Source organism: Theropithecus gelada, chromosome 16, assembly GCF_003255815.1.
Source record: "Theropithecus gelada isolate Dixy chromosome 16, Tgel_1.0, whole genome shotgun sequence".
NCBI lineage: Eukaryota > Metazoa > Chordata > Mammalia > Primates > Cercopithecidae > Theropithecus > Theropithecus gelada.
In genome coordinates, this window is record NC_037684.1 from 33,944,208 (window position 1) to 34,005,157 (window position 60,950).

The 60,950-nt window shown below is 42.7% G+C and overlaps 1 protein-coding gene and 1 long non-coding RNA gene across 3 annotated transcripts; one reads left to right on the forward strand and one right to left on the reverse strand.

Moving 5' to 3' along the window:
- Positions 1-9,267: 9,267 nt before the first annotated feature.
- Positions 9,268-19,014, reverse strand: LOC112608965. Its single transcript, XR_003116145.1, has 2 exons — positions 18,873-19,014; positions 9,268-9,473 (listed from the first exon to the last, which is right to left on the reverse strand). It is a non-coding gene; the product is annotated as an uncharacterized LOC112608965 (long non-coding RNA).
- On the forward strand, positions 11,069-37,062 carry LOC112608960 (leucine-rich repeat-containing protein 37A3-like). 2 transcript variants are annotated; one of them, XM_025361151.1, is made up of 15 exons: positions 12,875-13,404; positions 13,543-14,296; positions 14,468-14,922; positions 16,249-16,674; positions 16,840-17,411; positions 19,141-19,212; positions 22,363-22,434; positions 25,590-25,661; positions 26,334-26,414; positions 29,487-29,558; positions 30,433-30,507; positions 32,449-32,567; positions 34,483-34,754; positions 35,019-36,272; positions 36,850-37,062. In XM_025361151.1, exons 1-15 carry the CDS (start codon positions 12,973-12,975, stop codon positions 37,060-37,062), a joined length of 4,941 nt encoding a protein of 1,646 aa, XP_025216936.1. In that variant the 5' UTR covers positions 12,875-12,972. The 2 variants fall into 2 exon arrangements, with proteins under 2 accessions (XP_025216937.1, XP_025216936.1); XM_025361152.1 differs by lacking the exons at positions 12,875-13,404; positions 13,543-14,296; positions 14,468-14,922; ... (2 more) ...; positions 25,590-25,661; positions 26,334-26,414 and adding an exon at positions 11,069-11,101 and having other exon boundaries at positions 19,136-19,212.
- The last annotated feature ends 23,888 nt before the right edge of the window (positions 37,063-60,950 follow it).

Genomic DNA, 60,950 nt, shown 5'->3' on the forward strand with positions numbered 1-60,950 from the left:
TTTTTTTTTTTTTTTTTTTTTTTTTTTTTTTTTTGAGACGGAGTCTTGCGCTGTGTCACCCAGGCTGGAGTGCAGTGGCGCGATCACGGCTCACTGCAAGCTCCGCCTCCCAGGTTCACGCCATTCTCCTGCCTCAGCCTCCGAGTAGCTGGGACTACAGGCGCCCGCCACCACGCCCGGCTAGTTTTTTGTATTTTTAGTAGAGACGGGGTTTCACCATGTTAGCCAGGATGGTCTCGATCTCCTAACCTCGTGATCCGCCCGCCTCGGCCTCCCAAAGTGCTGGGATTACAGGCTTGAGCCACCGCGCCCAGCCAATTTTTTAATAAAATAGTTTATACATGTACAGTGCATAATGTATTTGTGATTCATCTATGTTGTTGTGTCAGTAGTTTCTTTATTGCTGAGTAGCAGTCCCTTACATTGAGTGTATCACAGTGCATTTATCTGCCCAATAGTTGAATATTTCAGTTATTTCTAGTTTTTGGGAGCTATGAATAAAGCTGCCCTAAACATTTCCATAATGTTTTTTGTATGAACACAATACTTGTTTCTCTTGAGTAAATACCTAGGAGTATGATTTCTGGGTTGTATGTTTATAAGAAACTGCCAAAACTGTTTTCCAAAGTAGCTGTACCATTTTGCATTCTTACCTGCAAATGTGTGAAGAGTTCTAGTTGCCCTGTGTCCTCCCTGGCACTTGACATCGTCAGTTTTTGTTGTTTTATTTTTAGCCACCTTAATAAGTATATGGTGGTAGCTCCTTCTGCTTTTAATTTGCTTGTCCCTAATGACTGATGGTTCTGAGTCTCTTTTTATGTGCATCTTTTTATTTGCCTTCTGTATATTATTGTTTATGGAAAAATACTTTTTTTTTTTTTTCTTTTTCCGAGATAGAGTCTTGCTCTGTTGCCCAGGCTGGAGAACAGTGGCACAGTCACCACTCACTGCAGCCTCCACCTTCTGAGCTGAAGCCATCCTCCCACCTCTCAGCCTCCCAAGTAGCCGGGATTGCAAGTGCGCATCCACACCTGGCTAGTTTTTTTTTTTTTTTTTTTTAATAGAGATGGGGTTTTGATATGTTGCCCAGACTGATTTCGAACTCCTGGGCTTAAGTGATCTGCCTGCCTTGGCCTCCAAAAGTGCTGAGATTACAGGCATGAGCTGCCATGCCTGGCCAAGATACCAGAATCTTTAAGATGTTTAATTGGGTTGCTTTCTTTATTGTTATTCTACTTTTTTATATATATATATATATATATATATTTAGACAGAGTCTCGCTCTTTCACCCATGCTGGAGTGCAGTGGCATGATCTTGGCTTGCTGCAGCCTATCATTCCCCCCAACCCTGGGCTCAAGGTAATCCTCCCACCTCAGCCTCCCAAGTAGTTGGGACCACAGGTGCATGCCACCATGTCTGGTTAATTTTTGTATTTTTAATGGAGATGGGGTTTTGCTATGTTGCCCAGGCTGGTCTTGAACTCCTGAGCTCAAGCAATCTGCCTGCCTTGGCCTCCCAAAGTGCTGGGATTACAGGCATTAACCACCATGCCTGGCCAATTTCTTATTATTGGGTAGTAAGAGTTCTTTATATATTTTGGATATAAGTGCTTTGTTAGGCTGTGTGATGTTCATATATTTTCTCCCCATCTGTGCCTTGGGTTTCATTGTCTTAGCAGTGTCTTTTTCCCAGAGCATAAGTTTTAAATTTTAATGAAGTCTGATTTACCACATTTTTTTCTTACACATTTCGTGTTCATCTGACAACTCTGCCTGACCCAGACCTTGCCAGACTTTTTCTGTAAAAGGTCAGATAGTAAATATTTCAGGCTTGCTGTACCTGTTGCAACTCTGCCATTGTAGCAATGAAAGCAGTCAGCTGTTCCAATAAAACTTTTTGAACACTGCAGTTTGAATTTCACATAATTTTCAAATTATCAGTTATATTGTTATTCTTTTGATTATTACAAAAACAGGTAGTGGATTGGCCATGGTTTGCTGATTCCAGGCCTGACTAACCCAAGTTCACAAAGATTTTCCTCTTTGATTTTGTTGTGGTCGCTGTTGTTCCACACCTTCTTTTTTCACTGTTCCCTTAAGGTAGAGTGTACATATTTATAAGGGTACATGTAATATTTTGATAGATTCATACAATGTGTAATGATCAAATCAGGTTAATTAGGCTATCCATCATCTCAGATGTTTATCCTTTTTTTTGTATTGGGAGCATAACGAATGTTCTAGCTATTTTAAAATATGCACTAAGTTATTGTTGACTGTAGTCACCCTACTGTGCAAACAAAAGCTAAAACTTATTCCATCTGACTGAGTTTTTATGCCCATGAATCAACTTGTCTTCATCCCTACCTGCTTCCCAGCCCCTGGTAACCATCATTCTACTGCCTATCTCCATGACATCAACTTCTTAATCTCTCATACATGAATGAGAATATGTGATACTTGTCTATCTGTCCTTGGCCTATTTCACTTAACATAATGTCCTCCAGGTTTTATTTTCCAAACCTCAAGCTTTATAGATGAAGGTTTTCACTTTTTTTTTTTTTTTGAGACGAAGTCTTGCTCTGTCACCTAGGCTGTAGTGCAGTGGCACAATCTCGGCTCGGTGCAGCCTCCGCCTCCCGGGTTCAAGCGTTTCTCCTGCCTTAGCCTCCCAAGTAGCTGGGACTACAGTCGCCTACCATCATGCCTGGCTAGTTTTTGTATTTTTAGTAGAGACTGGGTTTCATCGTGTTAGCCAGTCAGTTCTTGAACCCCTGACCTTGTGATCCACCTGCCTAGCCTCCCAAAGTGCTGGGATTACAGATGTGAGCCACCACGCCCGGCCTGGATTCACTTTTTTAATGGCTGAATAATATCCTATTGTGCATTTATACCTCATTTTCTTTGATTTTTCTTTCTTTATTTTTAAATAGAGACGAGGTCTCACTGTATTGCCCAGGGTGGGCTTGAACTTTTGGGCTCAAGCAATCCTCCTGCCTTGGCCTCCCAAACTGCTGGGATTCCAGGCTAAACCGCTGTGCTCCTTTATGCTTTTTTTTTTTTTTTTTGAGACAAAATCTTGCTCTGTTGCCCAGGCTGGAGTGCAGTGGCATGATCTTGGCTCACTGCAACCTCCACCTACTGGGTTGAAATGATTCTTCTGCCTCAGCCTCCCGAGTAGCTGGGATTACAGGTGCCCACCACCACACCTAGCTAATTTTGGGTTTTTAGTAGAGGTGGGGTTTCACCATGTTGTCCAGGCTGGTCTGGAACTCCTGACCTCAGATGATTCACCTGCCTTGGCCTCCCAAAGTGCTGGGATTACAGGCATGAGCCACAGCTCCCAGCCCCTTTGTGCACTTTTAAAAACATATCTTAGAATTTGTGATATGTGTTTTATTTTCATTTTCATTTGGGTCACAATATTATAAAATTTCTATTTTGACTTACTCTTTGACCCATGATTTGTTTTAAAACATACTGTTTAATTTTCAAACATTTAGGGATTTCCCAGACGTCTTCGTTGTTGGTTTCTAATTTAATTCCATTATGGTTAGAGAACATACTTGGTATGATGAATTAAAAAAAAAAATTAGAGGTTTGTATATGGCCTGAGACATGGTTTGTTTAGGTAAATGTTCAGTTTGTAATAGGAAAGACGCTGCTGTTAGGTAAAGTGTTTCATAAATAATAATTAGGTCAAGTTGGTTGATCGTGTTAAAGTCTTCTGTATCCTTGCTGATTTCCTGTCTGCTTGTTCTAGTGATTACTGATAAAGGAGTGTTGAAGTCTACAATGGTTGTTATGGGTTTGTTCTCTTTCTCCTTGAAATTCTGTTTATGCGTCCTGTATTTTGAGGCCCTGTTATTAGATGCAGAAACATTTACAGGTTTGTCCTCTTGATTATTTGACACCTTTATCACTCTGAAATAACCTTTATTTCTGGCAGTAATCATTATATTAAAAACCATTATTTGGCCAGGCATGGTGGCTCACGCCTATAATCCCAGCACTTTGGGAGGCCAAGGCGGGTGGATCACCTGAGGTCAGGAGTTTGAGACCAGACCGGCCAACATGGTGAAACCCTATCTCTTCTAAAAATAGAAAAACAGCCTGGCACGGTGGCATACGTCTGTAGTCCCAGCTACTCAGAAGGTTGAGGCAAGAGAATCACTTGAATCCAGGAGGTGGATATTGCAGTGAGCCGAGATCATACCACTGTACCCCAGCCTGGGAAGCAGAGCAAGACTCCATCTCTAAATAAATACATACATACATAAATACAGGCCAGGTGCTGTGCCTCACGCCTGTAATCCCAGCACTTTGGGAGGCCGAGGCGGGTGAATCACCTGAGGTCAGGAGTTCGAGACTATCCTGGCTAAGATGGTGAAACACTGTCCCTACTAAAAATACAAAAATTAGCCAGGCATGGTGGTGAGCACCTGTAATGCCAACTACTTGGGAGGCTGAGGCAGGAGAATTGCTTGAAGCCGGGAGGCAGAGGTTGCAGTGAGCCGAGTTTGTGCCAGTGCACTCTAGCCTGGGTAACAGAGCAAGACTCCGTCTTAGAAAAACAAAAAACAAACAAACAAAAAACCATCATTTAATACTAATGTAAAATTAATGTTTTATATTAGTAATATAATACTGTTTTTGACTAGTGTTAGAATGACGTATTTTTCTCTACCCTTTTGCTTTTAATCTATATATCATGACATTCATTTACTTTTTAATTTGTAAAAATAGAGATGGGGATTTGCCATGTTGCCCAGGTTGGTCTTCAATTCCTGGGCTTAAGCCACCTGCCCACCTCAGCCTCCCAAAATGCTGGGATTATAAGCATGAGCCACCATACTTGGCCATATCATTATATTTTCAAATGGTTTCTTGTTTTTTTAATTTTTCTTTTAAATGTAATCTGACAGCGTCTTTTAATTAATGTGTTTTGGACCATTTACATTTAATATGATTGATAATGACTGGATTTAGGTTTCCTATTTTATTATTTGTTTTCTGATTATCTCTTTTTTGGGGGGTTTCTTCTGTTTTTTCTGCCTACTTTTGGATTAAATGAATATTTTTTAGTGTTATGTTTTATTAAATGGCTTTTGGTCATATCTGTGCTATGTTTTTGCTGTAGGAATTACAAAATATATACCTAACCTACCTACTTAGAGTTAGCATTTTACCTCTAAATAAAACGCAAAAGTATTACAACCATTTAGGTTTCTTTATTCTAACCCCCTCCCTTATCATTGTATATATATGTGTGTGTGTGTATATATCCATATACACTTTCAATGACATATAGATTTGTATCTATACTTTCAATGTATATCTACATGCATACATTGTATATGTATGTAGACATATATCTACATACATTGAAAGATATATATCTACATACATATACAATGCATGTATGATACCTCTGGCCACTACATCCTTCTTAAATTTCCTGTTGCCGCTCATGACCCAATTTCCTTGACCAGTTATTCCTCCTTCAAACATCCCTCTTACATGTGATAGTCCTCAGCATTTAGTTTCCCCAACTTTCCCCTAATTATCAGTTGACTCAATTACCACCAAAATATCAATGACTTCTAGATCCATTTTCCTACCTAGACCTCTCTTCGAAACTCCGTATTTCCAACTGCCTTTGTTGTCCCCGATAAACTCCACATTGTAGGAAATAAAAAGGAGTTACAAAAGTTTAGGTTCAAAGCAAAATTTAAAAACTCATAAATGAGACAAAGATTTAGTGATGATAAAGGCTATGGTCCACAGTGAAGATATAAAAGTAATGAACCTTTCTGTAAAACATGTATGTGATAGAACCGGTCCCCAACTTTAAGCCTTTCAGTGATTCAAGTAATTGCAGAACATCTTTAAAGTACTAAGAGAAATGTCCATCCAGAATTCTATATCCAGCAAAAATACCCTTCAACAATTAAGGCAAAAAGAAAAAGAAAAAAGACATTTCGGATGAAGAAAATCTAAGAGAATGTGTTGTCAGAAGTTCTACTCTAAAATAAATGTATAAGAAGGTCTTTAGGCCAAAGGAAAATTATACCAGTGGTAATACTAGAACTTCAGAGATAAAGAAAGAGCAGCAGAAATGGTATCTGGGAAAATTTTAAAACACAAATGGTTGTTTCTCCTCTTACTCTTTAAAATATGTATAGTGGTTGAAAGCAAAAGTGAAAACACTGGTGAGACTTTCAATGTATGTAGATATATATGTGTGTATATATATACACACACGTATATCTATATACATGTAGAGGTAATAATGGTAGTTATTTTATGGAGCTGATCTGAGGATAAAATGAGATAATGTGCTTTAAAGTGCTTAGCACAATGTCTGGCAAATGGAAAGCACTGTATAGGCCAGGCATGGTGGCTCACGCCTGTAATCCCAGCACTTTGAGAGGCCTAGGCGGATGGATCACTTGAGGTCAGGAATTTGAGACCAGCCTAGCTAACATGGTGAGACCCCATCTCTACTAAAAATATAAAAATTAGCCGGGGGTGGTGGTGGGCTCCTGTAATCCCAACTACTTGGGAGTGAGGCAGGCGAGTGGTTTGAACCTGGGAGGTAGAGAGGTTGCAGTGAGCCAAGATTGCGCCACTGCACTCCAGCCTGGGCGACAGAGCGAAACTCGGTCTCAAAAAAAAAAGAAAGCACCTATAAAAGCCAGCTGGTGATTTTTATATTATTACTGACACAGAAGATAGGGATTGGGGGCAAAGGGAATGTACTCAAAGAACATAGCCTTGTTCATTAATAACGTTAATACTAGACTGGGACACTATTCTACATTAGAAGGTGAATCCTTGTTACATTTGACAAATAAGTTTCATCATTTTTAAAAGCTTTAAATGCGTCACAGATTATTTATTCTTGATATGCCATTCATGGTTTATAGATATGTAATAGCAGATTAAATAATTAGATTTTATTAGTTCTGGAGTATTAAATTCTGCTGGAAATGAACTTCCCCCTTCCCTATACCAAAACTGAGTGAGGCCTCTTTTTCTCAGATACCAATTAGAAATAAGGGGACAATGTTACACTTTTTCCTTCTAGAAACACACATTGTATAGAGAGTTGTCTTTTGAAGTCTAGAAGTCTGAAAACACTATAATTTTTTTTAATAATTAATACAATAAATGTATTGGTCAACTCTGAAAAATCTACAATGGTTTCTGAGATTTAATCTTGGCATGACTTTACCCCTGCATCTCTGCCCTTGGCAGGTAGTTTTGTTTATGGGTGTCATTGGTTGAACAAATATTGTTTTAGTTGCTACAATAAATAAAACATGATCTGTGCTCTAAAGGAGTCAACAAATGAGCCAGGGGGGCATCAGTAATTGCCGGTAATATAATCGTGCTCGCGCTGTCGTGGAGGACCATACAGAGTATCAGAAGCACAGTGCCAGGAGGCATAGCAAAGGGTAGTAGAGGTGACATTTGAGCCCGGCCTTGAAAACTGTCTAGGATTTCTTAGAATTTCAGCACAGTAAGGTAATTTCTGTCTAAAATATACAGCAAACTTTTTATTAAAAATATGAGAAATTGGCCGGGCGCGGTGGCTCAAGCCTGTAATCCCAGCACTTTGGGAGGCCGAGACGGGCGGATCACAAGGTCAGGAGATCGAGACCATCCTGGCTAACACGGCGAAACCCCGTCTCTACTAAAAACACAAAAAAATTAGCCGGGCGAGGTGGCGGCGCCTGTGGTCCCAGCTACTTGGGAGGCTGAGGCAGGAGAATGGCGGGAACCCGGGAGGCGGAGCTTGCAGTGAGCTGAGATCTGGCCACTGCACTCCAGCCTGGGGGACAGAGCGAGACTCCGTCTCAAAAAAAAAAAAAAAAAAAAAAAGAGAAATTAATTAACAGATTATGACCACGATGCAGATTTAAAACCCAAGGCATAATGAGTGCCGTTGACCAGTTCATCCAAACAGTTCAGAGAAGAGAACATCCATATAGATCCTTCTTGTGTTGCAGAATACAAAGGAGCAGAAAATTTTGCCTCAGTAACTGCCAGGTCATTCTAATTAAAGTACCTGTACATTGTAATATAATTCCTCCATTAAGGTAATAACCGATCAGGTGGTCCAGAGTCTGTGTCATTGAGTCAAGAAAGTCACTCCCTTAACCTAGACTGTGCTGGAAATTCATTGACAAATTTTGTTCTTTGCTTCTCCATTTGTCTTCAGAATTCATGCAGACCACTTGACTTCGTTAGCATTTTCTTTTGTAGGCATATATTAATGTCTTTGGTTAAGCTTCGGCTTCCATTTGCATCAATCCTGTTGTAATTATTGCCTCCTGAGGCATCGTTTTGCTTCCCTTGCATGAGTTTCCAAAACCCTACTTTCTACTTTGTAAGGAGAGTATCTATTTTCTTTAAAGCAGTGGTTTTCAAACTTGCCCGCACATCAGAATTATTTGGGGAGAAGGATAAAAATACAGATAACTGAGCTTCACCTGGGATTCTGTAAATTTGGGTTGCATTTGAGATAACTTTGAACAATTTACCGATGATTTTTGCTTCTCCTCCACTTCAGTTTTAGGAAGGACTGTTTCAAGGCAGCTTTTCAAACTTTAATGACCATATAAATCACCTGAAGATTGTGAGAAACTGCAGATCCTAATTTAGCAGCCCTGGGTTCAGGCCTGAGATTCTGAAGTTCTCTCAAACGTGATAATATCAATCCCTTGTTGAGCAGAAAGGTTTTTTTTTTTTTTTTTTTTTTTTTTTACCCAATATCTTCATGGCATTCAATGAGTAGCAGAGTTTGAAGGTAACTTCTGGAATTTCATCGAATGTGTATGAATTTTTACTCATCTGGATCTTAGGGGAAATAACCCATCCAGTTATAGGGAGGGAGGACCTTTAATAACGAAGCCAAATGTGTAGGTTGTCTCCCTCTCCCTAGTGTGCAGAGGTATCCCTTGCACACACTCAAAACTTCTTAGACCAAAAGCATTATAGCTCTAGTTTGCCTTAAAGGAAGTTGTATTGTCTATAGAGCATGTGGGTCATTTTCTGCCAAAAAAAATATTCAAATGTTTTCACTCTGAAGCTTTGTTCATTGTATCTGGTGGAATTCTGGTTCTCAGGGAGTAGACACCTAGCTGTGCTTCTAATGTGAAGTGTCTACTAGCCCCGCGGTCTCTATTTTGGATTTGAACTTACTTCGACCCCACACCTGATGCCTTTCCATTTAGTCATATTGTGATTCAACATTTTTGTTTCCACATTTTTTATTTCCTATGTTATTATTCCTTAGTTCCCATCTGTAAGATCATAAAGTCCTTTGACCCAAACACAGTTGATATTTCATACATATGTTAAAAACTGAGCTGTGAGACCAGACATGGTGACTCACACCTGAAATCTCAGCACTTTGGGAGACCAAGACAGAAGGATCAGTTCAAGCCAGGAGTTTGAGATCAGCCTGGGCAACAAAGTGGGACCATGTCTCTAAAAATGAGAATTAGCTGGGCACAGGGGAGTAGTCCCTATTACTCTGGAGGCTGAGGCAGGAAGATCACTTGAGCCCGGGAATTCCAGGCTGCAGTGAGCTCTGATAGTGTCACTGCATTCCAGCCTGGGTGCAGAGTGAGACCCTGTCTCCAAAAAAAAAAAAAAAGAAAAAAAGAAAAAATCCAAGGGTATAATGAGGGAACTTCCAGGAAAATGCTCTTATTTTCTGCTTTTAGAAACCAAAATAATGTTTCATTGAGGGCTGCTACCATTATATGCAGGAAGTTTTAGAATGAAAAACATTCTGAACTAATCCTTGCTAACTTTATTTCAGAAGTGGTAAAATAGCTGTGGAGTATAGACCCAGTGAAGAGATTGTAGATGTCAGATGGGAAGAAGAACTACACGGTTTAATTGAAGTATGTGGAGATAAAAACTCAAAGGTAACAGGGCCGGGCGCAGTGGCTCAAACGTAATGCCAGTGCTTTGGGAGGCCAAGGCGGGCGGATCACCTGAGGTTGGGAGCTCAAGACCAGCCTGACCAACATGGGGAAACGGTGGTGCATGCATCCCGCTACTTGGGAGGCTGAGGCAGGAGAATCAGTTGAACCTGGGAGGTGGAGGTTGTGGTGAGCCAAGATTGCTCCATTGCACTCCAGCCTGGGAAAAAAGAGCGAAACTCCCATCTCAGAAAAACAAAAAAAACCTCAAGGGTCAGATAACATATGCAATATAACCATAATTCAAAATAAGCAGCAGAATTTGGAGGATAATTTGCTTCATTCTCAGGAAAATGTGAAACTCCGAAACTGCTTTTTGAGTGCAGGGTATTTCTGGGGCTTTTCCTAAAGTCTTGACCCTTGGCTCTGACCCCTTATTTGGAGTTTGGAGTCAGAACTGAGGACTGTGTTACTACAGCTGTGGACACAGGAGAGGGGTTAGTCTCCCCCGGCCCCAGGAGTAAGGGAAGCTGGGCTGCTTGAACACAGGCCTTTTTAGAACTCCCTTCAAACAGGATCCCAGAGATGTGGGGAGAATGTAAGTGGCCTTAAGACTGATTGTGCTACAGCTTTCGAAAACTATAATGCCTTTCAAATATGGCTTATTACTTGGATCTCAATATCTTCCATATACCTTGGGTGGACTATTTTGCTGAAGATCTTTCTGTCAATCATTTACAATCATGTGCTGCAAAATGAAGTTTTGGTCAACAGTAGACCACATATATGATGGTGGTTCCATAGGAGTATAATGGAGCTATCCCTATACAGGCATACCATTTTTATCTTTTTGTTGTTGTTGTTGTTGTTGTTATTGAGATGGAGTCTCACTCTGTTGCCCAGGCTGGAGTGCGATGGTGTGATCTCAGCTCACTGTAACTTCTACCTCCTGGGTTCAAGTGATTCTCCTACCTCAGCCTCCCAAGTAGTGGGATGCATTATAGGCATGCGCCACCATACTCAGCTAATTTTTATATTTTTAGTAGAGACTGGTTTTTGCCATGTTGGCCAGGCTGGTCTCGAACTCCTGACCTCAGGTGATCCACCCACCTCCGCATCCCAAAGTGCTGGGATTACAGGCATGAGCCATTGTGCCTGGGCCCCATTTTTATCTTTTATACAGTATTTTAACTATACCTTTTCCATGTTTACATACACAAATACCTGCCATTCTGTGACAGTTGCCTTTAATATTCAGTACAGTAACATATAGTACAGGTTTGTAGCCTAGGAGTCATAGACCATACCATATAGCCTAGGTGTGCTGTAGGCTATACCACCTAGGTTTGTGTAAGTATACGCTATGATGTTAGCACAATGGTGAAATCACCTAATGACACACTTCTCAAGCTCCTCACATGGCAAGCAACGCATGACTGCATATGAAAGCTCTTAAATAGGGATTAAGTTTCTAAATTAATCTCAAAAGAAAACAGTCATTATTTACTATTTATGGAATTTTTTTTAAAAAAAGGAACAAAAGTTTCATTTCAGTGGGAACTTATTTTGGGGCTAGAGTATTTTATTTAACTTTCACCCCGAAGTTGCAATGTGTTTTGAAGTTCTTCCCTGTAAAATAATTATTTTAACTCAATTTAAATAAAACCCATCCAGTAAACTTCAAGCTTTAAGAAGTCTAGGTTCCTGTGAAATGTGAGAGGAAGTCAGCACTGATTTCAGAAATCTGATTATAACAATAGATCCATTCCTAAATGAGGTGAATCTTGGAATCCCTTCAGTTTTATTTTATTTTATTTTATTGAGACGGAGTTTCTCTCTTATTGCCCAGGCTGAAGTGCAATGTTGCAATCTAGGCTCACTGCAACCTCTGCCTCCCAGGTTCAAGTGATTCTCCTGCTTCAGCCTCCCGAGTAGCTGGGATTACAGGCATGCACCACCACGCCCGGCTATTTAAGTAGAGACGGGATTTCAGCATGTTGATCAGGCTGGTCTGGAACTTCTGACCTCAGTGATCTGACCACCTCGGCCTCCCAAAGTTCTGGCATTATGGGTGTGAGCCACTGTGCACAGCCCCCCCTTCAATTTTAAAACCATCACTATGCACCCTGTGCCTCTGCTAGGCACTGGAATAAGATGAAGCACCTTCTTGGAGTTTACATGCTGATAATTGTGCCAGACAATAATAGGTAAGAATGGCTGTGGGGGAAGTCAGCTGTGTTCTAATTACAGTCGCATTTCAGGATATTATTTAACATGTTGACTTTAACAGCCTAAGCCTCTTCTCCATGTGTGCACACAGGGTAGATCTCTGAAGGGTGGCGCTGTAACTTCTAGGGTAATGGCTGTGTTAAGTCAAGGCAGGATGACAGTTCAGCCTCCTCCCTGCTAGTGCAAAGGGCTCTTCACTCGGATTAAAACCTTCTCTGCCAGACTGAATTGCCCACCCCCAACACCCCTCCTACAGAAAATGTGGAGTCCTCGCTTATTCCCTGGAAGCCCCTACCTAGTAGGGTGGTGAATTCATTATCAAACATGCAACAGTTTAGCGAAAACGGCAACATTTTGGAATAAATGACTGTAATGTGCGTCGTGCCTGCCACCCTAACTGGCGCCCATTTTGCAGCTCAGTTGCTCTCCCTGAAAGGAAGAGTATGCTTGGATTTCACCTTGGAGGAGGAAGAGTTCAGGCTGCCACAACTGGACTAGCACTTCTGAAGATCCCAAGGCGAGGTCCCGTGACCCCACCCCACCACACCACAGCAGGCTGCTGGAGTCCTGGGACCACCTGGGTCTGTGGCCCAAATCCTTCCTCCCTAAGGGGAGGGAAAGGGGTGTTCCAGCCGGGCGGGGTGGGAAGGGGTGTTTGGGCGGGATTGTGACATAAGATTGCCCTGGTGACATGGAGCAGATCTGGACCCAAGCCTAATAAAGGTGGCATAAATAAAGGTGTCATAAAGACAGGGCGGGGCGCATGCTTATAAGGGGCACGAGCATCTTAGGGTTGCCAGAATGACTCCCGCTCAGTGCGCAGCACTCGCGTGTGTCATGTTCTGGCTGCGTTTCTGGGGCCCATGGCCCCTCCTCACGTGGCAACTATTGTGTCTACTAGTCAAGGAGACTCAGCCTCTGGAGTGGGTCAAGGACCCGCTCCAGCTGACCTCTAACCCCCTGGGGCCGCCTGAGCCCCGGTCTTCCCGCTCCTCCCATCTCCCATGGGAATCTCCCCATGCGCCCACTCCCCCGGCAGACCTGGGGGACTTTGATTACCTGGGGCCCTCTGCTTCCTCGCAGATGTCAGCCCCGCCCCAGGAATCGACTGAAAATTTGGTTCCATTCCTGGACATGGATTCAGCTGAAGAGCTGCCCCTGGGGCCAGAGCAGTTCTCCACTGCACACCAGGATTTAAATGACAAGCTGACTCCGGAAGAAAGGCTCCCAGAGGTGGTCCCACTGCTGGACGGGGATCAGAACCAGACCCTAGTTCAGCTTCCTCGTCTCAAAAGTAAGGTTCCAACTGCAGATCTAGATCGGGCTGCAGGTCATCAGGCAGATGAAATACTTGTTCCGCTAGACAGTAAGATTTCAAAACCAACCACATTTATTGTTTCGCCCAAGAACCTGAAGAAAGATCTAGCTGAGCATTGGAGCCTTGCTGAGATTGTTGGAATTCCACACCGATTATCCAAACCTCAGCGTGAGAAACAGACTTTGCAGAATGAATATTCGAGTATGGACACACTGTATCCCGGCAGCCTGCCTCCAGAACTCCAGGTGAACTCAGATGAGCCTCCAGGGCCCCCTGAGCGAGTTGGACTTTCTCAATTCCATCTAGAACCGGAAACTCAAAATCCAGAGACCCTTGAACACACCCAATCCTCTTTACTCCAGCAAGAAGCCCCAGGGCAGCTTCCACAGCTCCCTGAGGAGGAAGAACCTTCTTCCACCCAGCAGGAGGCCCCAGCTCTGCCTCCAGCATCCTCTATGGAGAGTCTAACTCTACCGAATCGTGAGGTGACAGTTCAGCCTCCAGGTGAGGATCAAGCTCATTATAACTTGCCTAGCATTACAGTTAAACCTGCAGATGTGGAGGTTCCCATGACTCCAGAGGCTGAAAACGAGACAGAATCTTCCGAAGTCCAGCAGGAGTCCCCAGGTCAGCCTCCAGAGGAGGTGGAACCTTCTGCAACCCAACAGGAGCCCCCAACTGAGCCTCCAGGTCCTCCTATGGAGCTTGAACTTTCCCCTAGTGAGCAGGAGCAGCCAGCTCAGCCTTCTGAGTCTTCTGGGGAGGTTGAATCTTCTCCAGCCCAGCAGGAGACCCCAGCTCAGCCTCCAGAAGAGATGGAGCCATCTGCAATCCAAGAGGAGGCCCCAACTGAGCTTCCAGGTCCTCCTATAGAGGCTGAACTTTCCCCCAGTGAGCAGGATCAGCCAGCTCAGCCTTCAGAGTCTTCTGGGGAGGTGGAGTCTTCTCCAGCCCTGCAGGAGGCCCCAGCTCAGCCCTCAGAACATCATGAAGTCACAGTTTCACCTCCTGGTCACCATCAAACTCAGCATTCAGATTTGCCCAGTGTCTCTGTTAAGCCTCCAGAGATGCAGCTCACCATAGCAACAGAGCCTAGTGCAGAGGTGGGAACTTCTCCAGTCCTCCAGGAGGCTATAGCTCAGCTCTCAGGGCCAGGTAATGATGCAGAACGTCCCACCATCCAGCACGGGGGCCCACCTCTGCCTCCAGAGTCACTGGAAGAGGCTGGACCTTCAGCAATTCAACAGGAGACTTCAGTTCAATCTCCAGAACCTGTTAATAATGAGAACCCCTCTCCAACCCAGCAGGAGGCTGCAGCTGAGCATCCACAGACCGCTGAGGAGGGTGAGTCTTCTCTAACCCAGCAGGAGGCCCCAGCTCAGACTCCAGAGCTCCCTAATGTAGTTGTAGCTCAACCTCCAGAGCATCATGAGGTAGCAATTTCCCCTCTAAGTCATGATCAAGTTCAGCTTCCAACATTGCACCATGTCACTGTTAATCCTGTGGATCACGTGGTTACCATGACTTCAGATTTCATTAATCAGGTTGCAATGTTAACCCAACAGGGGGCCCCAGCTCAACCCGTAATGTCCCCTGAGCAGTTTCAACATTTGAAAGACCAGCAAGACATTATAACTCAGCAGCTAAATAGACCTGAAAATTATGAACTTCCTCTAGTCCATAAAGTGCCCACAACTCAGCGTCCAACTCAGCTCTCCTCAAACTTTGAAAGTTCACTGAATGATGAAGCAATAGCTTCACCTCTATATATGTCACATCTAGATGTAGATATGGGGCTTACCAGACCTACAGCAGTCACTATGCGGGTACAACCTTCTCCAGTCCAGCAGGACAATCCTTCTGTTCCCACTGAGCAGGCTGACTTTTCTCTAGCCCAGCCTGATCTCCCTTCCCCATTTCTGCATTCTCCTGAAAAGATTGAATCTCCAGTCCAGCAAGAGGCCACAGCTCAGATTCCAGATTCCCCTAAGGAGGCAGAACCTTCTCCAGTCCAGCAAGAGTTCCCAGCTGAGCCACCAAAGCCCCCTAAGGAGGTTGACCCATCTGCAACCCAGCAGGAAGCCTCAGGTCCTCCTCTGAAGTCCACTGAAGAGATCAGTCCTCCACTGCAGCAGGAGATACCAGTTCAGCCATCAGAGCCACCTGAGATGGTCGAGCTATCTCCAGTCCCACAGCAGGCCCCAACTCAACTTTTAGAGCGACCTAAAGAGGTAGAATCCTCTCCAGTACAGCAGGCAGTCCCTGCTCAGTCTTCAGACCCCCCTATGGTGATAGAACCCTCTCTGACCCAGCAGATGGCCCCATCTTTATCTCCAGAGTTCCCTCAGGAGGTGGAACCATCTCTAACTCAGCAGGAGGTTCCAGCTCAGATTCCAGAGCCCCCTATGGAGGCAGAACCTTCTCTGACCCAGCAGGAGGCCACAGTTCAGGCTCCAGAGCCCCCTAAGGAGGTAGAACCTTCAAGGCAGCAAATGATCTCAGCTCAGCTTCCAGAGCCGTCTAAGGAGGTTGCAGCTCAACCTCTAGCTCATGATGAGGTGACAGGCCCAACACCAGGTCAGGATCAAGCTCAGCATTCAACATTGCCCAGTGTCACAGTTCAGTCTTTGGACCTGGGACTTACCATCATTCCAGAACCCACTATGGAGGTTGAATATTCTACACCCCTGAAGAAGACTATAGTTCCTGCAAAGCACCTTAAGGTGACACTTCCACATCCAGACCAGGTTCAGACTCAGCATTCACACCTGACTCAAGCCACAGTTCAACCTTTGGACCTAGGGTTTACCATCACTCCAGAATCCACGACAGAGGTTGAACTTTCTCCAACCGTGCAGGAGACCCCAACTCAGCCTCCTAAGAAAGTTGTACCCCAACTTCTAGTATATCAAGAGGTAACAATTCCAACACCAGGTCAAGCTCAGCATCCAATGTCATCCAGCGTCACAGTTCAACCTTTGGACCTGAGACTTACCATCACTCCAGAACCCACTACGGAGGTTGGACAGTCTACAGCCCTGAAGAAGACTCTAGTTCCTCCAAAGCACCCTAAGGTGACACTTCCACATCCAGACCAGGTTCAGACTCAGCATTCACACCTGACTCAAGCCACAGTTCAACCTTTGGACCTGGGGCTTACCAGCACTCCAGAGCCCAGTACGGAGGTTGAACCTTCTACAGCCCTGACAACTACAGCTCCTCCTGCAGAACACCCTGAGGTGACCCTTCCACCTTCAGACAAGGGTCAGGCTCAGCATTCACACCTGACTCAAGCCACAGTTCAATCTTTGGATCTGGGGTTTATCATCACTCTGGAACCCACTAAAGAGGTTGAACTTTCTACAGCCCTGACGACTACAGCTCCTCCTCCAGAACACCCTGAAGTGACACTGCCACCTTCAGACAAGGGTCAGGCTCAGCATTCACACCTGACTCAAGTCACAGTTCAACCTCTGGCCCTGGAGCTTACTATAACTACAGAACCTACTACAGAGGTTAAACCATCTCCAACCACAGAGGAGACCTCAACTCAGCCTCCAGACCCGGGGCTTGCTGTAACTCCAGAGCCCACTACAGAGACTGGACATTCTACAGCCCTGGAGACGACTACAGCTCCTCGTCCAGACCAGGTTCAGACTCTGCATCGAAAACTGACTGAAGTCAGAGATCCACATACTGAACTAGAACCTACTCAGGACTCACTGGTGCAGCCTGAAAGTCACGCCCAAAATAAGGCTTTAACTGCATCAGAGGAACAGAAGGCCTCCACAAGCACCAACATATGTGAACTCTGTACCTGCGGAGATAAGATGCTGTCGTGTATTGATCTCAGCCCAAAGCAGAGGCTCCGCCAAGTGCCTGTGCCAGAGCCCAACACCTACAATGGCACCTTCACCATCTTGTAAGGATCACCTTTCCCCAATTGTCCTCTGTGTCCTGCCTGACGTGGCAGCCTTTTCCTGGAGGCCTTCCTGGGCTTTCTTTGTCTCCCCAAGCCATCCTGACAACTGACTTTCTGCTTTCACCTTTGCTTGTCAATTCTCCTTTCTCCTCATTCTCCTTCATTCTCCTTTAATGTTAGACCCATTCTCCAGTCTTTTACTTTTACTCCAGTCTTTTGCTCCTACTCGTTTTCTTATCCATTTTTATTTAGCCCCATCACATCATTGCTTAACCGCTGCTCTGCTCCCATTTTTGCTTCACCCTCTTTACAGCAACCTTTCCCCCTCCCGATCTCAGTGATGAGGCTCTAAGTGGTTAAGAGTTGATTCCGGAGCCAGGCTTCCTGGGGTTGAACCCAGGTCTATTTTTAGCTTGGTGACCCAGAGCAAGTTATTCCGCTCTGTGACTCAGTTTCCTCATATTTCAACTGTGAGTTATGCTAGTTCCCATTTCATAGGATTGTTGTGAAATGTAGGTGAGTGAATATATGAAACACTTCATCAGTGCCTAGCATATGTAGGAGTGTTGGCTGTTAACATGATTACTCAGTCCTTTAGTTATGTCCACAACTCATCGTTGTCCCTGACTTTCTATATGTAGCGCTCATTTTGTGTCAAACCCAGGGCCAAATATGCTACTGTCTCCAGAACATGAAAATGATAGGAGGGAAGAAAGATAATAGGCATAAAAAGGAAGGTTTATATAATTAATTACTAAAAGATAATGCATACAATCAGTGCTAGAATTTACCAGAATCTGTGATCCTTGAGGTGTGGAGATCAGGGAAAGCTACATGGATAAGCCAAAACTTTACTTGGGTCTTAAAGAGTAGCTATAATTTGTTAAATAGAAAAAAAATGGGAGTACAGTCTAGGCAAAGGCATTGCTACAGGTATGGTTGGAATTTAGTAGACCAATCTGGCTGCAAAGAATTAGGTGAGGGAACAGTGAAGATATGATTATGTAAAACCTTGACTATCAGCTATAGGAGTCTGAAAGTTACACAGTGAGGTATGGAAAGCCATTGAAAGTTTCCAAGCAAGAGAGATTAAATGATCAAAACATTTTTTTGCTTTATGTTCAAGTGTAGACATGCAAAGGATTATTTTAGAATCCATATGTAATGTGTCCAGAAGGAAAAGCTTAATTCAGGGAGACAGAATAGAAAAGTCTTGCAAAACGTAGGAGTAAAGTGTGAAGGGTCCAAATCAGGTCGGTTGTAATAAGAGTGGAAAGAAAAAGCCTAGGATGTTTCAACAGAGGGCAAAGCTTTGGTGCTACCTGGCATAGGGTTTCTTTCTACTTATTTATTGATAGTGATAAGCTTTTGCCCATTTTTTCTGTTGAATTATTTACCAATTTTGTGTTGATTTGTAGGAGTTTGTTTAGGCACATAAGTGCTTTTGGATAAAATACTTACATTCAAAGTAATTAACTGGCACTGTCTGTCCAAGAGATGTGATAGATAGGAAGTTAAGCTTCCAGGAGATGCCTCATCATTTGTGCCAGTGGCCCCGCATTGTTTCTTGATGAATTGTGCAAACTGGGAAGCTGATAGCTCTGGAAATGAGAAAGCAGGTGTTATTTTCTGTTTCTGAATATCCCCAACAAGGTTGCCATGATTCCTTTATTTATCCTCATCATTCTTTTCCTACCTATTCAAGGATGTAAACTGTGTTTCTTCACAGAAATTTCCAAGGAAACTATATTTCGTACATTGATGGAAATGTATGGAAAGCATACAGTTGGACCGAGAAACTGTGAGTATATTCTCTCCAAATATGACAAAAAACTAACTGCATTGTAAGATCCTTCTCGGTCCAGAATTTTGAGGTCGGTACCTCTGAGAAAAGATATTTCCCCTCCATACCCCAAATCAACCTCTGTGGATTGCAATCCTTTGGTTATTTTAAAATTAAATTTGGTAGGCTCTCTAAAATAAGAGGCAATTTAAATTTATTTTTTATTATACAGATAGTACATGGTTATATTCTTTTTTTTCCTCTTTTTTTTTTTCAGAGACAGGGTCTTCTTACTTTGTCCCCCAGGCTGGAGTGCAGTGGCACAATCACATCTCACTGCAGCCTTCACCTCCCAGGTGCAAGTGATCCTCCCACCTCAGCCTCCCAAGTAGCTGGGACCACAGGTGCACGCCACCACGCCCACCTAATTTTGTATTTTTTGTAGAGACAGGGTCTTCCTATGCTGCTTAGGCTAGTCTTGAGCTCCTGGGCTCAAGTGATCCTCCCACCTTGGCCTCCTTAAGTGCTTATATTATAGGCATGAGCCACCACCCCCAGCCCGTGATTCTATTTTTAATGTATAAAAATGCAATAACAGGTATAACAGAAACCCTCCTTGTGCCCTACTCCCTCATCCCTGAGGTAATGCTACTCTGCATTTGGTGTACATGCTTCCGGACTTTTCCCCATTTGCCTACATTCATATTTACATAAAGCAAAATAGATTTGCATGTGGTTTTTAAAATCTTTTTTGTTTACATAAATGGTAACATTTTGCAACTTGATTCTTTCACTTCATGGTATCACTTACATGATATCATATGATAAGTGTATCACTTACATGATATGATATTCTTTCACTTCATGATTTCTTTCCTTCCCAGTACTCAGAGGGTCACCCCATTCATTTAAACTCCTGCATCATCCATAGTCTGGATGCATCGTAGTTTATTTAATAATTCCCCCACTGATGAATGTTTAGATTATGCTTAGTTTTCTTGTTACATGCATTGCTGCAATGAAATCCCTGTACATGCTTCTTTGTCAACATGGGCAAGTATTCCTGTAGAATAGGTATCTAGAAATGGAATTTTTGGGGTGAAGACTATGTAGATACAAAATTTTAATTGCCCTCAAAAATGTTGTGCCAGCTTATTGTCAGCAGAAGATGACAGCATTCATTTCCCCCACACCTTTCACCGCTGGGTATTCTCCAACTTTTTGTTGAAGTTATGCATGAATAAAAGGGATTCCATCCAAATTTGAATTTTTCTGATTACTCATACATTTAATTAAATATTATATGTTTATTGAACATTTGTGTTTCTTCTCTGAGTTTTCTATCCTTTGTTCATTTTCCTGTTGAATTGTTTTATCATTTTCTTTTTTTTTTTTTTTTTTTTGAGACGGAGTCTCGCTCTGCCGCCCAGGCTGGAGTGCAGTGGCCGGATCTCAGCTCACTGCAAGCTCCGCCTCCCGGGTTCACGCCATTCTCCTGCCTCAGCCTCCCGAGTAGCTGGGACTACAGGCGCCCGCCATCTCGCCCGGCTAGTTTTTTGTATTTTTTAGTAGAGACGGGGTTTCACCGTGTTCGCCAGGATGGTCTTGATCTCCTGACCTCGTGATCCACCCGTCTCGGCCTCCCAAAGTGCTGGGATTACAGGCTTGAGCCACCGCGCCCGGCCTGTTTTATCATTTTCTTACTGATTTATAGAAGGAATTGGTTTAGACACATAAATGATTTTGGAAAAAATGCTTACATTCGAAGTAACATTTTTCACAACAGTTTGTGTGTGACATCATTAGTTCAACGTATATAGACAAGTCATGTATGAGTTCTAAATTAAAAATAAAACACATGCTAGGTGCGGTGGCTCACGCCTGTAATCCCAGCACCTTGGGAGGTCGAGGCAGGTGGATCGCCTAAGGTCAGCAGTTTGAGACCAGCCTGGCCAATGTGACGAAACACCGTCTCTACTAAAAATACAAAAATTACCCAGGCCTGGTGGTGGGTGCCTATAATCCCATCTACTTAGGAAGCTGAGGCAGAATTGCTTTATTTATTTTTTGAGACGGAATTTTGTTCTCGTCGCCTGGGCTGGAGTGCAATGGCGCAATCTTGGCTCACTGCATGTTCCACCTCCCGGGTTCAAGGGATTCTCCTGCCGCCGCCTCCTGGGTGGCTGGAATTACAGGTGCCCGCCTCCACGTCCAGCTAATTTTTATATTTTTAGTAGAGACAGGGTTTCACCATCTTGGCCAGGCTGGTCTCAAACTCATGACCTCAGGTGATTCACGTGCCTTGGCTTTCCAGAATGCTGGGATTACAGGCGTGAGCCACCACGCCAGACCAGAAGTACATTTTAAAAGCAAGAAAATTATTGCAAAAGTCAGGATAGTGGTTACCTATTAGGGTTAGTGAGAGGGATATGATTGGAAAGGGGCACTCTGGGGCTTCTGGAATGCTAGCAATGATCTTTTGTAACAATGTTTACATGGGTATCTGCTTTATAATTATTAAACTGAATATTTGGCCAGGTGAGGTGGCTCATGTCTGCAATCGCAACATTTTGGGAGGCAGAGACAGGAGGATCACTTGAGCCAGGAGTTTGAGACCAGTCAGGGAACAGAGTGAGACCCTGTCTCAGAAATTAAATTAAATTAAATATAAAGAACATTGATGTCCTGTGCACTTTATGCATATTGTAGTGCTCAAATTTTTTTGATGGGAAAAAGTCTGAATAGCTTCACTTGCAGCCCCGACATGGTTCCATGTGGGGCTTTCATACTAAGGTTTAGAGAAAGAGGAGGAAATGGAGGTTCTGCTGATCTTGGTGCCATCCAGAGGTGGATTCTCAAACGGATTTTGTGATCTAGAGAGGAGGCATGAAATATACAATTTGGTGGGAAGAGTGGGTAGCAGTGTGCTTGTGTGTATGTGCTTGCATGTGTGTGTGTGTGTGTGTGTGTGTGTGTGTGTGTCTGTGGTGGTGGAGAGAGATGGACACAAAAGGGAAAATGTAAGGAAAGGTTTGAATGAAAGCAGAGCAGATACCAGCATCTTGAAATGACCATGACCCAGCTTTCCCCCACATGCAGGACATAGTCCTGTGCGGCAAATAGTTGTACTTTGCATTTTAATCTAGAAATAACTTTTTCATTTTCCAGAATTCTCAATGAAAATTATTTGACTGAATTACATAAAGATTCATTTGAAGGCCTGCTATCCCTCCAGTATTTGTAAGTTAGTTAATCACATTTATGAGTTTTTAGTCATATTATCTGTAAAATGAATAAGGGGTTCAAATTAGATAATCTCTAAGGTTTCTTCCAGCAATAAAATTCTGCAATTCTGTAAGTTTGTATAGGGTCTCAGCCCACCTCTAGCATTAGCTACCTCCTATGCATTTTCAGTTTTTAAATTATATAGACAAAATATAGCCAGAAAAAAATTTCACATGGTAATAAGATCTGAGCAGTGACTGACACCCATATGAACCTTGTTTTATAAGGGTTTACATACCATCTTCTTCTATTCAATTTGCAGTCAGTAGATCAAATCTAATCTAAAGTCTATTTTTTAATAACCCATTAAGTTAAGAATGATTTCTGCATTTTTAAAGGACTGAAAGAAAAAAGAAAGAGAAATATGCAAGAGACATCATATGTGGCCCACAAAGCCTAAAATATTTACTGTCTGTCCTTCACAAAAAAAGATTTGAAAAAGTTGGTTTAGTAGGATGAAAGGAATTAAAGTTAACTTCAGATTGTTGCCTAAAGGAGAAGAAAATATAGACCACCTACATTCATTGGAACATCATTAATCCAGAATTTTTTGGTAACTTAATTGGAATTAAATTAACATTTAAATATTTAAAATCAGCTGAATTATATAAATAATGTTATCAAGAATATTGAGCTACCAAGAGAATAGACTGGTATTAAGGATTTCAGTTCAGGAATTGTTATATTAAAACAGATGTTTAAAATCATGGTAAAGTGGTAGAGCTAGAAATGTTTACATGAAGTAAGCATATCAGAAATGCCCCTGACTCTTCACTAATTACGAAATAACTATCTCCCCAGCCTTGTTACTAAGGGATACCTGCATAGTATTTCTGTCTGTTTAGAGACAAGAAGATACTATGTTCATTGCTATGAAAGCTTGATTCTTATCCTTTGTCCATAGAGGTGTGTATGTCATTAATCCTTATTAAGTTCATCAGTGATGCTCTTTTGAAAACAGATTCTTTCAAATGTAGAAGGCTTAAGGAAAGTGGGTGTAAAGACCCTCAAGTGGATGCCAAAGTGCTACAGAGACCATGAAGTAATAAAACTATGTTTCCTTTACAATAGTCATTTTCCTTCTACTCACTCCCCTAGCCATTCATTCATTCATTCATTTATTATTATTATTATTATTATTATTATTATTATTATTTTGAGATGGAGTCTCACTCTGTCATCCAGCCTGGAGTGCAGTGGCGCAATTCGGCTCACTGCAAGCTCCACTTTCCGGGTTCACGCTATTCTCCTGCCTCAGCTTCCCAAGTAGCTGGTACTACAGGCGCATGCCGCCTCGCCTGGCTAATTTTTTGTATTTTTAGTACACTTGGGGTTTAGTACATTTGGGTTTCACTGTGTTAGCCAGGATGGTCTCTATCTCCTGACCTTATGATCCGCCCACCTCAGCCTTCCATAGTGCTGGGATTACAGGCGTGAGCCACCGTGCTGGCCAGCTATTCATTTATTTTACAAATATTTGAATTTACTTTATTTCCATGTGTCAGTTTTAAACATGGTGTGCAATGCAGATGAGCAAAACCTAGTCCATGCTTTCAAGGAGCTCATGCTCAGAAAAAATGGGATGAAAAATAACTACATTAAGAAGAAATGGATGTGGGCACTAGGAGGGATAAATCGTTTCTGAAGCACAGAAGAGGGGAAAATGACTTCAGTTTGGACCAAGGAAGATGTTACTAGAACAATGCCATTTGAATTGGGCTTTGAAGGGCCATTGTGTAACATCGGACAGACATCTTGGGGACAATATTCTAAACTTGCAAAAGGAAAATGGGAGAAGGGCAAAGCGCAGGAAAGTGTTCGAGGAATGCCATGAGTACCTGTAGAGTACAAGGAGGGAGAGTAGGAAATTGGAGCCAGATCTTCTAGGGCTTTGAATGCCCAGCTGAGGAGCCATCATGGGGAACCGTGTTCCGGCAGCAGTGCTATAGATAGATCTGCATCACAATCACTGAGTCGGCGCGTTAGAACTCAGTTCCGGACTCCGCCCTCGTGGTTACTGATTCAGTTGGTCTAGAGTGGGACCAAGAATTTGCATCTTCAATAATTTCCCAGGAAATGCTGGTCTTTGCAAACCACTTGTGGAGAGTTTATCTGATGACTGTGTGCAGGATAGTTTAGGAAGGGAGAGACTAGAGATGGAGACATCAGCCAGACAGCATTATTCCATCCAGGTAAAGAGGGAGGGAGGCCGGGCGCGGTGGCTCACGCCTGTAATCCCAGCACTTTGGGAGGCCAAGGCGGGTGGATCACGAAGTCAGGAGATCGAGACCATCGTGGCTAACACAGTGAAACCCCGTCTCTACTAAAAATGCAAAAAATTAGCCGGATGTGGCGGTGGGCGCCTGTAGTGCCAGCTACTTGGGAGGCTGAGGCAGAAGAATGGCGTGAACCTGGGAGGCAGAGCTTGCAGTGAGCCGAGATCGCGCCACTGCACTCCAGCCTGGGCGACTGAGTGAGACTCCGTCTGGAAAAAAAAAAAAAAAAAAAAAAAGAGGGAGGGACAGGCCCCATCTCTGTATAACTGACAAAATTGCTTTCATGAATTATTAAAGCAATATAAAACCAAAAATGAATTTCTGTTAATATGATAGAAATTAATAGGATTTGAATTAGTTCAAAGTTATGTATTAAGTAAAGGGGTAACTTCCTTTCAAATGATGTGAAAGGATGTCTTTTATTTCTTCTGATACTGAACTGGCTTAGGAAAACAGACCTAAACTAGGAAGGTGTATAAATGTGAGGCTATTCATTTTAATATTAGAAACTGTATATAGAGATAAAAACTTTGAGCTTATAGTCTAGGATTTGATGAGACAACAAAAGGGCATCTAATCAAGTCTACTGCTCTCAGGAAAAATTCATTCCAAAGTCTATTAAGTTGTATATTTTATTTATTAAAACTATGAAGGTGAGACTCTAGGAGAGGTATGGGCAGGGTTAGGGGCTCTGGAAAGTTCAAATACAAGTCCAGACGTTTAGAGTTGAGATGAAAAATGTATATTCAGTGTTATTCTAAACTCTTGCTATTATTCATACTAATCTACATCTAATAACTTACCAAGGCAATATTTTCCTTTTATTTTTCCTAGAGATTTATCCTGCAATAAAATACAGTCTATTGAAAGACGTACATTTGAACCACTACCATTTTTGCAGTTTATGTAAGTTACAAATATAACTTTATTACATTTGGAATTTTTATAAAACTTAATTATAAACCTCTTTACTATTCATTTTGAAATATGATTAAAATTTGACCAGTAGAAAGGTGCTAAAATTATATAGCAAATTCTTTTTGTCTCTAGCAAGGATTCTTGTGAGAATTATTACACAGATCATAGTGAATCATCAGAGAGCAGTGGTTCTCAGCTAATGTGATTTTGTACTCAGGTGACATTTGGTAATGTCCAGAGACAGTTTTGGTTGACAAAACCGTGGGTGTGCTCCTGGCATCTGGTGGGCAGAGGTCAGAGATGCTGCTAAACATCCTCCAAAGTATAAGACTAAACATCCTCCAAAGTATAACACAGACCCCCATGGGAAAGTTATAGAGTCCAAAATGTTGATGGTACTGAAGTTGTGAAATCCTGTTCTAGAGAACTAAAGATCACTTCACACAGGTATTTACTGAGCATTCACTGTTTTGTAGCTAATGCACCACATGTGCAATGTTAAAGTATAAATCATAAGCCAGTATCTTCCACAGTGAGATTTCCTTAGTGCATACAGGAAGGATTGAGGTTATGTTCCATCCTATGTAAATTAGAATCACAGCAAATGATAAATGTTCTGAAATAATTTTTTTTTCCTTTGGCTTATGCCTTTTTTTGTAGAAATCTGGGTTGCAATTTACTCACAGAACTGAGCTTTGGAACATTTCAGGCCTGGCACGGAATGCAATTTTTACACAAGTTGTAAGTGAAATAGAAGATGAATACAAGTAACCAACTATATTGTATAAAAACTCATACAATTAGCCGGGCGCGGTGGCTCAAGCCTGTAATCCCAGCACTTTGGGAGGCCGAGACGGGTGGATCACGAGGTCAGGAGATCGAGACCATCCTGGCTAACCCGGTGAAACCCCGTCTCTACTAAAAAATACAAAAAACTAGCCGGGCGAGGTGGCAGCGCCTGTAGTCCCAGTTACTTGGGAGGCTGAGGCAGGAGAATGGCGTAAACCCGGGAGGCGGAGCTTGCAGTGAGCTGAGATCCGGTCACTGCACTCCAGCCCGGGCGACAGACCGAGACTCCGTCTCAAAAAAAAAAAAAAAAAAAAAAAAAAACTCATACAATTATTGGTTAGCTGGGTATAAGCCCATTATGAACTCTGAAAAGTGTGTCTTAAGATCCATTTGTTTTTCTCAAATGGGGAAACTAAGGTACAAAGAGGCCTAGAGACTTACATAGTTTATATATGACTTGCTCTGCTTCTCCTAGTTCTGACCAATGGCATGGTCAAGAAAAGGCATCAAAGAAGTGACCTTCAAATTAGCCTTGTTGCTGGGCAGGGTGGCTCAGGCCTGTAATCCCAGAGCTTTGGGAGCCGAGGCGGGCGGATCACCTGAGGTCAGGAATTCAACACCAGCCTGGCCAACATAGTGAATCCCCATCCCTACTAAAAATACAAAAAAATTAGCTGGGCATAGTGGTGCAGTTTTTTGCTCCCTGGAGGGCTTTGTGTAAGTTTCCTTCCTTGCAGCTAAATGTTGCAGACATTTAAGCAGTTAGAAACTCTGCATATGAGCAGGAATCAAAGTTAAATCCAAAGTGTAGGGCCGGGTGTGGTGGCTTATGCCCTCCACCAGAGAACAGGCTCATTAGGTCCCTCCACCAAGAGTATTTAGGTAGCATCAATACAAATGGCTTAAACTCACCACCTTTACTAAGCACTTTATATACTGTGAGGCCCTCATAAGAATCTGGTGGCCGGGAGCGGTGACTGATGCCTGTAATTCCACCACTTCTGAAGGCTGAGGTGGGTGGATCACTTGAAGTCAAGAGTTCAAGACCAGCCTGACCATCATGGCGAAACACCGTCTCTACTAAAAATACAAAAATTAGCTGGGCATGGTGGCGGCCACATGTAATCCCAGTACTCAGGAGACTGAGGCAGGAGAATCACTTGAACCCAGGAGGTGGAGGTTGCAGTGAGCCAAGGTCATGCCATTGCACTTAAGCCTGGGTGACAGAGCAAGACTCTGGCAGAGATGGGATTTTACCATGTTGGTCAGGCTGGTCTGGAACTCCTGACCTCAGATGATCTGCCCACCTCGGCCTCCCAAAGTGCTGGGATTACAGGCATGAGCCACCAGGCCCAGACAATAAATGGAAACTTTAACTCAAAAGAAGGAAGGAAGGGAGGACGGGAGGAAGGGAGGGAGGGAAGGGCGGAGGGAGGGAAGGGAAGGAGGGAGGGAAATGAAGAAAGAGAAAGACAGAAAAAGAGAGAAAGAAAGAAAAGAAAAGTTTTTAAAACCGTAAGGTTAAAGTAAACCCTTTTTCTTCATACAGATTAAGCACATGAGTTCAGATTACAGATTTGCTTCTTAATAGCTTAGTGACCTAGGACAAGTTGTGTAACCTCTCTGTGCCTCAGTTTCCTCATTTATAAAATAGGGCAATAATAATATCTACCACCTAAGATTATTGTGAGGATGAAATGTGAAATGCTGATCACAAGTACGTAGCAGCCTAATAGATACTCACTGTAATAATTACTATTTTTATAATTTCTGCAAAAGTACAGTGATGATTCTTGGGTTAACCTAAAGGGTGATTTTCTTTTATTTCTTCCTGTCTCTTTTCTTTTTCTTGCTTACTTTAAAGAATTAAAAAGAAAATAGATTCCCGCATTTTGCAATAAAAATTCATATCAAAATGAATTTATTCATTTTATTGACATGTAAACAAAATGTCATTTGTTTATTCAATAAACATTTATTAAATCCGTAGTAAATTTCAAACATCATGCCAGGCACAGGGATGACAATGACAATAAGATGCGGTCTCTGCCCACAAGGAGCTGATAGTGCAGGAGACTGACAAGTAGACAGGTGATTACATGCAATGTAACAAAGGCTGTGATGTCATACAAGAAGACAAGTGGGAGTATGTGATGGGAGTATGGTTTTGACCCGTTCCTTCTCTTAGATTTATCCCTTTTTCTTTGGCTATAAAGCAAAAGAATTGGTCCTATTTTTTTTCCTTAACTGTGCAAATTAAACCATAAATTTGAAAAACTTTATAAAGATAAAAGGCAAGCAGTCAGGTACAGTGGCTCATGCCTGTAATCCTAACACATTGGTAGGCCGAGGAGGGTGGATCACCTGAGGTTAGGAGTTCAAGACCATTCTGTCCAACATGATGAAACCCCGTCTTTACTAAAAATACAAAAATTAGCTGAGTGTGGTGGCGGGCACCTGTAATCCCAGCTACTCAGGAGGCTGAGGCAGGAGAATTGCTTGAACCCAGGAGGTGGAGGTTGCAGTGAGCCGAGATGGAGCCATTGCTGTCCAGCCTGGGCTACAGAGCAATACTCCATCTCAAAAAAAAAAAAAAAAAAAAAACCAAGAAAAAAAAATAAAGAGCAAGTTGAATTATGGACGAGCAACTTGAATTATGGAGGACACTAGAAATAGTATTTCCTACAGAGTCAGGGCTTCCTACCGACATAGTCACTTCTAGGGGTTTTGACCTGAAAAGTTCTGTGGCATATTTTTTCTTTGCTATCCACTTTTTGTGTGTGTGTGTGTGTTTTTTTTTTTTTCTATTTCTTCACCTCTTTCTCTCCTCTACTTTATCTTCTAGAGACCTAGGTAGTTCCCAAAGGAATAGTGCTTTACGAAGTCTAAGGGTGATTTATTAGGTAAAAACAGAATTTTTTTTTTTTTTACCAATAAGTTCCATACCAAAATATGAATGTAAACTTTTTATGCAGTTTCACACATTGAAAATGCAGGCAATTTTCATTTCATTGCATTTTTCAGAATTCTCAATCGCAATCCTCTGACAGCTGTTGAAGATCCATATCTCTTTGAACTGCCGGCATTAAAATATTTGTAAGTACTATAGTACTCTCGAGTCATGAGATGATTTATGCTTTTTAAATTTGTCATCAAAGATTAAGTATTTTGCATTTAGGCTAAAATGTCGTAATTTAAATTTTAACTGAGTTATTGAAAAAAGTTATTGGCAAAGAAAAGGATTAAGAAAGGATGTGTAATGGTCAAGACAGCCAGCAGGGAAAGAGAACAGTGTTGAAGAGCCCATATAGATTTGGAACATGTAGACACATGGAGGAATATTACTTAACCAAGAAAGCAAAGAGGAATAGGTGTTCGTTATTCTAAAAATGAAAAGAGTAAATAAAATAAGATGGTGAATGCAATATGAAAATGAGAAGATAATGGTAAAAAAAAAAGGTGTAAGTTCTACTCTTGAATATCATTAATTTGATGACGCAAATCAACTTAAATTTCTTTAATAAGAGCTCCCTGGAATTCAACAGCAAAGAAACTCTTGAGGTGGCTTGTTGTATAGAGAAGCCAAAATTGAAGTAATCACATGTCCTTGAAATACCTTTTTTTTTTTTTTTTTTTTTTTGAGACAGAGTCTCGCTCTGTCGCCCAGGCTGGAGTGCAGTGGCCAGATCTCAGCTCACTGCAAGCTCCGCCTCCCGGGTTCACGCCATTCTCCTGCCTCAGCCTCCCGAGTAGCTGGGACTACAGGCGCCCGCCACCTCGCCCGGCTAGTTTTTTGTATTTTTTTAGTAGAGACGGGGTTTCACCGTGTTAGCCAGGATGGTCTCGGTCTCCTGACCTCGTGATCCACCCGTCTCGGCCTCCCAAAGTGCTGGGATTACAGGCTTGAGCCATTAAGTACAGAATTTTTTATTGGGGTTCATATCATGAATGTTTCGGCTTTCTTCTTCAGAGACATGGGAACAACGCAAGTTCCACTTGCAACACTTAAGAACATTCTCACGATGACTGTTGAATTGGAAAAACTGTAAGTTATTTTTTTCTTAGATTTATATTTACTTAGTTGGTTTTTTAGGTTTGTTTTATTTTCTTAAGTCAGGTTTATTGAGATATAATTTTCACATAATATTCACCCTTTATAAGTGTATAGTGTATATACATTTGAAAATGTATAGTTACATAAGCACCACCACGTTCCCAGTACAAAGCATTTCTGTCACCTCAAAAAGGCCCCTCCTGTCCCTTTGTAGGCAATCCCCTCCTCCCACCATCAGCCCCCGGTAACTACTAATCTGATTTCTGTTCCTATACTTTTGCCTTTTTCAGAATGTCTTATAAATGAAATCAGGTAGCATGTAGCCTCTTGGGTTTGACTTCTTAAGATTAACCTTGAGAATTTATTCCAGTTACAGAGATTGTTTATATTTCTCTGAAACTGCCCCCAATAAGCCATAACAACAAATTAATCAATTGTCTTGGTTATCTCTTTTGCCCAAATTTACATTTTGAAAAAAATTCAAACATGCCAGAAAGATGAAAGAATAGTACAGAATCCAATTGAAGATCAGGCAGTGCATGTCATGTCTTCGTTTCCTTTCATCTAAAACATTCCTCTACTTTTTTTGATCTTTCATGACATTGGCATTTTTTGAGTCAAAGATAGTTGTCTTGTAAATTGTCCCACAATCTGGATTTGTCTGTTTTTGCATGAGATTCAAGTTAAGCATTTTTAGGAAGAATACTGCATAGGTGATGTATCCTTCCTGCCTCGTGACTGCAGGTGGCTCATAATGCTAAGTCTGATCACTTGTTTAAGATGATCTTCCAGATCTCTCCATTGTAGTTATTTTGCTGGGTGTGGTGGCTCACACTTGTAATCCCAGCACTTTGGAAGGCCGAGACAGGCAGATCACTTGAGTCCAGTTTTAGACCAGCCTGAACAACAAGGTGAAACCCTGTCTCTACTAAAAATAAAAAAAATGAATAAAAATAAAAATTAAAAATTAATTAGCTGGGGTGGTGGTGCAAGCCTATAGTCCCATCTGCTTGGGGGGCTGAATTTGGAGGGTCAGTTGAGTCCAGGGGGGTCAAGGCTGCAGTGAGCTATGATTTTGCCACTGTACTTCAGCCTAGGTGACAGAATGAGACCTTGTCTCATAAAAAAATAAAAAATAATTTTTCCCTTTGGTAATTAATAAAAAATGTGTGGGGTGGTACTTTGAGATCAGTGAAGATCCTGTTCTCAGATGTCTTTTCACCCAAATGTGCATCAGTGATAATCCTTGTCTGAATCAATTTTTATTACGTTGGTGGTTGCAAGGTGACACTTTTAAAAATTCTGTCATTCCTTCTACATTTATTAGCTAGCATTATTTCATTAAAGAACAACTCCTCCTCGTTTTTAATATCAGTCTTCATGGATTTTTTATATATTATGTTGTAACTTATTGTTGTTACTCTTTTGAATCCTCAAATTGTGCAGATTTGGCCAATGCTATCTCCATTATTTTTTTAACCCCATAATCCAGGTTAAACTGAGCTATTTTTAATGCCCAGAGAAATTTATAATATTTCTCACTCCCAACAGGAATTGAGAAAGGGCCTCCAGAAGTTGGGGGCTTATTCAGACTCTTTTTAGAAGTCTACCTTCTTCCTGTGTACGTTCAGCCCAAAGTGACACTTTGGAGTTGGGAAGAAATACTTCCGAATTAAACTACTGATCAGTGTCACCCAATTCTAATCCCAACCACCTTTATTCTAGGCATACCGTACTCACTGCCATGCTTACCCTTTGGTTGGGCACCTCTGTCCTCCTTCCTATTGGCCTTCTAGTTCCTACCCAACTGTTCAGTCCACAGGCCTCAATAACACCTTTTTGCCCAGCCCTGTGGTAGTGTTGGCCTGCCTCCTTTACCTTCTCAAGTAACTGCTTTACCACTAATTTATTGTTTTGTGTTTTCATCTGTAGGATCTTACCTAGCCATATGGCCTGCTGCCTCTGCCAATTTAAAAACAGCATTGAGGCTGTGTGCAAGACAGTCAAGCTGCATTGCAACAGTGCATGTCTGACAAACACCATACATTGTCGTGAGTCCAAATTGCCTGGTGATCGTTATATTATTTTAAGTATTTGTTTTTAAATTTTTTATTTTTAATTGATGATAAAAATTTAAGCTAATGATATAATTGATTTACTCATTCAGATTTAAAGTCCCTCAACTTGTGAACTCCTCCCTTGCTGGGAGTTAGGTTCTCAGTTATTATTACAAAATTTAATAATGGAACTGTTCCCTATGCATAAAGGACCAAGAGAAAGGAATGGGAAGACTAGGGAATAACATTAACATCCACACACTGTGTACTGTGCTCTCTGCTTGGTGCTTTGCCCCCAGTGATAATTTCTTCATATAGTGCAATGTACTGTGTAAGCTGGTTTTATATGCATGAGGTCTCAAGTACTCTGCATTTTAGGACAGATGTAGATCTGGTTTTGTTTTTGTTTATGCAATTTTATAAGAGTACAGGTGATGCTGTTTTATTTGAAGCCGGAGAGCTTCTGGTTCCATAACCAGAAATTGCTACCTGGCTCTTCTAATGAAATGGAGGGCTTTTCCATGCTTAGACCATCGAACGCTGAACTTGCTCTGAATCTCAAACCTTTTCATTCACAGAACAAATACGCAAGTGCTTCAAGAGTTTTTCTGTAGATTAGGTTTATTAGCACCAACTTCATGACTTCTAAAATGTGACTGCTTTCATGTACAGATAGCTTGAAAACTGGTATCTACCAGTAATATGGGGTGGATAATTAATAATGCTTGGCTACTTATATGAAGACAATGTTGCTTATTTTTCAGAATTTTTTTTTAAACCAATTAAACTATTCCCTTCTCCCCAGGAGGTGGGCAGAAAAGCATTGGTAATCTCCTTTTACAGATGAGGAAAAACAAGATCAGAGGTGCTAAGTGCTGTACCTTGTGCCAGGTCTTCTGTCCCAATTCTGGGTTCTCCCCAAGCCCGTGTTTCTCCTTTCTCACAATCTTCTTCCTCTGACCCTCAGCACCACCCAAAATACTTTTAATTCTGGAAAAGAAAGCCAGCTGCACACTGGCACACTTAACCTTCATGCATTCAGAAGCTTTGGATGGTTCCCCATCCAGAATATTAGAGATGAAATGAAAGCAAAGTAGGCATCTGACAAAAGTTGCTTTTTCCCTTCTGCATTTTGGGACCTCAAGTAATGTTTATCCAGAAACTGCTGTCATACCATAGATTCATTGTGTGTTTAACAACATAGGCATACAATCTGGCAAATTAAAAATCTCTTAACCTACACCCTGGATCATTGCCCACATTTAAGAAAAGAACTAGGGTGGACACAGTGTTTTTTCCATGTCGCGTCTTCTGTGATGGGGCTGCGATATGTGGGAGCAGAGAATGGGGTGGGTGGGTGGAGCGTGTGCCAGATGAGAATCTATCAGCAATAGGAGGGGCTCTCCAAGTTAGCATCTCCACCCTGCTCCTCTCAGAGGACCGCCTTCCATTGCATTCAGCTGTGATGGTAGCAAGAACACGGGTACACTGAGGACAAGGAGAGAGGGAGCCTTGTGCTCTCTCTCTGCATGTGAGGCAGGACAGCACAGGGTACGGAGCAGTCTGCAGAGAAGCCAGCTCATCAGGGAAGCACTTGTCTTCCACTTTGGGCTTTGACTGAGCACTGGGCAACTGGCCCCTGGGGATCAACGGAATAATCCTAAGCAGAGTTACTCTATGTCACACTATGGAATGTTCCAAGTAGGTGGCCATGTTTTCAAAAGATGTCTTTTCCTCCTCTTGTTGTTGCCATTTCATAGGTTTAGGATTGGGTGTGTGTTTCTCCTCTCTGAATGGCACTCGAATGTTTGCTGATTCCTACTCTGTGTGACTGGGGCGTACAGCTGTGGACTGATGCATGCTGTCCCATCATCTTTCATGATCAAAGCAGTCTCTTCTTTTTTCACAGCTGAAGAACTGTCTGTAGGGAATCCAGAAGGAGCGTTCATGAAGGTGTTACAAGCCCGGAAGAAGCACACGAGCACTGAGCTGACTATTGAGCCGGAGGTGCCCTCAGACAGCAGTGGCATCAACTTCTCCGGCTTTGGGAGTGAGCAACTAGACACCAATGACGAGAATGAAGTTATCAGTGCACTAAGTTATATCTTGCCTTATTTCTCAGCAGGAAATGTAGATGCGGAATCAATATTGTTACCGTTCACTAAACTGCTTTTTGCAAATGTGCAAGATCGCGATAGGCCCCTGAGTATTTTGAAAAACGATACAATCAGCCCTTCTCTTCAACCTGCATCCAACAACTCAACTTATGAAAATAAATTGAGAAAGCTATATTTGCTAGAAAAGATACTAGATGCGGAAAAACAAGAAAAAATCAATGAAGTTAAAAGGGAAGAAAAAACTGCCATGCTTATGCAGTCCAGCCTTCTAGGTAACAAATTTAAACGCCAAATATTTGAAAAGAAATTAGAAACTGTCCAACCACAGGAAAACAGCCTGGCAAAGATTCAAAGTGTAGGCAACAACCTGCAGAGAGTGAACAGAGTCCTCACGGGCCCAAGGAGCATCCAGAAAAGGCACTTCAAAGAGGTGGGAAAGCAGAGCACCAGGAGGGAAGAGGGTGCGCAGGCATTTGTGGAGAACGCTGCCCAAGAAAAAAGGCTCGGGAGCCCGGTCTCAAGGGAGCTGGAACAGCCTCACACAGAGCAGGGGCCCGAGAAGTTAGTGGGAAACACCGTCTACACCAAGCCTTCGTTCACCCAAGAGCGTAAGGCGGCAGTCTCCTCTGTGCTGAAACCCTTCTCCATGGGTGAGCCTTCTGCCTCCACCCCTGTAAAAGCCCTACCTGAGGTCAGAGACAGATCGAAAGACTTAACCCACGCCGTTTTCATTTTAGAAAATGCAAAGGCTAGAGTTAAAACAATGAAGGCTGCTAAACCTTCCAGAAAAAAATACCGCTTTCATAAAACTGGCTCCCGTGTGGCCCACAGAACACCCAAGGCCAAAATGATTAGGAAGTTGAGAAAGGAAGGTTATCTCGATAGACTGATGCTCGCAAACAGGCCGCTGTTGTCTGCAGCGAAGAGCCTCATAAATTCACAAGGGGCTTTTTCATCCTTAGGAGACCTGAGTCTTCAACAAAACCCTTTTCTGGAAGGATTTGCTCCTTCAGAACGTTTTACAGAAAACACTAATGTAAAAGACACAGCTGCAAGAAATGCCTTTGAAGAAAACGTTTCTATGGAAAACACTACTATGCCAGAAGGTACCATCTCTGAAAACACAACCTACAATCCTCCTCCTGAGGCAGATTCCGCTGGGACTGCATTCAACTTAGGGCCAACTGGTAAACAAACTGAGACACAATGGGAATACAACAACGTGGGCACTGACCTGTCCCCCGAGCCCAAAAGCTTCAATTACCCGTTGCTCTCATCCCCAGGTGATCAGTTTGAAATTCAGCTAACCGAGCAGCTACGGTCCCTCATCCCCAGCGAGGATGTGAGAAGGTTTATTTCTCATGTTATCCGGACCTTGAAGACGGACTGCTCTGACACCCATGTGCAACTGACCTGTGCCAAGCTCATCTCCAGGACAGGCCTCCTGATGAAGCTTCTCAGTGAGCAGCAGGAAGTAAAGGTGTCCAAGGCAGAATGGGATACGGAACAGTGGAAAACTGAGAACTATATTAATGAGAGCATGGAAGCCCAGAGTGAACAGAAAGAGCAGAGGTTGAGTGAGGTAAGGACCACACAGAAACATGAGACCCAGATTTCCCATCATCTAGCATATGCCAGGAAAGTGCCCACACAGGAGAACCCGGGACGCCCAGGCCATAGCTTGTCTTGGTCATGTAACTTTGGCCATGACAGTGATCTCCCACTTGACTTATTTGGAGAGTGAAATAGATTAGTGCACAAGATGAACTGTAGGCCGGGGGTGGTAGCTCACATCTGTAATCCCAGCACTTTGGGAGGCCAAGGTGGGTGGATCACTTGAGGTCAGGAGTTTGAGACCAGCTTGGCCAACATAATGAAACCCTGTTGCCATAAAAAATACAAAAATTAGCTGGGTATGGTGACACATGCCTGTCCCAGCTACTTGGGAGGCTAAGGTCGGAGGATCACCTCAGCCTAGGGAGGTCAAGTCTGTAGTAAACTGTGATCACAACAGTGTACTCTAACCTGGGTGACAGTGAGATCTTGTCTTTATTTTGTTGAGACAAAAATAAATAAGAACCTGTAAGCTACTCACCTGGAATACTGGGGTTTTGTCATTCTGGTTTTTTTTTTTAATTAATCTTTCCTTTTTTTTTCAGCTCACAAAAGAAGTTCCAGGATATGGCTATAACAGCAAACTCATCTTGGCAATATGTGTGACTGTAACACTGATTATTTTGATTACAATTTTCTGCCTCATTGAGGTAAGGACAATAATTAATTCAGGTTTTCAGAATGCAGTCCTGTCTTTGTGTGGATTCAGAGCCCACAAACTCAAAACCAAAGCTGCTTTCCCACCTGCTGCTACTTGACATTCTTCTTCAGTCGTTTAAGGTTGAGATATGCTTTGTTCTTTTACTGTAGTGTATATTCTAGGGTTTTTAAAGGATCCTCACTTCCAGGAGAGCTCTGTGAATTGAAAACAAGTGAATCCCGCTAGATTATTTTAAGAAGTTAAGTTGATATAATAGCAAAATTTCTCCCTCCCAAAATGATGTCAACAACTAGATGTACTCACCAAGTCACCCCTTACTCTGCCACTAATTTATTTCCTTGTTGCTGAAATGCTGAGAGACGTATAATCTCCATCTCACGGAGTTGTCATCACCCTGGAGAGGAAGGAGACAGCCAATAGAGAGAAGTATTGCCTTGTAGACTTACTAGGTTCACACAGTATCATCCTTCTCCAGTGTGTAAGGCATTGTCTAAATAGGTCCAGTTAAAGCGCTACAGGGTAGCCTTCTTTTAAAAAAATTGTTGGCCACATTTTTAAGTTCTCAGGGGAGGGGGAATGTCTCATACTCGAGCCCTCCTGAGCCTAGGCCCTCTGTGAGATGTGTCACCATTTCTTGGAGACCATGTGAGACATTCCCCCTCGGATCAGAGATGCTCAACCTGCATCAACATATCTAAAGCCTACATCTGGCTAGTCTGGGGCGAGTCCTGTTCACAGTGCCCATTCCTGGAGCTTGCCTCTGTTTGCCTTTTGTTCGATTACATGATGTATTACTTTTCCCAACAGGCCAGTGCTAGCATATTGGAAGTGATTTAATAAGCTGGCACCCTTGACGCTATGCTACCAGTCCAACCTTATTTGCCTCATTTACCATTTCCATTATTGTGGCAGCCCTCCATTCCAGCCAGAGCAGCCCCTTACCATACCCCAGTCACACCATCCACATTTCTGCTTTTGTCTGTGCATCTGTCCATCTAAAATGGCCTTATTTCACTCTGCCTGTGGGAGTCCCATGAATCTCTCCAAAGCCAACTCAAGTTCATCTTCATGCTTGAAACCTTCCCTGACTATTCCGGCCCTCCTGAGCCTAATCCCTTTGTGAGATTTGTCACCATTTCTTGGACACCATATGAGAGGCTGAAGTGGGAGGATTGCTTGAGTCCGGAAGGTCGAGGATGCAGTGAGCTCTGGTCATACCACTGCACTCTAGCCTGGGCAACAGAGCGAGACCCTGTCTCAAAAACAGCCACCACCAAAAACTATCTTGGGATTTTAATAGGATTACTTTAAATTTGTAGATTAATTTGAGAATTGATATCTGTACAACATTCTAGGAATGAGCTATCTCATGTCATGTGTTCATTTCTTGTTAATGTCTTTCAAAAGAGTTTTAGGGTTTCCGTCATGTAGATCTTACACATCTTTTGTTAGATAAAAGATCTTTGTATTTCTGTTCCTAAATACTTCATACATTTGCATTGCCATTGTAAATGGGATCTTTCTTCCATTTTCTAATTGGTGGTACATCTGAAAATATTTGAGATTTGTGTGCTGCTCTCTTGATTTTGTTTCTAGCCACCGTACTGAATTCTCATATTACTTCCACTAAAATCTTAGTTGATTCTCTTAGGCTTCTTTGGCTGTCTAACATTTATCATTTCATATGCAAATAATGATAGTTTTGTCTCTTCCTTTTCAATACTTATATTCTTTCCTTTCCGTTTTCCTTTCCTTTCTTTTTTTTTTCTTTCTCAGGGCCTTGTTGTCACCCAGGCTGGAGAGCAATGGTGTGATCTAGCTAACTGTAACCTCAAACTCCTGGGCTTAAGGGATCCTCCTGCCTCAGCTTCCAGAGTTGCTGGGACTACAGGCAGGCAGCTAATTTAAAAAAAAAATTGTTTTTAATGTTGCCCCAGGCTGGTTTTCCAGCCACTTTAGAGGAAGGACTCGGGTTTCCTTTTTTTTTTCTCCTACTTTTAAGAGTTTTTTTAAATGAGGAATTGTCCGTTGAATGTTAGCTAAAACAGTCAATAGAATGTATTAAGTGCCAGCTACACGCAAGACCCTAAGTTAGATACAGTCAGCCCTCTTCATCAGCAGGTCCACATCTTCAGATTCAACTGGATGAGGCTGAATACTTGAAAAAAGAAACGAAAATACAAATAAGAAAGTATAACAACTCTCACCATTGTACAATATCGATACATTTTATTAGTGATGACTTAAAGTACATGGGACCAGGCACGGCGATTCACACTTGTAATCCCAACACTTTGGGAGCCCAACCTGGGCAGCATAGTGAGACCTTGTCTTTACTAAAAATAAAAATAAAAATAAAAAATTGGCCAGGTGTGGTGGTATGCACCTGTAGTCCCAGCTACTCAAGAGGCTGAGGTGGGCAGATCACTGGAGCCCAGGAGGTTGAGGCTGCAGTGAGCTTGATTGTGACACTGCACTCCAGCCTGAGCGACAGAGGGTGATCCTATCTCTAAGTAAGTGAATAAAGGATTTGGGGGGATGTGTGTTAGTTATATGCAAATACTGCATCATTATATACAAGGGATTGAGCATCCACAGATTCTGATATGGTGTGGGGGCGGTATCCTAGAACCAGTCCCCCGCAAGATAGCAAGGATGACTGAACTGTGGAAGAATCAAAGCTCTGTTGAACAGCATACAATTCCTGTCTTCAAAAAAGTTATCTCATCAGGTAGATGAGACTTATAATGAATAAAAGGAATGAATACAGATTTGGAGATAGTGGTTGTTGTGATGGATAATCTTAATTGTGTTTTCTTCCAAAACAGATTCATTCGAAGAAGAGAAGGGCATCAAAGGAAGGTAACTTGAGCCCAAGCTAAGTCGTCTGGATGGCCTGGAGCCATGTTTGAAAAATTTTATTGTTAAGTATTGTTTTTTACTGATTAAATCAATGATAACATTCTTTACTTTGTGGTTGTGTTACTCAAAACAAGGATTTTTAACAATGATAAAAATAAAGCTTGTTAGATCATTTTTAATGTAATAAATTGCTTCATGAAGATTTGATTAAAGAGAAAACTAGGCCAATCTAAGCAGAGTCCAAATGAAGTAGAAGGTCCATAGAGAACAGGGGAAAAAAGGAAGTTGTGGAACCACAGATACAGTAAAAGGAAAAAATTGGCCGGGTGCAATGGCTCACACCTATAATCCCAGCACGTTGGGAGGCTGAGGTGGGTGGATCGCTGGAGCCCAGGAGTTAGGGCAACATGACAAAACTCCCATCTCTACAAAAAAAAAAAAAAAAAGGGCAACATGACAAAACCATCATCTCTACAAAAAATACACAAACAAAAAACATTAGTCAGGCATGGTGGTGTGCACCTGTAGTCCTAGCTACTTGGTAGGCTGAGTTGGGAGTATTGCTTGAACTTGGGAGGTGGAGGTTGCAGTGAGCTGAGATTGAGCCGTTGCACCCCAACCTGGGTGACAGGGTGAAAGAGGGAGACCCTGTCTTTAGAAAAAAAGAAGAAGAAAGAAAATAAAAGAAATTTACTTAATTAATCTATTTTTGTGACAAGGTCTGTTTCTGTCTCCCAAGCTGGAGTACAATGGCATAATCACAGCTCACTGCAGCCTCAAACTTCTGGGCTCAAGGCATCCTCCTGCCTTAAAGGACTCCCAAAGTGTTGAGATTACAGGAATAAGCCACTGTGAAACTATATATATATATATATATATTATATATATATATATATATTTTTTTGAAACAAAGTTTGGCTTTGTCACCCAGGCTGGAGTGCCTTGGTGCAATTGCAGCTCACTGCAACCTCTGCCTTCTGGGCTCAAGTGATCCTCCTGCCTCAGCTTCTCAAGTAGCTGAACTACAGGCACATGCCAACACGCCTGGCTAATTTTTGTATTTTTTGTAATGAAAGGGTCTTGATATGTTGCCCAGGCTGGTCTTGAACTCCTGGACTCAAGTGATCCTCCTACCTTAGCCTCCCAAAGTGCTGGGATTGCAGGCATCAGCTACCACACCTGGTTGTCTCTAACCACTTTTAAGTGTACAATTCAGTAGTGTTAAGAACATTCATATTGTTGTACAACAAATCTCCAGAACTTTTTCATCTTCCCAAATTGAAACTCTGGACCTATTAAACACTTAACTCCCCATTCTCTCCTCCCAGCCCATGGTAACCACCCTTCTACTTTCTGTTTCTATGAATCTGACCACTCTGAGTACCTCACGTGAGTGGAATCACACAGTATTTCTCCTTTGGTGACTGGCTTATTTCTCTTGGCATAACGCCCTCAAGGGTTCTCCATGTTGTAACGCGTCAGAATTTCCTTCCTTTCAAGGCTGAAGAATATATCGTCGTATGGATCAATCACATTTGCGTTCTCCATTCATCAGTTAATGCACATGTAGGTTGTTTGCACCTTTTGATCATTGAGAATAATGCTGCTGTATACATATGTGCATGTGTTTCTGTATGACCATTTGTTTGCAATTCTTCTGACTATATATGTATGAAGAGAATTACTGGGTCATGTAGTAGCTCTAAGTTTAACTTTTTGAGTAACTGCCAAAGCATTTTCCATAGTGCTACATGGTTTTACATTCTCGCTAACAATATATAATGGTTCCAGTTTCCCCAAATCCTCCCCAACACTTTTTATTTTTTTTAAACAAATACAGCCATGCTGGTGAATGAGAAGTGACATCTCATTGTAGTTTGGGTTTTAATTTTACAATATTTTAATTTTTAAAATCAAAAGAATATACTTGGCCTGAGGTGGTGACTCACACCTGTAATCCCAGCATTTTGGGGGGCCAAGTTCAAGACCAGCCTGCCCAACATGGTGAAACCCCATCTCTACTAAAAATATGAAAATTAGCCAGGTATGGTGACAGGTGCCTGTAATCCCAGCTACTCAGGAGGCTGAAACAGGAGAATCACTTGACCCGGGAGGTGGAGGTTGCCATGAGTTGGAATCGAGCCATTGAACTCCAGCCTGAGAGGAGATGCTGTCTAAAAAAAAAAAAAATATATATATATATATATATATAAAATACATACACACTATTTTCTTGAATAATAAAATTATTTTACAAAAGAAGTCCATTAGTAACACACACTTGCACGCAAAGCACAAGACACATCTAAGGGCCAGGAGTAGTGGCTCACGCCTATAATCCTAGCACATTGGGAGGCCGAGGCAGTCAGGTCACTTGGGGTCAGTAGTTCGGGACCAGTCTGGTCAACGTAGTGAAACCCCGTCTCTACTAAAAATACAAAAATTAGCCAGGCGTGCTGGTGGGCGCTTGTAATCCCAGCTGCTCGGGAGGGTGAGGCAGGAGAATCACTTGAGCTTGGGAGGTGGAGGTTGCAGTGAGTAGAGATTGCACCACTGCACTCCAGCCTGGGCGACAGAGTGAGACTCTTATCGTGAAAAAAAAAAAAAAGGGGGGGCATTCCCATTGGCCACAGTCCTCATCTTGCCATCTTTGTTGACTTTCCTTACTTAACTGGTCCGTGGAGGCATATACACATATTCACATTTGCCACCCTTGGTGCTCAACCAAAGTATATTGAATACATTTATTTGACAATTAGTGCTTGTATTTTTTCATTTCACATATGTGTTCTGTTTTCCTAACTAGATTGAAGTAAGCCGCCGTGCACGGTGGCTCACGCCTGTAATCCCAGCACTTTGGGAGGCAGAGGCAGGCGAATCACCTGAGGTCAGGAGTTCGAGACCAGCCTGGCCAACATGGTGAAACCCCGTCTCTACTAAAAATACAAAAAAATTAGTCAGGCGTGGTGGTGCACGTCTGTTATCTCAGCTACTCAGGAGGCTGAGGCACAAGAATCACTTGACCACAGGAGGTGGAGATTGCAGTGAGCCAAGATCATGCCACTGAACTCCAGTCTAGGCAATAGACTGGGACTCCATCTCAAAAAAAAAAAAAATTCCTTGGCAGTTTAATATTAGATAAATTCCTTGGCAGTTTAATACTAGAAATGCAACTTGGCAACGTGAGCTAAGCTTTTACCTGAGAGTCATAATGTAAAAGAGAAAACTTTGTATTTTTGAAAAGGAAATTCAGGGCCGGGTGCGGTGGCTCACGCCTGTAATCCCAGCACTTTGGGAGGCTGAGGTGGGCGGGTCACTTGAGGTCAGGAGTTCGAGACCAGCCTGGCCAACATAGCAAAACCCCATCTCTACTAAAACTACAAGAATTCGCCAGGCATGCTGGTGGGAGCCTGTAATCCCAGCTACTCAGGAGGCTGAGGCATGAGAATTGCTTGAACTCAGGAGGTGAAGGTGGCAGTGAGCCGAGATTGTGCCACTGCACTCCAGCCTGGGTGACAGAGCAAGACTCAGTCTCAAAAGTATAAAATAAAATGAAAATAAAATAAATGATTGAATGAATTAAATGGATAAGCAGAGGAATCTCTGAACTAAATCTTGAAGAATGTCAAGTATAGTCAGTTCATGGAACTTACTGTATAACGACATTTGGATGCAAGACAATTTTCGGAAACTGCAAAGAGTTGCTTTTGAAGTAACCGAAAACAAATAGTCTAAGTAGCTGAATGCCCCTCTCCCCACTCTTTTAAGTGAGAAAAAAATTTGCCATCTTGTGCAGTGTTTTGTTCCCCCGTCTTGAGCAGGACTGGCACTAGGCATAAAATACCAAATTCTTCTCATTAGCTGCACCTACTTGTATTTTTTGAGAACTAATTGCTTAACTCATTGGATCACAAAGTTTTGTGTTTACATTATGACTCTCAGGTAAAAGCTTAGCTCACGTTGCCAAGTTGCATTTCTAGTATTAAACTGCCAAAGAATTTATCTAATATTAAACTGCCAAGGAATTTTTTTTTTTTTTTGAGATGGAGTCCCAGTCTATTGCCTAGACCGGAGTGAAGTGGTGCGATCTCGGCTCACTGCAACCTTTGCCCCCAGGGTTCAAGCAATTCTCATGCCTCAGCCTCCCAAGTAGCTGGGATTACAGGCACCCGCCACCATGCCCGGCTAATTTTTGTATTTTTAGTAGAGATGGGGTTTCGCTATGATGGCCAGGCTGGTCCAAACTCCTGACCTCAAGTGATCCACCCGCCTCTGTCTCCCAAACTATTGGGATTACAAGTGTGAGCCACTGCACCCGACCATGTTAATTTAAGAATGAACTCTTGATTATTTTTTATTTTGGAAGATCTGCAAAAGTAGACGGGAAGCTCCTTAAAGAGACAAACTTTCTTCTTCCCTTTTGTGATGTGTTGTCAAATGACTGGGTGACTTTTTTAGATTGGGAGGTGTGAAGAACCTCTTAGGAGGAAACAATAAGCTGATGTGAATGACAAAAAAGAGCCAGGCCTAGAGAGAGTAGGAGAAAAGAATATGCCAGGTGGAAGGAAGAGCAACTGCTCATTCAGGTGGAATAACCTCGGCAAGTTGAAGGAATAGGAAGAATATGAGTGTGGCAGAAGCAGAGTGGGAGAGAGAATGGTGGGAAGTCAGGTCTGAGAGGCTGTAGCTAGATCAGGCAGTGTTTTGTAAGCCAGTACTCACATCCACAGATATATGTGGATTTTATATCAAATGCCATTAAAATAAAGTCATTTAAATACATAGTCGATGACGTGCTTTTCATTTGTGTTTCTTTGGTGCTTAGAGACTTCAGGTTTGCTTTTACTCAGAGTTCTTGAAGTCACTATACTTGTATTAGTCATTCTGTTTTCAGATATGATAAGTGATTGTTACTACAGTACATACATTGTCTAGAGAACTTTACTTTTGATATCTAAATTGAAAAGGTCTTTTCCTTGTTAGTTTTCAATAGACTGGCATCCGAATATTCTAGCCCTGGCAGACAGACCTCTTAGCTGCTTTGTTGATGAGAACACTCCAGTTAGTGGAACAAACGGTGCAACATGTGGACAGTCTTCAGATCCCAGGCTGGCAGAGAGGAGAGTCAGGTCACAACGACATAGACATTACATGAGCAGGACAAGTTTACATATTCTTCCATACCTACCAGAAGGCTATGGTATGACAACCGGCAAAGGAAAAATAAAACATGGTTTACTGATTTCAGCTTGCTGAGGAAATAATAACTTTGAAAAAAGTTATTAATCTGGGCTTAGGGATTCTGCATGAAAATAAATATAAAACCTCCCAACTTTGAAAAGTCTTTGAAGTGGTAGATAACTACCCAGCCAACAGTTTGACCTTGTGCTAGTCATTTAGCCTCAGCATTTGTATTCTTTTATCATGAAGTGAGATGACTAGTTTATAACAAAGGTAGTGTGAGAAGCATATGTATGAGATGAAGTGAGACTATTTTGTAAATAGGCACTGTCTAGAAAGGTAAGGTGGTATTGTCACTGATAACAGTAATCTGAAGTACAACTTACGATGTAATTTTTTAGACATATATTTAGAAATAATTTCAAAGGCATATTTCTGCTGATGCTCATATATTTGTACTGTCTATAATTTTGGATTATGTGAGTGGACTGTTGTAAATGATTGAGTCACTTCTATGTTTGTATAAAATGATTACAATCTTATATAAATTCCCAGATTATAGAGTTTCATGTGGAAGATAACATGAGTCTTCTACTAATAGAATACAGAAGTTTCTAAATTAATACCAACTTGTGACCACTTGTATGTACTGTGAACTTGACTTCCTCTCCTTGCTTGCCAAAAGCTCACCAAGGTTACCTACATCCTTGTCCTCTTAACAGACTGTAGATAAACCACTTTAGATTGATGTTGACACCTAATGACCAACATCGGGAATTGCCACATGTAAGTTTTATTTTACTGAAGAATACTTTTAAAAACTCTTCTGCAAATGCATGATTCTAATTTTATTTTATTTTATTTTATTTTATTTTATTTTATTTATTTTATTTTTGAGACGGAGTCTCACTCTGTCGCCCAGGCTGGAGTGCAGTGGCCGGATCTCAGCTCACTGCAAGCTCCGCCTCCCGGGTTCACGCCATTCTCCTGCCTCAGCCTCCCGAGTAGCTGGGACTACAGGCGCCCGCCACCTCGCCCGGCTAGTTTTTTGTATTTTTTTAGTAGAGATGGAGTTTCACCGGGTTAGCCAGGATGGTCTCGATCTCCTGACCTCATGATCCGCCCGTCTCGGCCTCCCAAAGTGCTGGGATTACAGGCTTGAGCCACCGCGCCCGGCCTCTAATTTTATTTTTAAATGTATTTTAACTCTTTAATTTGAAAAAATTTGTCCATTAACTGTTTGTCCATTAACTGTGCTGTGACTCAAAGGTTAACTTTTAGCACTATCATTAAATTATAGGCTTGAGACACAGAGAGACCTAGGTTCATATCCTGGCTTTGCCATGTAACACTGAGCACATTATTTAACCTCTTTGAGCCTCAGTTTTATCCTCTATAGGGGAAAATAATAGCATCAACCATCTACGTTTGTTGCAAGAAATCAGTGATATTTAATCTCGTGAAATGCTGGCACGTTGTCTGGCACAGTGAATTTTAACTGTGATTATCAATGTTCAGACCTGAGAAGAAATTGTCTCCTGCCATTTCTTGTGGAGATTATAAGGCAAGCTCTTTAGAGTGGGAGTGGTTATACTTTTATAATATTTCTGTGATTTGAATTTAAAAAATTATACAACCAAAACATAAAAATAAAGTGGATACCAAGGCTGAAATTATTATAGCTGTCCTCTATAATAATATGATTTTATGTTTATCATTTTTAAAAGTTTAAAGTTTAAATTTATTGACTTTATAGGTTTATAAACAAATTAGATTTATACTAATAAATATTAGTAATAGTTTTATTTTATGTATCAAAGTTTCTCATTAGATTTTATTTAAAGAAAAGTGGTTCTGTCGTTTTTTATAAAAGACAAAACAAAACAAAACCCACCATAAAGAAACCCTTGTATAGATTGTTCTCTTCACCCTGGCCTTTCCTCTGCCTTCCCAAAGGCTTTGAGTTCATTTTGTCCTTGACTGTTTTCTCCCCAGTGTGCACGCTTGCTCTTTAGTCGTCTTCTTTCTAACTTGGCTATTTTTCCATCTCTATCTGTTTATGACATAGAATGTCTCCCCAGTATCTTATCTGCTTTGCCTCTCTTTGAGCTCACATGCAACCTTGAGAATTCACCTTTGTCTAGCAAAGAGAAAACATAGGTTTTGATGTAAAATTAGGCATAAGAAGCATTATCAATCTCCAAACTCTGAAAGTTTCTGGAAGTTCCTCCTCAAATCTTCCAAATGTTGACCAGCCTCTTTCTCAGAGCCCTTTATACATCATTTAAAATCTTTTAATTATTAGTATTGTGACAATCTTGATTTGTTTTCCATTGCAACATATTCAGTATTTGAGCCACATGATAAGTTGAGTTTGCCTTGAGATAGCTGGCCCATAGCCCTCATCATTTATAAAATTGTTTCCAAGAGACAGAACAAATGATGTGTAAAGCCCTTTCTGATAACAAATAAAATAGATTTGTAATTTGGATATTTTTCCCTATTAGTGTATCATCTTAAGGTATACAACTGTCTTTGATCTGGACATTCTGAATATTTTTGTTATCAGTGTTTCTTAATTTTACAGAACAGAGGACAACGCAACAAGACCAGCTATATTTCTTACAAACGCAGACTGGTGTGAGCACATGGCATGATCCAAGAGTGCCCAGGTAAGAACGCATTTTAAGCACTCTAGACCATCAAAGAGCCGTCTCACCTAGGATTTCTTTGATTTTTAAGAAATTTTTACCTTTTAAAAATAGTTTATGTAAAAGTTTGACTCTTCTGATAGTTATTTCGGTTTTGACATTTAGTAAAAAGTCCTACCTACTTCTCTGCAATCTCACCTCAGTTCTCCCCTCCCTCACCAGTCCCTAGCCACCCTCTCCTGCTTCTCCTTAAAAAAAAGTGGAATAAAAACATGGGTCTTTTAGGAGTTTGAAACTTGTCCTAGGGTACCAAGTAGGGTGGCTGTCACCTGTGTTCCCAACACTTTGGGAGGCTGAGGCAGGAGGATCACTTGAGCCCAGGAGTTTGAGACCAGTCTGAGCAACATAGAGAGACCCTGTCTCTACCAAGCATTAAAACTCAGCCGTTTGTGGTGGAGCACATCTGTGGTCCCAGTTGCTTTGGAGGCTGAGGCAAGAGGATTGCTTGAGCCAGGGAGGTTGAAGCTACAGTGAGCCTTGGTCGCACTACTACACTCCAGCCTAGGAGACAAAGCAAGACCCCATTTCAAAAAATGAGAGAGCAAATTCATGTAGTCCCAGCTGCTCGCGAGGCTAAGGTGGGAGGCAGAGGTTTCAGTGAGTCAAGGTCACACCAGGGCACTCTATCCTGGGCAACAGAGTGAGATTCCATCTCAAAAAAAAGAGAAGAAAAAAGGCCGGGCACGGTGGCTCACGCCTGTAATCCCAGCACTTTGGGAGGCCGAGATGGGCGGATCACGTGGTCAGGAGATCGAGACCATCCTGGCTAACATGGTGAAATCCCATCTCTACTAAAACTACAAAAAATTAGTCGGGCGTGGTGGTGGGCGCCTGTAGTCCCCACTGCTCGGGAGGCTGAGACGGGAGAATGGCGTGAACCTGGGAGGCGGAGCTTGCAGTGAGCTGAGATTGCATCACTGCACTCCAACCTGAGTGACAGAGCAAGACTCCGTCTAAAAAAAAAAAAAAAGAAAAAAAAAAGGCTAAAAAAGGAAAATTGACCTGGGGAAAAACAGAAAGCATACCCTTTAAAAAAGGATCATAGGTTGATATTCTTAATTATGGTTCAGCTTTAAAAAATCTTTTTAAAAAATTAACCTCCTAAATGTATTCAATGTCCTTTTATGTGTTCCTTAGTAAAATTTGATTTTAATGTAGAAAACAACCTAATTAATTCATTAATTAATCTTTTTGAGACGGAATCTTTTTCTGTTGCCCAGGCTGGAGTGCAGTGGTGCAATGTCGGCTGACTGCAACCTCCGCCTCCCTAGTTCAGGTGATTCTCCTGTCTCAGCCCCGAGTAGCTAGGATTATAGGTGCTTGCCACTACCATACGCAGCTGATTTTTGTATTTTTAGTAGAGGTGGGGTTTCGCCATGTTGTCCAGTCTGGTCTTGAATGCCTGACCTCAGGGGATTCGCCTGCCTTGACCTACCAAAGTGCTGGGATTATGAGCCACTGTGCCTGGCCCTAATTTAAATATCCAAACTTGTATATTTCAGCTGCAGACATTGCATTTACAAACCAAAATGTCAATTACTTTTAACTTCAAAAAGATGAAATGACACACAAATGAATTTAGTTACTTCCCATAATTTTTGGAATATTCTTTTCTTCCTTCCTCCCTCCCTCCCCTTTTGTTTGAGACAGGATCTGGCTCTGCTGTCCAGGCTGGAGAGCAGTAGTGCAGTCCTGGCTCACTACAACCTCTGCCTCCTGGGCTTAAGCCATCCTCCCACTTCAGCCTCCTGAGTAACTGGGACTACAGGCATGCGCCACTGTACCCCGATAATTTTTGTATTTTTAGTAGAGATGGGGTTACACGGTGTTGCCCAGGCTAGTCTGGAATTCCTGAGCTCAAACAGTCTGCCCACCTCAGCCTCCCAAAGTGCTGGGATTAAAAGCATGAGCCATCGTGCTTGGTCCTATTTTGAGTTTTTTTTTAATGAATAGATGCAAGGTACCAAGTAGTCCAGTTGAAACTGGAAAAAAGCTTGAATTCTAAATTAAATTTGAAATCAACTCTGTACGTTTCACATACAAAGGATTTGCTGGATGTGGATATTTTATGTTAAGCACAGCAGCCCCCCTCCTCCAAAACAAAACAAACCCCCCAAAACAATCCACAGAGGGTTGTTTTTTCAGGACTTTATTGTGTATTTGAATCAAATAGAGATGTGCCTCGCTTGTCGTGGGTTACTTTGATATTCTGTATAAGTAAAAGTATGATAATGAAAATGTCTTACTTTGTGTTATAGAGTTCAGAATCCTTTGAGGGTGGCAACCAAGGGAATGTACTATTACTCAGTACTTTATCAAGGTTGCCATTTCTATGTCTTGACAATATAAGCTGTTACTTTTTTAAAAGTAGTAGGGGCCAGGCACGGTGGCTCACACCTGTAATCCCAGCACTTTGGGAGGCTGAGGCGGGAGGATCACTTGAGGTCAGGAGTTCGAGACCAGCCTGGCCAACATGGTGAAAACCCATTTCTACTAAAAATACAAAATTAGCCAGGCGTGGTGGCCTGTGCCTGTAAGCCGAGCTACTCGGGAGGCTAAGCCAGAAGAATCGCTTGAACCTGGAAGGCGGAGGTTGTGGTAAGCTGAGATCACACCTTTGAACTCCAGCCTGGGCAACAGAGCAAGGCTCTATCTCTAAATAAATAAATGATAGATAGATAGATAGTAGTGGGGAGGAAATTTTACATTTTTTTTAAAGCTTACTAAAAAAAATCCAAGGGCCTAACTTCAAAATCAGTTTTACTATATAAATTATAAAAAAGAATTTTTTTGATTCTGTTTATCCAAATGTTCCTTTTGTATGGAAGATCTTTTATGAAAGTATACTATAAATAGATTCTAATAGAATATTACTATTCAAGGATATTTATAAAATCTCAAAGTCAGACTCTTTAAAACAAACTTTAAGATATCCAGGATACCTAGATTTATCCAAGAAATCCCATTCGTCGTGTTTTGCATTTCTCTTTAAAACAATGATTAATGCCTTGTTATTTGTTATGTTGCATACTGAGTGACTGTAGTCTTGAAATACAGATCTGTATTACTTTGTATAGACTGTGTAACATTCCGTTTTTCTTTAACCAGCTCCCAATGAGACATAAAGATTATTTCTAGTTTTTTGCTTTTAATCAGTGCTTTAGCGCTCTCCCAGGTATGACTGAAGATTTATAAAATTCTAAGTAAAATGACATGAAATGAAATTCTACATTTTATCAGTAGGATTGTTCATTTACTGATTTAATTATCATTATTTTTTTAGCTTTAAGTTCAGGGGTGCATGTGCAGGTTTGTTATAGGTAAACTTGTGTCATGGGGGTTTGTTGTACAGATGATTTTGTCACCCAGATACTAAGCCTAGCCTAGTACCCATTAGTTATTTTTGCTGATCCTCTCGCTCCTCCCACCCTCCACCCTCCTATAGGCCACAGTATCTGTTGTTCCTCTCTATGTGTCCGTGTGTTCTCATCATTTAGCTCCCACTTATAAGAACATGCAGTATTTGGTTTTCTGTTCCTGCTTTAGTTTGCTAAGGATAATGGCCTCCAGCTCCTGTTTTTCATTTCTAAACTATTAAAAAATCTACTTGGGGCCTGCACAGTGGCTTATGCCTGTAATCCCAGCCTTTTGGGAGGCCGAATTGGATGGATCACTTGAATCCAGAAGTTTAAGATCAGCCTGGGCAACATGGCCAAACTACATCTCTACAAAAAGTTTAAAAACTAGCCAGGTGGCGTGGTGCATGCCTGTAGTCCCAGCTACTCAAGAGGCTGAGTTGGGAGGATCATCTGAGCCTGGAAAGGTTGAGGCTGCAGTAAGCCGTAATCACACCACTGCATTCCAGCCTGGGCAACAGAGTAAGACTCTGTCTCAAAAAAACAAACAAACAAACAAACAAATATATATATTTGTTCATTCCTAATAATCTGTCTTTGATAGTTCATCTTTGTGATTGTACTTTTTTATTTTTGAAAACATTACATATCATAACTGTTCTCTTTTTGGTTTCTAACAGTCTTCGGGGACCTAATTCTGGGAGTTTATTGTTGACTGTGCTGCTGGCTATCTGTTGAGTCTGTTGTGGACTCTGTCACTCTGTCATGGTGGCTTTTCTTCTGAAGGGTTTGGTGATCTTAGATGCTGAATTTATTGTTTGAACTGAATTAGTTGGAAGTTCTATATACATACAGTGGGAATTTAGTATGTTTTCCTGGAATCACTTCATTCCCTCTTTGAGTTCTCAGCTTGGGGAGGAAGCTTCAGGTTTCCTATCCCAGCCTTGCTGCTGGTCTGCCCCTCTGCTTACCTCTCACTCAGGTACCAGCTTCACTCAGTCCCCCACTTCACTCAATCTCCCCAAATCTCCCCCTCCGCTTTTTTTTTTTGACAGAGTCTCGCTCTGTGACCCAGGCTGGAGTGCAGTGGCATGATCTCAGCTCACTGTAATCTCCGCCTCCTGCGTTCAAGTGATGCTTGTACCTCAGCCTCCCGAGTAGCTGAGATTACAGACGTGCACCACCACGCCCGGCTAATTTTTTTGTATTTTTAATAGAGATGGGTTTCACCATGTTGGCCAGGCTGGTCTCGAACTCCTGACCTCAGGTGATCCGCCTGCCTCCCAAAGTGCTGGGATTACAGGCCTGAGCCATCACGCCTGGCCACCCTCTTCAAACAAAATATGGGCATTTCCATTGGCCTAGGTCTTCACCTTGCCTACTTTATTGACTTATATTACTTACCTGGTCCCTGGAGACATAGACACATTTGTCACCCTTAGAGCTCAACCAAATTGTGTTGAATGCATTTATTTGGCAATTTGTGCCTGTATTGTAATCTTCATCTCACATATGTGTTCTATTTTCCTAACTAGGTTGAAATAAGTCATCTGATGTACAGAATCCTGTTAAGTATTTTTCTTTCTTTCTTTTTTAAAAATTTTGAGACAGGGTCTTGCTCTGTCACTGAGGCTGGAGTGCAGCGGTGCAATCACAGCTCAGTGCAACATCCATCTCCCAGGCTCAAGGGATCCTCCCACCTCAGCCTCTTGCCTAGCTGGAACCACAGGTGTGCACCACCATGCCCGGCTAATTTTTCAATTTTTTTCTAGAGACAAGGTCCTGCTATGTTGCCCAGGCTGGTCTCGAACTCCTGATCTCAATCTGTTGTCTGGCCTTGGTCTCTCAACGGGCTGGGATTGCAGGTGTGAGCTATTGCGCCCGGTCAACTATTTTTCTTTAAATTGCTTTTTGGTTGAGGCTGGGCACGGTGGCTCACGCCTGTAAACCCAGCACTTTGGGAGGCCGAGATGGGCCTCCCCATAATGAGGTCAGATCGAGACCATCCTGGCTAACACGGTGAAACCCTGTCTCTACTAAAAATACAAAAAATTAGCCGGGCATGGTGGCGGGCACCTGTAGTCCCAGGTACTCGGGAGGCTGAGGCAGGAGAATGGCGTGAACCCGGGAGGCGCAGCTTGCAGTGAGCCGAGATCGCGCCACTGAACTCCAGCCTGGGCGACAGACTGAGACTCGGTCTCAAAGAAAAAAAAATTACTTTTGGTTGTCACTTATCTCCATAAATATTAATATATGTTTATAAAACCTTTCTCTTATCTGAAGAGCTGACCTCAACCACTCAGGGTTGAGTCCCTGTGATAAGGTTTCAGGGTGCCTGAAATGTCATCATGATTCGTCCCCTGGGCTAAGCTGAAAGCTAGTGACATGTCAGGTCAATAAATTAAGGTTATTTCCCGATAATACAAACATGTAACACCGTGAAGTAGGTTTTAGACAAGATTCCCTCTTTTCCAGGGCAAACGAGGTCCTAGCTAAGGCATTGGGAAGGTGGCGGGAGATTGGAAGTGCAGTAGTTGCGTTCTGGAGTTTACTGAGGCTTTCCCAGTGGGGATTCCACGCAACAGGTCTTAGGACGCCCTTCCCTCAGGGCGTGGCTCCTGGCACAGATCCACAGCGGTTGTCATCGGAGTCAATTTCAGGACTCCAGCTCCAAGCTTCGGAGTTCCCTAAATTCTGGGGGCTTGTCTGCTTGTCTCCCCCAACTAATTTCCCTCCGTCGCTGGCGCTGCCCGGTGCCTTCGGTCGCTCGAGCGGCCCCTCTCCGCGACTTTTTTTTTCTTTCTCTCTCTGGCTCTTTCAGCATCAGTTTCCCGATGGGGCGAGAGGGCAATGATACCTGGGGGCTCCCCTGCCTTCCTCTCCCAGCCGCAGAAGGGGAGATGCGGGGAGGAGGTCTGGCCGGCTTTGGGCTCCAGACGGAGGCTGTGGTCTCCGAAGGCCTTTGACAAGGGGCATTTCGCGAACTGCATGCCCCTCTCAGCCGCGCCACCGGCGCCCGGAGTCCAGCCGCGCCGCGCTGCGCGGAGTGCGGGCGCTCCGGGCTCCCGCCCGGGACTCCACACTCCCGCGCTCCCCGCAGCGGCGCCGCGTAGCGTCGCTGCGTCCCAGGCTCTCCCGCGGTGCAGCTCACGTGACCCCGCTCTGGTAGAGGGAAGAAACATGATAGCGGCAGAAGGCGATCCGGCGTGGGGCCGCAGCAATTCTGATTGAGCCTTCTCCCTCCAGCCGCTTCCGCCGGCCGGGCCCCTCCCGCCCGGCACCGCGGGCCTCCCCACCCGCCCCAGCGCTGCCCACCGCCCCCACTGCGCCCGCCCCTTCCCCTCCGCTTTACCTTCTCCCGCCTGCCTAGGCTCCAATCGGAGGGGCAGGTGGACAGGCCGCCCAAGCAGCCCGCGGCTCCCGCTGCGGAGCCCTGCCACCGCCGCCACGGCCCACGTCTGGACCCATCGAGGGTCTTCGCTCGCGGCACCGCGGTAGCCTCCGGGGCAGATGGGCCGCAGGCCAGGCTGAGATGGACCCCAAGACGCGGCTGAGCTCGCCCAACAGGGGCAGCAGTAGCCGGAGGAAGCAGCCGCCGCCGGTCCCCCGCCCCCACGACTCTCCCATCCCTCCGCGGCAGCACCAGCACCCCCGGGCGGCGGCCGGGGAGGGACGGAGGGCGAGGAGGCGGGGGCGGCCACCTGGCCGGGACCATCGTGGCCCTGAGGGCAGTCAGCAAGGTGGTACACAATGACCACGACAGCGAGAAGGAGGAAGAGGACGGCCACACCGAGGAGACCCACGAGTCTGAGGACAATGAGGAGGATGAGATGGAGGAAGACGATGATGACTCCGATTACTCGGAGGAGCTGGAAGACGACGACGACGACGACGACGCCAGTTACTATATGGAAAGCAGCTTCAGGAGCCATAGTACCCACAGCAGCACTCCAGGTACCCACTCAGCGCAGTTGCCGCAGACTCCTTCCCCACCTCCTCTGCCCTCCCCCCTTGCTCAGTCCTGTACTGTGCATCCTGCTCCGGTCTCCCCCCAACCCCGCCGACCCCCCAAACAGAGGGGAAATGGAGGGCACATCAAGTGGCAAAAAAACTGGATTTACAAGAGGAAAGAGGTGCATTGTTCAAAATGGAGATTGAATTGTTGCAGTTTGAGGCCGCACTCGCTCGATCTCTCTCACACCCCCTCAACTCCCTCTTTTCCTCTTCAAAATGTGTGCAGTGCAGTGTCTCCGCGGGCAGGATTGAAACTTTGGCAAACACATATCCATTGCTTTCATTTTTCTCCCCTTGTTTTGGTGTGGTTTTCTGGAATGAAAGAAGCCTCTTGTTTTGCAAACCTCTTTGCATTTCTAATGAGGTTTCTTTCGAATTTTTATTATATATCTGTTCCTTAAAAGGGAATTAAGGATTTGGACCGATCGTGGCACACAAATACACACAAAAACATGCCTGTTTTCACACTCCTAACTGTGGTTTTTAAATTGTGTTAAGGAAACGGATCATTTGGGTTAGTAGGGGAACCTTACCTGGTCTTGTGTGTTTGTTTTTATTCTTCGAGTGCTAATGGGCACGTGCAACAGTTGCTGGTAAATGGCTGATTAAAAAGCAAAGCAGAAAGCCAAACGAGACCCAACCAAATCTGGTAATTCATCCGATTCAAAATTGTTTTTGACTGTTAAAAATAAAAGTATAAGACCGCAGGAACGCGTGTCATAACTCATTTGATCGCTTTGCCTTGCTTGGGAAATGCGGTTTCGTGTCACCTGTTGTAGAAGATGTGTAGTTGATCATCTAGACATAATTGCCGAAGATAAACTTTTGGACCAACTTCTGAGTCACACAGCGTCAGTATCAGATTTCTTACACAGCGACTTTTTCTTTTCACTCTATTTCTGAGGAAAAAGCCCTCCCGAAATCCATGATGAATCTCTCCATGGCAATCCCTCTTCTGTTTTCACGTGGAAAAGTTTCTGTGGGCTGGTGCTGAGATGCATTTTGTTAAACAACCCCCCCCCCCGCCCCCACCAAAGGCTGCTTTGTATTAAATACTTAGTTGCAATTTACTAAATTGTGAAATTAACCAAAGCAACAACCGGCAAGACTTTTCCTTTATAATTTTGCAAATCTAGATTAATTAAATTAGAATCTGGTTTTAAAATCATTTCAAAAATAAGGTTTATGAGGAAATACTTGTGAGCAAAAAGGACCCTTTTTTCCTTGAAGTGAGGTATGTCACCTCTTTCTCAGATCGTCTAGGGTAGAAGAAGTGGTTAAATTGAAAAGTTTCCATTTTTCTATAAATGCTTAAATACTTATTGGAGAAGTAGGGTAGTATTATATTAAGCCAAATGTAAACCCACGTAGGCTGTCCTAACATAAGCTGTAAAAAGGTAATTTCTGTTGCCCGATGGTCAGAATCGTTGCCAGACTTGTCCTGGGAGGCTGGCTGAAGAATGAAGGGAATGAATCAAGTATCAGGTGTTTATGTCTTATATGTAGAAAGGACTACATGTAAATTCTTGCCAACTTAATTTTAGTACTTTTTTTTTTTTTTTTTTTTTTTTAGAGGAATCCTTGCTCTGTCACCTAGACTGGAGTGCAGTGGCACAATCTTGGCGCACTGCAACCTCCACCTCCCGGGCTCAAGTGATTCTCCTGACTCACCCTCCCGAGCAGCTAGGATTACAGGCACCCACCAGCACGCCTGACTAATTTTTGTATTTTTAGTAGAGATGGGGTTTTACTATGTTGGCCAGGCTGGTCTCGAACTCCTGACCTCAAGTGATCTGCCTGCCTCGGCCTCCCTCCCAGAGTGCTGGGATTACAGGCGTGAGCCACTATACCTGGCCCTTAGATGTGTCTTTGTGCTTTGCATGCAAGTGTGTGTTAGTAATGGACTTCTTTTGTAAAATAATTTTATTAATTATACAAGAAAATAATTTAGTGTATATTTATTTATTTATTTTTGGACAGCGTCTCCTCTCAGGCTGGAGTTTGGTGGCATGATTCCAACTCACCTCCTGGGTCAAATGATTCTCCTGCTTCAGCCTCCAGAGTAACTGGGATTACAGGTGCGTGCCACCATACACAGCTAATTTTTGTATTTTTAGTAGAGACGGGGTTTCACCATGTTGGCCAGGCTGGTCTTGAACTTCTAAACTCAGGTGATCCACCCACCTTGGCCCCCCAAAATGCTGGGGTTAGAGGCGTGAGCCACCACCTCAGGCCAAGTATATTCTTTTGATATTAAAAATTAAAGTATTATAAAATTGAAAACCCAAACCACAATGAGATGCCACTTCACATTCACTAGCATGGCTGTAATTATTTTAAAAAAATAAAAATAAAAAGTATTGGGAAGGATTTGGGGAAACTGGAACCATTATATATTGTTAGCGAGAATGTAAAACCATGTAGCACTATGGAAGATACTTTGGCAGTTACTCAAAAAGTTAAACTTAGAGCTACTATATGACCTAGTAATTCTATTCATACATATATAGTCAAAAGAATTGCAAACAAATGGTCATGCAGAAACACATGCACATATGTATACAGCAGCATTATTCTCAATGACCAAAAGGTGCAGACAACCTACATGTGCATTAACTGATGAATGGGTAATGCAAATGTGATTGATCCGTATAACAGATGTATTCTTCAGCCTTGAAAGGAAGGAAATTCTGATGCGTTACAACATGGAGAACCCTTGAGGGCGTTATGCTAAGCGAAATAAGCCAGTCACCAAAGGAGAAATACTGTGTGATTCCACTCACATGAGGTACTCAGAGTGGTCAGATTCATAGAGACAGAAAGTAGAAGGGTGGTTACCATAGGCTGGGAGAAGGAGAGAATGGGGTTAGTGTTTAATAGGTCCAGAGTTTCAATTTGGGAAGATGAAAAAGTTCTGGAGATTTGTTGTACAACAATGTGAATGTTCTTTTTTTTTTTTTTTTTTTTGAGATGGAGTCTCGCTCTGTCGCCCCGGCTGAAGTGCAGTGGCCAGATCTCAGCTCACTGCAAGCTCCGCCTCCCGGGTTTACGCCATTCTCCTGCCTCAGCCTCCCAAGTAGCTGGGACTACAGGCGCCCGCCACCTCGCCCGGCTAGTTTTTTGTATTTTTTTTTTTTTTTTTGAGACGGAGTCTTGCTCTGTCACCCAGGCTGGAGTGCTGTGGCCGGATCTCAGCTCACTGCAAGCTCCGCCTCCGTAGAGACGGGGTTTCACCGTATTAGCCAGGATGGTCTCGCTCTCCTGACCTCGTGATCCGCCCGTCTCGGCCTCCCAAAGTGCTGGGATTACAGGCTTGCGCCACTGCGCCCGGCCGTGAATGTTCTTAACACTACTGAATTGTACACCTAAAAGTGGTTACAGACAACCAGGTGTGGTAGCGGACGCCTGCAATCCAGCACTTTGGGAGGCTGAAATGGGAGGATCACTGGAGTCCAGGAGTTCAAGACCAGCCTGGGCAACATAGCGAAATCCTGTCTCAACAAACAATGCAAAAATTAGCTAGGTGTGGTGGTATGTGCCTGTGGTCCCATTTACTTGTGAGACTGAGATGGGAGGATCACTTGAGCCCAGGGAGGTTGAGGCTGTAGTCAGCCATGATCACACCACTGCACTCCAGCTGGGAGGACAGAGTGAGACCCTGTCTCAAGAAAAGAGGGGGGCAGTGATTAGAGTGTAAATTTTATGTTATGCCTACTTTACCACAATTTTAAAAAATTGTTTGAAAGAAGCCACACACAAAAGTCTTATTTAGTGAAATTGTGTGTTGTATGATTTCATTTATATGAAATGTCCCAAATGGGCAAATTACAGGAAGTCAGTAAATACTTGCCAGGAAATGGGAGAGGAAATGGGGAGTAGGGCCAGTGATTCTCGGGTGATGAAAATGTTCTGGAATTAAATAGTGGTGATGGTTGTACAACCTTGTGAATACTATACTAAAACCCACTAAATTCTGCACTTATTTAAAAGGGTGAATTTATGGTATACAAATTAATTATATCAATAAAAATTAATAAAAAGGTATGGTATGAGGAATTGGGAAAACATTATATGTATATATATGCCTTAAGTCTTTAATCAGTTCCCTTTGTCCTTTCTGCAACAAAGTTATACCCAACCGATACTATTTTATCATAAGGTGTGCAGTCCAGAACTATCTGTATATCTTTATCTCTCTCCGTATATGTATATCTCTGTATCTATATCTCTCCAGAAAAATCTGCAAAATAGCTTGGTGAATTTTCTTTTTGATTTTAACACTTAACATTTTTTTGGCCAGTCGTGGTGACTCACACCTGTAATCCCAGCACTTTGGGAGGCCAAGGTGGGTGGATCACTTTAACCCAGGAATTCAAGACCAGCCTGGGCAACATATCAAGACCCCTTCTTTACAAAAAATACAAAAATGAGCCAGGCGCACGTGCCTGTAGTTCAGCTACTTGAGAAGCTGAGGCAGGAGGATCATTTAGGCCCAGAAGGCAGAGGTTGCAGCGAGCGGAGATGGTACCACTGCACTCCAACCTGGGTGACAGAGCCAAACTTTGTTTCAAAAAAAATCTAGCCTCCCAGTGGCTTATTCCTTTAATCCCAACACTTTGGGAGGCCTTTAAGGCAGGAGAATGCCTTGAGCCGAGGAGTTTGAGGCTGCAGTGAGCTGTGATTCTGCCATTGTACTCCAGCTTGGGAGACAGAAACAGACCTTGTCACAAAAATAGATTAATTGATTTAATTAAGTAAATTTCTTTTCTTTCCTTTCTTCCTTTTTTTTTTTTTTTTTTTTTGACAGGGTCTCACTCTTTCACCCTGTCACCCAGGTTGGGGTGCAACAGCTCAATCTCAGCTCACTGCAACCTCCACCTCCCAAGTTCAAGCGATACTCCCAACTCAGCCTACCAAGTAGCTAGGACTACAGGTGCACACCACCACGCCTGGCTAATGTTTTTTGTTTGTGTATTTTTTGTAGAGGTGGGAGTTTTGTCATGTTGCCCATATATTTGTAGAGATGGGGGTTTTGTCATGTTGCCCAAACTCCTAGGCTCCACCCACCGATCCACCCACCTCAGCCTCCCAAAGTGCTGGGATTACAGGTGTGAGCCATTGTGCCTGGCCAATTTTTTCCTTTTACTGTATGCGTCTGTGGTTCCACAACTTCCTTTTTCCCCCTGTTCTCTATGGACCTTCTACTTCATTTGGACTCTGCTTAGATTGGCCTAGTTTTCTCTTTAATCAAATCTTCAGGAAGCAATTTATTACATTAAAAATGATCTAACAAGCTTTATTTTTATCATTGTTAAAAATCCTGTTTTGAATAACACAACCACAAAGTAAAGAATGTTATCATTGATTTAATCAGTAAAAAACAATACTTAACAATAAAATTTTTCAAACATGGCTCCAGGCCATCCAGACGACTTAGCTTGGGCTCAAGTTACCTTCCTTTGATGCCCTTCTCTTCTTCGAATGAATCTGTTTTGGAAGAAAACACAATTAAGATTATCCATCACAACAACCACTATCTCCAAATCTGTATTCATTCCTTTTATTCATTATAAGTCTCATCTACCTGATGAGATAACTTTTTTGAAGACAGGAATTGTATGCTGTTCAACAGAGCTTTGATTCTTCCACAGTTCAGTCATCCTTGCTATCTTGCGGGGGACTGGTTCTACGATACCGCCCCCACACCATACCAGAATCTGTGGATGCTCAATCCCTTACATATAATGGTGCAGTATTTGCATATAACAAACACATATCCCCCATATACTTTATTTACTTACTTAGAGACAGGATCACCCTCTGTCGCTCAGGCTGGAGTGCAGTGTCACAATCACAGCTCA

Coding starts and splice junctions, on each gene's coding strand:
- LOC112608960 (XM_025361151.1), top strand. CDS start 12,973: ATGACTCCCGCTCAGTGCGCAGCACTCGCGTGTGTCATGTTCTGGCTG. Junction 25,662..26,333: donor CTACCATTTTTGCAGTTTAT/GTAAGTTACAAA, acceptor CTTTTTTTGTAG/AAATCTGGGTTGCAATTTAC. Junction 32,568..34,482: donor GACAAACACCATACATTGTC/GTGAGTCCAAAT, acceptor CTTTTTTCACAG/CTGAAGAACTGTCTGTAGGG.